The sequence below is a fragment of the Pinus tabuliformis genome, chromosome 4_2 (assembly GCF_031772625.1).
Source record: "Pinus tabuliformis cultivar Carrire ecotype Pingquan chromosome 4_2, CPIR1, whole genome shotgun sequence".
NCBI classification, from domain to species: domain Eukaryota; kingdom Viridiplantae; phylum Streptophyta; class Pinopsida; order Pinales; family Pinaceae; genus Pinus; species Pinus tabuliformis.
This window is the reverse complement of record NC_142304.1, coordinates 809,015,386-809,087,474: the sequence shown is the minus strand read 5'-3', so window position 1 is coordinate 809,087,474 and position 72,089 is coordinate 809,015,386.

Genomic DNA, 72,089 nt, shown 5'->3' with positions numbered 1-72,089 from the left:
TAAGGAAGAGGTATGTAGTTTGTTGTATGAAATGATGGTAGTATTCTAGTGAAGGGAATATGTGTTGCATACATTAAAGAAGGGCTTATATGATAAGCAATGGTATGCACAAAGATTAGTCATTGTGACAAGTGGTATATTATATTAATGATGCATGGCCAATGTTGGCCATAGTAAACGTAAGATAATACTCCATTAATGACGATTTGAATTAAGACAACAGACTATGGAAAAATTGGAAATGTTTAGATTATTAACTCAACTGTTGTTGACATTCATACATTAATGAATATTTGAATATGCTTTTAATACATGACCATATTGTATGCATGAAAATGCTTGGAAATTGAATACGTTGCTGATGGGATTAAGTAGTGGTAGCTTAATGGCAACAAGAAAACTCATCACGTAAATTGTTGCAATGTGAATTGCAATCATAAATGAGAAAGAATGATGTTATATGATATGCATGAATTATGTTAATTTGCATGCATACAACGTGTATGATAGATATGTTTCCCATCAATCTAGATGTTGTGGACCCATGATGAGGGATAAGTGTAAATGCATTGTGTACATGCATGTTTATTTTGTTAATGATAATGATTATATGGTTCATTATGTAAATTACTTTGGAAAAGATTGATAACAGAGAAATTTAACATGCCAAACAGTTGCGGATAGATGTGAAAGGCTAGAACGCCTTGGGTTGATGGTAGTTACCTACCCAGAGGGGTTGATGGTACTTGTCTGCCCGGATATGCCTTGGGTTGATGGCAGTTACCTGCCTAGAGGGGTTGATGGTACTTGTCTGCCCGGATTGTGAAAGGCTGGAATGCCTTGGGTTGATGGCAATTACCTGCCCGGAGGGGTTGATGGTACTTGTCTGCCCGGAGTTGGGTTGATGGCAGCTACCTGCCCGGAGGGGTTGATGGTACTTGTCTGCCCAGATTTCCTCTCCCTGGAATTCTTGAGCTGGTTGGCCAGTGGAATTCCATGTTAGACCTGGTAAGGTCTCTATCAAAGAAACTGTCTGGATGTGAAAATGACTCGGTTTGGTTGTGGAAACCAGTTCCCATGGGTTGGGAATTCTTTAGTCTATTGTGATTTTCATGGCTAAAGGAATTAACTAATCAGTTGTATGTGATGTTAAAAATAAATTCTATATATAGTTGTGTGAAATGTGTTATGCACATTCAACAGGAATGAGTTTAATGTTCAATAAGAAGTTATTGGAAATTTTAATTCCTGTATCATTTTATTAATTTTGTGAAAGTCTTAGTAGGGGCTAAGACCATTTCCAAATGATGCAGTGATTGACTGTTTTGATGATTAGAGAGCTAGGTGCTCTTTTGGTACATCTAGAAGCACTTTGCGGATGCCTTTAGTGAGAATTCGCTCAGTGTGCACGTGAGCAGTGATTTATCATTTGATGATTAGTGTTAGTGCTCTTTAAGTACTTGTAAAAGTACCGTGATTTAGAAATCATCTAGCATTGCACAATTGATTGTTAGTCAAACGTATTTCATTTGACTCAAAATATAGTGACTAATGTGATTGAATTTGTTAGTCATATATTACAGGAATTACTTACCATGGAGGGTTGAAGAGTTGTCCAACCACTATTAAAATGCTTACATGAAAGTATTCATGATTTTCAAGAATAGATGGTAAGTAATGGTAAGTTGACACAGAGAATTGATTATTATGAATGAATAAGGGCCAAGTGGTGGCGATTAGAAGTTGCATATTTTTGCAATTACGAACGCTTATGACTATTGAAGCTTATAACTAATGATATTTCTTATGACTATATCATTACTATTTTGTTTGTCGTCTTTTCTTGGAATGAAATCGTTGATTTCAAAGAGAAAGGATCACATTTTGTGTGGTTTAGATGGTAATACCATGAATAAAGTCTAAAGTTCCAATGAAAGATGAACACCGAGGACGGTGTTCCTGTTAAGGGGGGGAGTATGTAATATCCCTATCATAAATAATCGTAACCCTGCGTAAAAGTAATTCAAGATTACGAATTAGTTATTAACTGATTCTTGGCTGTTATGGAACTGAACGAGAATGAAGGAACTCAACGATTCTTCTTGGTAGAAGCTCGCTTCTTCTTCGCCACTCGGAGTTGGATCATGGTAGAAACTCGCATGCTCACGAAGACCACGGGCAACTTTTCTCTGGCCTGATCGCACTGGAATCCTCCGACGTTTGAGATCGAATCGGCTTGGCGGCACTGAAGAATGAAGGGCTGAGGATTCCAAGCCACCAGGGGTTAGTGGAAACAGGTTTAAAAGCAGAGGAGGCCCATTTACATGTCTCTGAAAAGTAACTCCATACTTTTGATCTTACGCTGTGTTAGTTGCAGCGATACCAATACTTAGGTCCAGACTATTGAAATTCTGGCCTTCATCCATTTCTTTCTGGAGGGTTTCCTGAATTATTCTAAGGCCAGTCTTTGATCAATGAAAGCTTACAGATATGAAGTATGGTATCTGGATATATGAGTTTCGAGGTAGAAGGAGAGATGTATTTGAATAGCATCAAGTTTGGGCAGAAAACTCTTACGACTGTATCGCTGCCTCTCTTCACGCCAGTTGGAAGGAAGATTTGCCATGGAACCTTGTTTGTTGGAACACTGTGTTGTGTGGAAACCCGTGGAGACATTATAGATGTTAAAACGCAAGAACCCATGATTGCTCGTTAGTGCCGCAGTAGAGACTCGTGTATTGACATGAATCGTTGTTAAAGCCACGGACGAGTTGCTTCTCTCCGACCAAAGGAATAATGTGTTTGTTTTTCAGTCGATGGTACAACTGAAAAAGATAAGTATCCTGCTCTTTTTCTAGTAGGAAAAATATATATGTGCGTTGTTGACTAATGGAAACTGCAATTTCTTTCCTATAGACACGTTTTACTGTTTTGCATTATTTTTCCAGCAAGAGCTGAGTTCAATGCTAGGTAATTAATATATGAAGCGAGCCTATTTGAATTCATATTATCAAATGCTCAAGTTTACATAGAAATCTGTTATACCGTGGCTGCAGCTCACTTAGGTGCATTGAGTGTTATCTAGTTAGTCACAATGCATGCTGATCCTAAATTATATGGTAGAATACTAAGAAAGGGGATATGTGTTGCACATATCAAAGAAGGGTGAATACCTTATGCTAACGTAACTATTATCTTAGTTTCTTGTTGAACAAGATGTGTAAGTACATGAGATTTGTGCTGGCTTTCATTAGAAAGGGTATACATATGCATGCAGGAAGAGACAACAAGTTGTGTTAGTTTGCTTTACATGTTTGCAGACAACAAAAGTAATGGCTAAAAGACTAGCTATTTTGGTAAAAGTTTATGTAAATTTTTATGTAAGTAGATTATAACTGAAGTTGTAGTTAGTCCCTTCAAGGGTATCCCTTAATGTTTTGTCCTCTCCGAATATGTGCTTGGGCGAAGGGAAAATGCTAAATAATATGATTATTTATAAATTAAATCATGATGTCAATGTTGATAATGATAACATGGACTTGTAAAAACTAATGGTTAGATCTCTTAGAGAGAAATATGCATTAGCGTGAATAAGCATTGTGAAAAGTAGAACAAGAATTTACTTGGATATATGTACTAGTTAATTAATATGTTATGCTTGCTCATGCAGATGAGTAGATGATAAAAGATTGCCTTTAGAGGTTGCTTAATGAATGATTGATAATGTATCTAATATTGTTGCCAAAGCTTGTTGACAACTACATTGACAGGAAACGATGGCGGTTGGTGCCAAAGGAAAGTGATGTTTAAGGTTGTGCAGGAAGAGGATCAAGGGTCCATTGCAGATGAGTTCGAGTTGCAGGAACATGCATTGCTAGAAAAATCATGCCACAAGGATTATTGCATGTGGCGGTATGTAAATGAAAGATTACATGAAAACTGTATTAGCTTTTAGCTAGTTATGTGATAGCTTAATGATAATTCATTGTAATGATTTTAATAACAATGGTTAAGGGATGGAATCCCTTATAAGCCATTGAGTGAGGGGTGAAAACCCTCACGAGCGTTTAATAATAAGATTAAACGTTTGCTGGTTTTCACCCTACGGGGTTTCCAGGGTAAATTGGTGTTCAAATGGTGTGATTGCCTTTTGTGTCAGTTTGATAATGATGAGTCCTTGATGTTGATGGTTCTTTATTTAATGTGACAACCATAATGTCCTAGTACATGATTATTTAATAAGGTTAAGGATATCAAGAAATGGATGCAAGGATTCATGAGACAGTTTATGTCATTACACTTCCACAGTAGGTTATGCAATGGTTATGCAACTTGTTGTCTTGACGGCAATTTACTTAATGTACTAATGAATATTATATCTAATGGTTAATGATGAATTGTGGAGCTGTGAATTGGTTAATTACTTGTGGTAATTTGTATAAAAAAATTCTAACTCCCTACTTTTACATGCGAGGTTACCGGGGTATGTGACAAAGAAGGTCATCAACCCCACACTAGAAGATCAAAAGTATCTCTCTATTTTAACTGGCTCAAAGAAGAAAATTAATATAGCAAAGATTAGAACGAATTCTCATGAGCTCCATAGTGAAATAGGTCGTTGGGCAGTTTCTAAAACACCATGGATGGAAAGGATTTGCCATATATGTGAGAATAGGAACACCGAGGATGAAAACCACTTCCTCTTAGAGTGCCCCGCGTACAACCACATTAGATCTCAGTTTCACAATCTTTGTTACAATACTGACCTTCCTAGCCTTTTACAATGCCAAAATTATGGTGAGCTCGGGAGGCTTCTCTCCAAGCTTTTTGAGCATAGGAATAAAATCTTAAATCAAAATAAATAATTTGTTTCTTTAGGTCTGATAGACCAATGTTTGGTCTCAGCAGACGTTAACCATCATCATCATCATCATCATAGACATTAAATAAAGATAAATACACTCAACAAACATATCATAAAATTCTTATGTGTAATTTTTAAAATTAATTCTTAATTTCAAATGTAAAATAAATAATAACAATTTATTTAATAGTTAAATATTATAAATCTAATTTTCTTTTTTAATTAATTTTAAATATTAAAAAAATTAAATACAATTTCTTTTTACATTTATATTTATCATTTATCTTTTATAATAATTAAAAATTTAAATTTAATATTTATTTATTTATTTTATTATTAAAATAATTATTTTTATTAACTTAATTAACCTTTTCTAATTATTATCAATTATTATTACAAACCAAACTTTTTAATTTTTCAATATTATATTAGTTATTAATCACCTTAATCCCCTCAAGGTGTTTAATAACAAGTTATTTTTATAGTATTTTTTAAAGAAAAGAAGCTGCACCATGTAAACTCAGATTATTATTATTGAGAGTGATTTGCAAAGCTAGTTGTGAGGGCCTGCACCTAGGCAACTCTTAGATGTTGGTAGACTCGAGAATAAAATAAGAGGAAAATGTGCGTTTTGGGAATTCAAAAAGAATATGTATATCTATGTGCCATGGAATCTTTACGACAAAAATAAATATTAACTATCAACATCAGGTTAAGAATTAGATTTCAAAGGGGGAAAAAATAGAAATAATTGTGATAGGTATGTTAAAAAAACCTTGTACCCATAACACATATCAACATCATTGTTATGCTGGTTAAGTATAATTAATTTGGGAACCATATCTAAGATATTTAACTATCTAAATAATTCTTACCACTAGTATTAAAAAGACAAGATAATCTAAGTGATAAGTTATATTATAAAAGTTTCTTTCATTCGTATTATATATAAAGACTTTCTAAGAAGTATTATATATAAAGACTTTATAAGAAGCCATGACACTTCAATATAAAAAGAAATTGTATTTGGCAGTTTACTAGGGTCATCACAGTCTCATATTGTATTTGGCAGTTTACTAGGGTCATCACAGTCTCATATTTGCACTACTAAAGGAATGTTGTGATGATAGGGTTCAATGGTTATAAGACATGTGGTACCCTTACGAGCAAACGAAAAGTTGGGCCCATGTTTCATTAGTTTTTAATGTACTGCCCACTCAAATGCTTCTTATTTCTATCCAATTTGAAATCTAGTCTTTAAATTGATCTTGACTTCTTAGGAAAGTATTATAAACTATGTAGATACTAGGCTTTCACACACTCTCAAGTTGACCATAAAAGTGTCATCTAATCACAATTTTCGAAATAATTAAGAAAATGATATCTATCTATCTATCTATATCTATATCTATATATATCTATATATATATATATATATATAATATTGTTTTGGTTTAATGTTGATAAGAGGTAATGTTTGCATTGTAATACATTGTATTTAAATATTAGAAAATTTTAAGATTTTAGGAGTGTAACTTTGGATATTATATATATATATAATTAGTTAGTGAAGGTTAAACATACGTTTTCTATGATGCTCGGTGATATTATAGGATTTTATTGTACTAATCTAATCTCACAATATGTATATGTAGTTTTTTTTTTTGGCACTGAATTTTATTTTTATGGCGTAAGACATGGTGTTTATCATGCTATTATTTATACTTTGAAATTTATTGCAAAATGTTGTCAACTTTGTATTGAAGATTCTTTTTCTTTTCATGAAGCATATTGCTTTGTTGATCTTCCTATATGTAGAGTGAAAAATTCTTATCTTTGAGGGAATTGGATTAGTGATCTATATGGGCACTACAAGTTGAAATCCAAAGAAGACTTAAAATGGCCTATAATGAGTCATGTGTTGATCATAGTCAAATATTACATGAAAGGAATGTTTTTGTCTTAAACATATGGGTGCTTGTGATTAAACATCCAAAGAAAATATACATATATTTCACCACTTCTATCTATTTGTCAATGATTCACTTGGGATGGGAATACTAATCCTAGGTGTATAGTCTCTTAAACTATGAGGGTGTTGATAAAAATTGTGACTATGTTGCCTTACAAAAAACTACCAAGCCAACCAAAATGCTCTTGATCACAATGGGTGAGTCTTTGTAGAGAGAAACTTGACCAAGTAAAAGTGATAAGAGTTTGGAAGGATACTAACATTGTGGAAGGATATTAACGTTGTGGAAGAATATCAATGGAGATTGTAGAGTTATGTTATCTAGCTAGATAGTAAATGCATTGTAGAAACTCAAACATACATGAAAACAAGGAGGTAATATGACTAAAAGGGATAATGCAAATCATCATAAAGATTGACTCAAATATACACATTTTGGTACACAAATGAGCTATAATAGCGATATGGGTTGAAGTGATGTAAAGAAATGTTGCAATTCTTAATTATGAAATAATTGTAATAAAGATTGAGATTTTGATTTGATAGACACACGAGCATGGAACTATATTGTTTGATGCATCTTCTCCTTTAAATATTGAAGTTATATATATTTATACAAGTGAACAAATAGAATACACCACTAATGCAATGTTACAGACTTGATAAAAAAGAATAACAAACTCTTGATATTTCTATAGACATGTCAATTGCAAGTGCATTAGAATAGACAATCAAATTTGATTACTAGAGGTCACAAGTATGTTGATTGAGAAAAATGAGAGATATTATTGATGATGACAGGAAAATTGGGTCTAATATGGTGTGATAATATACTCATACATCTATCAAGGATACCATATCGATAATTTTTAAAAATGGGTTTGTGCCATGTTTGACATCAATTGCAATTTGCAATTGAAGTGGTTGTGATGGCGAATGGAAGTACGCTTCAACTCCCTCTAATGCTAAGAATGAACAATTGTCATCCATAACCATATCTATGCATACATTAACATTTCCCCTTGACTAGAAAATATTCACATTGTGTTAGAGGTAGAAGTAGTAGTCATACAAGTAATGGAACTAGATGTTGTTGCAAAAAAATAGATTATTGTCCACTAACTAAGGAAATTATGTCACACTTTCTTAAGTATAAAATACCTAGCTAGCATGGAAATAACCTACGTCAATAATGTGAAGAATTATTATATCCTTATTGTAGGTACACCAAGTCATCTAAATTAGATTATTGTCCATTGACTAACATAATTATCTCACACTTTCTCAAGTAAAAAATACATAGGTATGGAGCTAACATGATTTAAAATATAAAGGATTTTTAGATCCTTATTGTAGGTACACCAAGTCATCCAAATAATAGCTTGGTATGAAGGAGCCAATGTACTAAAATTAGCCTTTAGGATCAATATTAACTACAAGATCCAACCATGTGATGCTTTATTAAGAAAAGGGGCAATATAAGGTTGTAATAATTGAACATTGAATGCTTATGTTTGAATCTATCCCAAACTTCAAGCTTGGTCTATATGGATACAAATTTTACATACCATTTCTAGAGTGTTCTACAAGATGTATACACATGGCAAGGTTGCACATGTAAAACGAATTGTGAGGGTATATGACATTGGATGATTATGTGACCACACTAGTGAAAAGTTGATAAGAATGTATCATAGTAAAAAATAGTTCCATGCAACCCACTAGATTATGGGTCCATTTAAGGATAAAGAAATATATATGGATGTGATGAAACCAATATAGATCTATTGCAAATAAGGCTTTTTTTTTCTTAGGAACTATTAAAGGTTCATGCAAATTATTAGAATGAAACCACAAGAAATGTGATAGACATATAGTACATGGTAATGGATATTGGTCCAATCATAATTGTCTAATATGAATGACCAGTTGTAAAGTCAAGAAAAGATATTTTTGTTTGTAAATAAATAACTTGTCTCATTACGTAGTTGAAACCAAAGAAATATTCATAGTTTTAAAACTAGAATGAAAAATAGTTTATCCTTGATCTTGTAATGTGCCAAGGATGTGAGCAGTCAAAGCTTACTTGGAAGACTGGCCAAGGGACACTAATAGAATATTATGTTTAGATAGTTTTTGCCTAGATTAGGGTTTTCAAGGATAAAAATTGTATTTATGTGTGTTTTTTGTTGCTAGTAAATTTATCCCTCTCAGTAGTTTAACACAAAAATAAATAAAATAAAATAAATAAATAAATTGTATACCTCCAAATATGTGGCCTTACATGTCACTTAATCTTTCTATGGATATATAGTATATTGCAATGCATAATTGTTTGGTAAGGTGCATTTTCTTCTAAAACTAGAGCCATTTGATGTGGTAAGGTCACAAATGGGGTTGACTTACTGGATTGTGTCCTTATACAAATAACCTAAAAATTAGAGTCCTCTAACTAATGTTGTGAACAATAAAAATTGGAGAGAATGTTGTTGTACCCACATATGGTTTTTGGAATAGATTCTCTCTTTTTTCCTCCAATTTAGCTATACTTGATGAGAGAACTAAGTTTGTATGTGCTATTAGATTGATGATATTTTAGGATTTAGGTGCATAGGTTGTGTTGGATACTAATTTAGTCACAGACTCTTAAATAGAATAAAATAACTAAAATTCCATTGATCATAGCAATATCAACTGTAAAAAAAGGGAACAACTCACAGTAATAAGATATATTTATTATTCATGCAAGACAAGAACACATCCTAGTCACTTTAATGCTATTCCTTATAGTGGGAGAAACCTCAATAATTGAGGAAAAACACAATTTTCTACAAATAATATCTATATATTTTCATTGATTTAGTTGATTGCACACATTCAATAAATTTTTCTTCTCTACTAATGCAATTTAACACAATATCTACTTCACGTCCTCTAGTTATGCTTCATATCTTACAATTCTTTTATTTACACATGTCAAGAACTTTCCTAAATCATAATTTATTTTTAAATCATAACTAGGAAATATTTATATTATGCAAAAAATGCAACAAAGATCACATCAAATCTACATCAATAGTATGCTTAAAAAGACTTTAAATGAGAATTACAACATAATGTTTTCTACTAGCATATAGATAAATCCATGCAATGTTGAGAAAACACCTTCTATTATCAGTCATATTGTAGATTATACAAAAAAGGCATAGATTATAAATACTTTTAAAAACATGCAAGATTAACAAAAGGCATTCCTATTGGTAGCTTCTTCAAGTGCTACTTTAGCTTAAGACTAAATCTAGTTTAACAATTTCCACATTCTTTAGAAATTGGTGAAATATTTCATCTTCCCTAAGAGCCTCAAATTTTGAATTAATGGATTGCACCTAGTTGGATTCTCCATAATGTTCTTTAAATAGATTGATTACCATGTTTTGTAGCATGCTACATTTAACTTCCAATACTAAAACTTAAAACTTTAATTCAACTATAATGCCCATAAATAGCAATTTTAGAAATTGCCTAACATTTTTTGTTCTTGAGTTCTACCTAGTAGCGATAACTGAGCATTCATTGACTTGAATAGAATTTTCATGGTTTCTCATCCCTTGTTGAATCTCTTGTCGCTTTGTGTAATCCATCTTAAAATTCATACATTGCAAGAACAATTATAGTATAGAATATTCAATGTTCCCTATATAAGTTATCCCTTGTATTTCTATTGAGATCCTTGAAGCCTAAAATAGGTGCTAATCATTCCTTGAGCAGTCCATGCAAACATAATTGGAAGTTACCTATTGTCGAAAAAATAGAATATACCACAAAGGGTTTAGGGATAAAGTGGCATGTTTTGAAGGGTGCCATGAATAGCTATGTCACTCAAGATAATAAAGAGGTAATGCCTCTTGATCCCAAAATGTCTCTACATAGTATTGGTCAAGATTATCATATACAAATTCCCAAAAGAATAGGAGAGTGAAAAGAAGGATCAAAACAAGAATAGAACAGGTCCCCTAGTAAAATAGATTAGAACCCAATTAAAATCCCAAGAATAAAAACTTACAGCAATCCAAAAGTCAATTCTCTTATCTGATGAAATGAAAGATGAGGGTAAAAAATTATTAGAGCTACAAAAGAGAAACATAACCATGAACATTAGCCATATCAAATAAGCAGTATTCATTAGGATTTAATTCAAACTTACATTCTAAAACCTCCACATTGGAAAGCGAAGTTTCATATCCATTATCCCATAGTGTTGAGGAGTAATACCTCTCATGAATACAAAATCATGTGAAGCTAAGTGTTGAGGCATGTGAATAGAAGGAAGAGCTTTGTTCACATTAACAACACCATCATATAATGGATAATACCCTACATTTCACCATGTTCCTTCTTAAATGAATGAAATGTTCCATGCACTTATTAATGGATAGTTTTGTAACACACTCCTCCCACATCTCCCCAAGAAACTGGCCAGCTAGGGTTAACATGCAACGAGAGGCCACTATGATATGATTCGACCTCCTAAGTCACATTAAGGAAGTGGAACCAACAGAAACACACCATATAGACATTAATCACTAGCTATAGGACCCTTAGGAACCAATCCAATACTTTAGACAACTTGCCTTGGCTTCCCACTGAACTTTTGGACAACTCAAGCCTTAGTCACTCCCATGCTATAGGCATGAGGGTGACCAGAAACCCAAAGTCGCTCTCATAGGCTTGAATGCTAGTGATGAGAAACCAAATCTATTAGTGTTGTGCCAATGACTCCAGTATTTGAGCCACTTTTTCAGGTCCAGAGCCCAGGTAATTTCCCATAATTGAACCATCTCTTCAAATTAGTAAAATAACATGGAAATGATAGTACTAAAGAAAATACTTGTTCAAGACCTTGATTGGACCCCTACTAGCCATGACAGACATTTCGTCAAACATATCGCGAATACGTAATCTACAAGTGTAAATAATAGTTCTGAGCATAGGGGTCTCATACTTAGCTGAGAATTGCTAAGAACCATTGATGCCCCAACACATCAACTTTCATTCCATCCATTAGGTCATAGATACATTGATATTTCAATTACAAGTAAAAACATGATGAGAGCCACACATGGTTGTTGTCATAAAACACATACATAATAATAGGGACAAAAATATCAATGAAATCGCCACCATATACACCTATTGACGGTGTTGGAACCGCCAACATGTCAGGGGATCTACCTGGTAAGAAGTCCCAACTAGACCTCAGACCATTTGGTGTAGGAGTCCCAGCAGTGGGGTAGTACGGTATCACCTTGACTACTATTTTGCGCAAAGGTGAGTAAGACGTCCCTGTTGGTAGCAAGGGTGTGACATGCACAATAAGTCAAGGAAGGTGCATGAATGGGTCTAGCACACAAAATGGGGGTATGAGTGCACCCCTTAGAAACCTATGACAACATGTGGCTTGAAAGGGAACACACGAGAGAGATACATCACAAGCTGGAAAGAAGGTTAGCCAACGATCCAAAGTGATGGTTAAACCAATAGCACATCTCGATAAGATTCATACAAACATATATAGAAAAGTCCATACATACATGCGTAAACAACAAATACATATATCATTAGAGTAACCAAGATAGCTAAAATACAATAACAACATATGCATGAAATGTGTTGGCTCTATTATATTAAGGAAGTGAAAGCTACAATCATACAGACAACTATGACCACCACTAGCCCTGATAATGGAACATTACAGTCACTTTCGCCTGCTCCTCCAAAGAGATATACTAGCTCTGCACTATGGAGAAGCCAAGGCTCATTACAATACACTCCAAGCTTTCTCTAAGATACACCTATAGGAAGCTTGGCTCCCAAAATCCTCTACAATGAGTTATGAGGTTCTATAAATAGAAAAGGGTGGGGTGACCCTTGACATTCCCCTTTGTGACTCTTCACCTACCCTCATGACTCTTCAACTACTATTAACACTTGTTCTTTCACTTTTACAAAATGTTACATTACAATCTACACATGTACCCATGTGAGACAAAATAGGCTTGAGTAAGTCATGCAAGACATCACTAAGGCTCAGACAGTTGTGGAAGACCAACTCCTCGACATCCCCGCGATGGTCAATGGTGGCGAATCGATGCCAAGCTTGGTAGTCCATGATGGTGTTCATGTAATCTGTGGTGACATCCTTTTGGAAGCAAACTCTTGCCTCTGTTGCATCTGGTTACACTGATTTGGCTCCTTTGTCCAACTCGTTTGATAACATGTGCATCATAGTCTTGAGTGCAGTCGACCATCAACATATTGATGCATAGTGTCTGCACTGATCTCCAAGTCTATGCTAGTGGTTATGTGCATCAACTCGCCAAAGTACATGTCTAGCTCCAGTCAGACTTGGTTCTTTGTCTTTGCTTTGGTGAGTGTGCCAATGGATGGGATTACATGTGTGTGCACAATGACATCCATGCTACTGAACACCCGTGCATGTGATCGAAAAAACTGCTAACCTTGTCTGCCCTATGCCAACTGTTGGGATGGGTCTATAACCTATATATGCGCAATTTCATCAATTTGTGCATGTTGTGCCTCTTGCTATACCTGTTCCTGTTGCGTTTCCTTCTCTCCTCTGTGCAACTCTTGTTCTTCCCTGAGTTATCGCTTCAACTCCTGCAACTCCTTCTCTGTTTCCTCCATCATCTGTTTCTCTCTTTTCCTTTGTGTGATCCTCTTGTCATGTCGTCGCCTCTTAGCCTAAATCTCCAAAGATGCTTTCATCACAAGTGGATCTGCTTTGCACTTCTAGCTTTTCTTCGCGTCTGTGTTGTCCACAACATTCCTCCTGCCTTAGTCATGTGTAGATATTCTACCCTCTACTGTTGTTGATGGTGCTGCTCTCTGTGATTCCATTGCCATTTCATCTTGATATCCTTGTCTATGAATAGCTTGGTGTCTTCATAGATAGGGAAGCTCATAAACACTCGCTCAACTGCATCTCCGGTTGCGCTCTCAATGGTGTCCTTTGACCCTGCTCTTTGGGAGGCCATAGTAACTATAGCAGACGAACACCTATGATACCTGGAGACATAGAAACACTCATGGAAAGAAATATGTCAGTTGAAAACCCAAACACATTGGAGGATTGACATGCAACATACTTGTGTGATTGATTGTGAAGATTGCGCAATTTTCACCGAGAGGTTGGGAGACTGACTGCCAAAATTGTGCAAGGCACAGTCCGGGCTGATTAACTAATGGAACTGCGTAATGCACAGTCCAACCTAGCCTATTGAGGATTGAAATTATGCAATGAGTAATTTTAGTGAGCAATGACATGCAAACCAGTAAACTGCATTGCACAATTTCTGCGGCCAGCAAAGACACTGCCTCCTAGAATTGCGCAATGCAATCCTGGAGGCCAGTGTTGGGCTAGATTTGCATAGTTTCTAGAGGGAATGCAGAACCTTCACTTCCAGAAATGTGCATTTTCTAGCCGACCAAGGCAAGGTCTGGGCCAAGGCAGCCCAGACCCACTGACGGGTGACTGAAAACATGAGAAGTCTGAATGCATGGTGAAGATGAATGCAAATGAGAGTGAATGATCATGCATGCAAATAGTGAGTGAAATATTCAGAAAATGGGAAAACAAGAATGTGTGTGAAGCAGGTCACCACAATGGCGACCGTCAGTACAAAAATAGCATCATGCATGCGGCAGCAGCAAGATGCAATGAAAAACTGAAACAGTGCTTCTACAAGCTAGCATGCATCAAAAGGATAGTAAGCATTCATTGAAACCAAGTAGACAACACTTACACAAAAGTGAAATACAAAAAACAACAGAAACACAACAAAATACATGAAAAGCAAACTTACCTTGAAAAAGTTGAGCTAAATGTTTCAAAGACTCATAGATGCGATGTGGGATGTTAGAGCTCCAATATCGATTTGAGTAATGAGCTCTGCAGCGTCAGGTACATAAGTTTTGATAATATTGAGGTTTATGATGTGCATGCCACAAATCTAGGAAAAAGAGACACTTGGTGGGAGGTTTCTAAAATGACTTTTGCATGTAACCTCCAGCTGCTAAAAATGGGTCCCAAAAAACTAGGGATTCTTTTGCTTTTTTATTTTTTCTTTTTTGGGAAAAGCAACCCATGCATGCAAATCAGGATTACTTAGTCCTAGGGGGAACTAGTCAACCTGAAAGCACATGCAACAGTCTACAAGCCTGGGGATGAGATTTGCGTAGTTTCTGGGTTGAGCAAGACTAGTTGTCCCTCATGCATTGTGCAATTTCTGCACTGAAGCCCTGGTTTTTAGTCAGAATTGCACAATTTCTATGTTGAAGCCCAATGTTGGGCTGGATTGCACAGTTTCCAGAGGGAAGGCTACCTAGCTGGATTGCGAATTTCTGGAGACCAGTAGGATTGTGTAATTTCTGGAGGGAAGGCTGGTTCCCCTCTAGAATTGCGCAATTTTCAAGGTGAGCATCTCAGCTAGAAAAAATTCTAAGTCTGGAATGATAACCTGTGGGTGGGAGGAAAACAAGTTGACATTCACAGGCTGACAGGCCATTGAAACTCAATTGAAGCCTATATACTTGGACAGTGCAAGACATGCTTCTAATTTGTAGGGAGGCTCCAAAATGAAGCTAAGGCAAAATTTTGGATGGTGGTTGTAGCCGCTACAACACTTGGCAACACACTTGTAGAACTCCAGCTCTATGAATGGACCTTGTTTCATGAAAATCAATTCTAACTCCTCTGGAAGTATTGTTCAATTCTTAGATCATCTTGGTTTCCACACTAGCTTGACTGAAAGATGTAGCATTTGCCATGCTCTTGGTCAGTTAACACACATTCCAAGCCAAGTCAACATAGTTGTTTCGATTGGGGATGAGGGGTTTATTGGTACATAAGCATTATGATAGTTAGAGTTTAAGTTTCATCTATGGTGTTGCTTCGTTGCCAGCAGGCCTCGACAGTACCCCGACGAAGTCACATAGGAACACAAGCATCGCTCCTCTGCTAGTGAGGCTGGTCAGTACCTCGGCGGGGTTACTTGCATCACCTCTATGCACGGGAAGCCTTTCTCTTCTTCAACTTATTCATTTTTCATTTTTTTTTAAATTTTCACATTTTAGGTTGGGTCAATATTGTTGTCCATTCCTCTGCCTCATCCTCCTCGTGTATGTCCTGCTCGGTGGACATATCCTGACCTTCCTTGGTCTCTTCGGTGGGCACAGTTGTGGGTTCTGCCATCTGCACTGTCGCTGCTGCCTCATCCACCTTCCGCTATGTGGCCGCTTTCTATTCTTGGTGTTTTCTCTCTGCCAGCTTTGCGATGCGCAGCTTCGTCTCCCTCTTCTGCTGTTGTGTTGCGATCTTTTCCAGTTCTGCCAAGTCCGAAGTGCACCACTCCAGAGACCATGCCGCCATTACATCAAAGATTGCATCGTCCATTGCAATGAATGGAAACTTCACCCACGTTTGGGCTAGATCCTTTCGCGCCCGACAATTTGTCAAAAATTCATCGCAGAGAAACTGTGCCCAATTGAATTGGACCCCCTCTGCACACTGCTTTGCCAACGCAATCACAAATGCTGGCACCTCATCTGTGTGGCATTTCCTCATGAGCTTTCCGGCCAGCAACTGGGTGGTGATGCGCACCCCTTTGTCCTTGATGCTTGCTATTACATACCCTCAATTCCTCTTCTCCAACTTATATTTGGCCTTCATCGCTTCTATGAGGGCCAAGTCACCGCTCTTTCCTGTTATGGCTGCGTGATTGTTTCCTTTGATGGGCAGCCAAGAAATCTAGTGAATTAAGTCGGCCGTGATGGGAATCGGCTCCTCCAGCTAGAGATACCCATCATGTACTAGACACAATAGCTTCCGAATGACAAAGATCGTGATGGACGCGCGGTGGTAGTGGGGTATCCATCGCAGATGTAGTAACCCGGCCTTCTCCACATCGTGTAACCATTTCTACTGCAATAATTGCTCCACGGCCAGCTGTGGGAACTTCTCGTTGTCCACGAGGTCCCAGTCTTCGAACTTTATATTAGGTACCCATCCCAGTGGTGAACCGTCAAACCTTATTTCATTCGGAAGAAGCGGGGTCTGGAGTGCACTCTTTGTGGCCTCTAGGTCCTTCGGTATCTTGGCTATCCCTTTCCATGAGGGGATGTAGGGGGTAACTTTATCACTAAAGGTATGTGGGAAACATTCTTCACCTCATCATCTTGTGCTTCAATTTGGGTGATCAGGGCTTGCAAATCTTCCTCCTCCTCCTCTGTTTCAACGACAACAGCTTTGCCCTTCTCTGTCATTGACAATTGACTAAATCATGGGTTCCGTGGTGACACTCGGACTAGCCCCATGGGCTGCTTGTTTTTCTGTGGTCACAGTGTGCGTGGGGACTTGGGAACCTCTGGTGCAATTGCTGCCTCTCTAGGCTCCTCCTGGGTCACACGGGGTTCTGGGGTTACTTCCGTGAATCACACTCTGGTCCTCGCAGCGTCACTGTTTCTACAATAGATTTGTTCGGTTGCATATTCATGGGTGGCAAGGTAGCTTGGTGCTCAATGCTCGGTACTGGCTCAAATCTCAAACAACCAAGTGTTGCTTCGAGGCTACCCCAAGGGATTTTATAGTAATGTTTGAATTTGAATTCGCCCATTCCCTCCACTTTTGAGTCATTAATACCTTCTTGGTGGTAGATAATCTCAAATCTAGCTCTTAATTCATGTCTTAATGGCCCGCCACCTGCTTCTTTCTGCCTTAAATTAACCTCTTGTCATGAATAGTGACATCAATGGTCACTTCCTTGTTTATCTGCGCAACGATGAAGCCCCTTCTGCGCGGTTGCAACCCTTGTGACATACCGATCTTGCGTGCACCCCTATTGTCGCGCAGCTCCCTAATAGACTGTTTTATAGTCCCACACTCTCTTTCAACTGTCTGGAGTGTTGAAACTGTGCTTCCTACAGATAGTCAGGTGGTCGCACCCCCGATGCAAGGCTTCAATTTTTCTGCTAGCCTGGGCTATAGGCACCCTTCAAATACCCTTGCGTCTGATAATGCATCATGTTCTTCTTTGTATGGTACGCTTCCCTATTTAGTAAGGTGCAGTCGCAGCCATGATAGAAGGGTCACAACTCTTTCTAATGCATTAGTAGGGCCGGCTAGACTTCGTCTCATCATACTTAGTTTCTAGCGGCTTGCTTGTGCGACTTCGATTTCCAGTTCGCTTAATTTCTTCGTCCAATGTCATGCTTTTCTTCCTCAGCCGTGCTCCCTCTTCATCGAGTTCACGAAGTTTCAAGCTCCCTCACCGAATGGCTTCTTGTAACTGCCTAATTTCCTTACCCAGGTCCTCGCGCCCCATCCCAACTGCATGAGCTGTGGTTAGGGGATTCTTCTCTACCCTCCTAGTTTCATCTTGTCTTGTCAATGTTGGGGTCATTTCCATGCTTCGGTTTTTTCTTATGGTCCTATAGGCCCATCAAACTGCTGGTACACGCAGGTCCCAGTCGGTTCGGCTCACCTGGTGAACTATGTTCATGACTCTGCATAGCTTTTTGACTACTCCGTCGCGGACTATTTGTGGAGTGCATTGCCTTCCCTGCTGCAGCGCTGGGTTTTGCTTTTCGATCCTTAGCCTGGGGGGTGTTTGCACAACACAGATCTGTACCCATCGACATAGGTGGGCACACAAACTGCTTCGTCCTGGCTGCCCATCTTGCGTTCAACGTTGGGAACTTCCAAACCATAAGCACATCCATCTTCTACATTTGCGCTAGTTCCCCATAGTCTTCTAATGTGTACCCCACCATCGTGCAGGTGTTGTGTGCAACTCCCATTCCAGCGCATCATACTGCTGTTGTTCCAGTACTGCACTTTCAAATTTGTTTAGGAATTCATCCACTCCTGTTATCCCATCATATGTTGGCAGTTCCCTTGCTTCGGTCGTCATGCACCATAGTGATCTAATCATCATGTTGCAATTCACTGTTGTCACTTCATGCAACCAATTCTGCCAGCGTTCTATCTCCTCATGTGAATCCGAAGTACAAGAACTATCAAACTCCTATGAGATTCTCCCATCCGCAGTTGGGTTTACCTAATCCTAGTCTTGTGCTGTTATCTGGTAAATGAAATCCAGCTCATTGTCATTGTCCTCATCGCATACAGGTTCGATGTAGCATGCACCTTCAACTGGATCCAGCGGAACGACTACACAAAGGGACTTTTTCTCGAATATCATCTTCTGCTTCTTCAGATTGATGACTCCATTCACATCAGTGGCCTAGTCTATTCCTAGCAATGCGGGATAAGGATTGTTGTCATCGACAATCTCTATCACTTCAAAGTTCGTCTGCGTGCTTGCGCCTTTGATATCCACTGTCACCCCTTGCAATCTCCCCAAGGAAAAGATCTTTTGTTGGTTCGCCATCCGTAATTGAATAGGGGACCACTGCAATTCAGGCCTACCGATGTGTTCCCATGTCTGCTTTGGTAACACATTCGCGTCTGAACCTAGGTCTAGAATTACTTGATCCATTTCATATTCACCAATCTCCGTCGTTAATCTCATCTCCCTCCCGGTGCACAATGTATGCTTTCCTAGTTTCTTGACTACACATGATTCCCCTGATCCTGCACACCTAGTTATCAACTCCTGTAATCCTTTAACCGCCTTATTATCGCGCAACAATTTCATGCATATCTCTAGAAAGGTAGTAAGCATAGAAGGATGTATTCCTGGCTCTGGTTGGTCCTTACTACCTGAAGTAGAGGCCTCCGTGAAGCTTTTCTTAGCTTCCATAAACGTCTCCTTTGCGCGTTCCAAGTCAAACTCAGGTTCCCTTGTAGGGGCCTTGTGAACCCATGTATCTTCTTCGGGTTGCTTCCCCTTATCTTTTGTTGTGGTCGTGCCACTTCTAAGCACCATGTTCACGTTGGGGTCTTCTTCGTGTGGTTCAGACCTCATCATTTGAATATTCTGCATCAGATTAGGTTGAAGTACCCCTTTCTCGCGCATCTGCGCGATCAATGTAGGACAATCTACCATTTCATGATCAAACTGCTCATAGTACGAACAAGGTATTCTCATTGGGAAGGTACAATCGCAAGCGTAGTGTCACGGTCCTCCACAATTGTAATAGATTAATTGTCTGCGGCCCCTTCCTGGCCCCATTCCTCCTCGTCCTCGACCTCGCCCTTGGAATCCAGCACGCGCCATCCCCGCAGCTGGGTCAATACCTCGCGTTTCCGTCTGCATTCTATATGTTGGGGTCTGCCCCATCATTAACTCGTAGTTGTGACAAGTATGCTCATCGTGGCCCACTGATCTACAAAAATTGCAAAACAGCTGTTGGGGAGTCTATGTATACTTCTGTAACAAATGACAGTTGTCTGTCATGTGCTTCCCTCCCACCTGACAGATCGCACACCAGAGCACGGGTGCCACACTTGGTCCTACCTGTGCCTTTGATCTCAATGGCATTGGTCGCTCTCCTACCAAGTAGTTCACGAATACTAGACAGTGGTCTTTGTCATGGCCCTGGCCTTTACATTTTATGCACCACACTTCTTTGTGCGCCTCTGGCCGGGGTGCCCTATCCTGCTTCAAGCTCTGCATTTCCAGGCAGAGAGTCTGAAGCTAAGCGTGAATTTGTTGGACTCCCAACCCCGGATCCTATATCGATGTTTCATCCAACCTCATCGCCATTTCCAATGCTTTTGCCTGGGTTGAAAGCTTCTGTTGTGACAATGTCGTCCTCAGGTGTGGTGTCAAAGATGCCACAAACCACACGCGGTGCTGCACATTCGTTAGCATCATATTAGCCTTGCAGATCATAGTCTTCAATCTCTGATCCAGATCCCAAGGGGTCTCACCTGGAAGCATCGCGATTTCTTTAAATCCGATGATTGACTGTGTCTCTAATTTCGGCCAGCTAAATTCTTTGTTCAACGCATCCTGGATCTTTGTTATTCCTGCATTTGGGTGATCATTCAAGTGCTTGATATACCATGTCAGCGCGCGATCCTGTAGCTCACTCAATAATGTGGCCTTCATAATGTTGTCATCCGTGACCCCTTGTGCTTCCCACACTACCTTTACCACAGACCGGAACTAGTCCGGATCCTCATTCCCTACTCCTCTAATACGAGTAGCTTGATCGTGCTCGCCATGCTGAACTGCTGGTTTGGTGGAGGTGGTGTGGGTGAAAATGGAGGTGAAGGAGTTTGTTGCGAGTGGTGGCGTAAGTTGAGATGGTAATTGTAGAATGCGTTGCCTTATCAAACTGACCGCATTCCTCGGAGAAACCTGAGCGCGCTCTTCCTCGCTCGTTCGCAGAGGTGAAATTAAAAGATTGTTTCCTAACCCTTCGATACCTTTGTAGACTTTTCCGCTCCACGTCGTTCCAATCATTAATGTATTCGCATCACCCATTTTTCACATAACAACATATTAATCCAGGTATTCAATGATTTGATGTACTTACCTCACGGTCCCTTGAGAAACTGTCTTTCTGCTTCGCTGTAGCTTACAGTCGTGTCTATCGCAAATTCAATGATAAACCCTCCTATTACCCGGTCAAGCCAATGGTCTACGACCTGCGCAATCTTATCTTCTGATGCCTCTAGTCTATGCACTAACCCCAGAGTCCACACTATCGGTTTATCAAGCTTATACCTTCTGTGGCTGTCGACTAACCTCGTGATCCAGTCATAAAGCTCTAAAGAGAAGGATGCGAAGAAGATCTCATGGATATATATATGTAGCGATCCAGCCACCTCTTCTTGGATATTTGCGGAGTTATGTTTTCCTGTGTCACGAACTCATGAAGCTTTCGATCCAACCAATCTTCAATTTCCTTCTTCGTAGGATTCCAGTGTTCCAATATCAGACATCCCTTAGGCAGACCCTGGTCCCGGAAACAGAACCATTTGTTGGATTATTGGGGCCTGACCCAAGTTCAGAAGTGTTTTAGCCAAACAAATCCCGAAACTACCAGCCCTTTCGGCAACAGTCTGCGGAGCGCAGACTGAGGTCTCACCCAAGGTAGTATGGGAGGGTGCTGGAACCAAGTTTCTACACCCTAGGGATGCCTTGATGAGATCTGGAATGGTCGCGAACCGATCCTATGCTCTAATGCAGCTCCGTGCAACTGTCTGACCTTTAGGTAGCTCTGTACAGAACGCGAAGGGGTGCTATCTAGATATTCTAACCTTACTATGTTATTATTAAAGATCTGACTTAATTTTGTGGGCCCGGTAATCTTTATTAATCATTCAACATTTATAACCAATGCGCATAACCATAAACTGTAAAAAGATGCATAAACATATAACAAAAGCATAAACATACATATCTGTGAATGGATGCACAATATTTCAGAATCAACTTAGCTTTTATTAACCTCTGTCCCGTTACAGTCCCAACTCCGCCCTGCGCACTCAGCTGCAGGGTTCTGCATACACAGCTGCGGACTCTACCAGGCCTATGCGCACACAGCTGTAGAGCCTCCTTCTATTATTACCACCCAAGACTCAGACTTACAGACTCAGAGCCAGTATCGCATTCAAAAACTGATAACCTTTAAGATCAAGACTAACAAAAAACTGACTTCTACCCTTAAAGCCTCACTCTATTTATACATTCCCATGGTCCACGGACCATGGGTAGGCCGACCCACTCTATATTAAATTACAATATTTTAGGGTGGACCACCCTAGACTCTTGTGCTCTATGCCCGCATTTCATGGGGTATTACATTACTTTTGACCAAAATTTGGGTTACAAGCCCCAAAAATCCGCTATGGGGGGATCCGCTGCCCAACAAGTTCAATGCATGATAAATTGGGTAAATCAAAAGTTCTCTGCATATACGCTTGTTGCTTTAAGTACAATCACATGTACACACTTGTTCACTTAGATGAAGTAGTGTATACAAATCTGTTTGGGAAATAAATTTATTAATATGATAATACTGATTCACCCCCCCTCTCAGTATTATTTCCAACAATTGGTATCAGAGTAGGTCCTTCAGAAGAAGCTTGATCACTTGAAGGGAGATCCATCATCATAAGTAATCAAGAAAGCGTGGGATCCATGAGATTTCCAATCTTTGATGGGAGAAACTTTGTTTATTAGAAGATAAGAACCACGACCTATCTACAATCACTTGGGACGGATGTCTGGGAAATCATGGAAGGAGGATATACATTTCCATCAGAAATTCCTACAGATACGGCAGGTAAAAGACAATATGAAACCAATACCAGGGTTGTCAATACATTATTGGGAAGTGTGTCACAATCAGAGTTTGTCAAAGCTATGCAGCTTGTTAACACCCAGGTTGTTCCCTATGACTCCCAAGGGAATACGGCCGGGGTAACCACTAACCAATCTTTGGATCACAGCCTCTAGCCAAACTGTAATCAGAGAGGGCTCTCTCTTTATGATTTGTCTCTGTTATGATGGTGTTTTAGGCTAGCTATTATGCTCAAGTTTTGGTTTATGTTTTGGTTGAAGGATTTCTTTCAGGTCTTAAGATGTAGTGTTTAGAGAGTAAAATATCATTGGGCAATGGAGTCTGGAGTTGTGAAATGATTTGATATGCAGGATTGGTGGTGTTCAAACTGCAGGGCCTATTGTGTATCTCAGACAAACAAATTTAGCTTGAATGGTGATGTATGTCAACCAACAGAAAGCAATTAAGAATTTTCTATTAAGCTGGTGAGGTGAAAGTGAAACACGCTGCACAGGAGCAAACTTGAATTCCTGTGACAAAGGTCACTGTGAAAGATGTATTCTGAAAGTGCAGCAATTAAGAATTACACTTATCAAGATTGCATCTGAAGAAAACATTCATTAGCAACACAGATTGAACTCAGGGTATTCATTGAATAAATCCTGAAAGTTATTCTTTTTCCTTGTTGCTAAGTATTTAAAGTTAGATAACATATATGGATTTTAACAAAACAAAATACATAACAAAGAGAGTTACAGAGACTTATTGTATGGTGAAATACACAGGAATCCAGCAGTTTTCAACAGACACCAGAACACATTCAACACTTCAGAAATCCGAGAAATTCCATCACTTTCTTTATTAACTTCTGAAAGGATTACAGCATAAGAAATCCTCAGGAGAAATCAACAACAACCCTTGCAAGCTCATGCGAAGGGGACTTTATAGGAATGTTTATACAAAATATCTCAGGCATTGAGTCATCTAAGAGAGAAAATATCTTCATAAATTCGTACAGAAAGTAGAAAAGAAGTTATTACAACTTTGAATGCAGCATAAATGCTCTTTAAGTCTGTCAGAGGATAATTTGACCTTTGGAGGTCATTGAGTCGGTTGAACCGCTTTGCTTTAACGCTGAATAATGTGTCTTTACTTTTGGCTGCGCTGTATTTTCTCGGCTCTGCCAGCTGTGTTTTCCTATTCTTGCTGTGTTGGCCAAAATCTTTGCTGAGTTGGCTCAACTTTAATCTTTGATGCATGCGGATTTTGTTTAAACTGTGCTTTGCATGACAATTGATATTTTAAAAAACAAAATTTGGTGAGTGGCTCCCTGTCTATAAAATTTTCTATATTGTATTTGCCCACCAGTCTTGCGTAGGGAGTTGATGCCTGAGAATTGCATCCATAGTCTCCTCTGCCTCTGTATACTTGTAAAAATTGGGTGCCACATCAAACAGGTGAATGATCTCATTCATTATAAAAAACAGATTTTCTACCTTGTTGTAGACAGTCTGTCCTGTAGCTGGCCCTGTTTCTTCTGAGCTGTTGGGCTTCTCATTGATTTCATTTGTGGCAAATGCATTCACTCTTTTGGCATACTGCTCATGAATGAGCAGTCTCCCTGCGCTATTCAGTAAGCTAGGGAGTCCTCTGTTTTGCAGCACCAGGAATTTATCCATGAATCTTTTTACCTCGGTCTGCATGTCTTGGGTTCTTCTCTCCAGTGTCTGCACCAAATTTCTTAATGTGAGAACCCTTTTGATCAACTGAATGGCCTCAGTCCTATTGGGAATTCCCATGTTTGCCAGCTGAGTACTTGTTCTATTATTTAGCACACTGATAATTCTGGTGGCAATTTCAGGCATGTTGCCTAGAGCAGCCCTTGACTTGTGAATTTCAGCTTGTGCTTTTGGGATGAGCTCTACCTGCTCATGGATTGTCTCTATATACTGCCATTGGTCAGTAATAGACTGGCCAATGTTGGCCCATAGCATTGCCTTAAGTCCAGCTATAACCTTATCTAATTTGAGCTCATTTTCTAGCTCTTTTATTCTGTCTTTGAGGGCTTTCACCTCCCTGCCCTTCTCTGCCACTGCTTGCTTGGACTTGTCATACCTGTCATTCACCTTGGCCAGTTTATCCCTGGTCTCATTTAACTCAGTCATTTGAGCTTCCAGGATTTGAATTTCATTCTTCAGCTTTTGCATATCCAGGCTTTGGGCCTTCTCTGTGGTTGTTGGTGCTGCTGAAGTAGATGTTGCTGTCTGTTCAGTCTGTTGAGGAGGAGGAGCAGTGATAGGAGCAGTTTCCTCAAGATTGATGACCAGAGGGGGCTGAGAGGTCTGACCCTCTTCTCTTTGTTTCAGTGTTGTTTGCAATGCTGCTTGTGCGGCCTCTGATTCTCCCAACTTTTCTTGTGCTTGAATCAGCTGCTTATAAAGGGAAATCATCAAGGTTGTGGCATCCTGCTCATGTCTTTGCTGAGCTACTTCATCTTTTTGAGGGTGAATGGTAGCTGGGAGTTTGATCTTTTTCCTTAAGGCAGCCATGTCAGCATCCCTCAACTTCAATATCTCTTGTATTCCTTTGATGTCTTTGGGATCATGCCCAATCTCAATGATTATGTCTTCCAAGGACCTTATTCTGTTGTCCTTTGCCTGGGATGATGCCCTCTCCAACTCCAGTTGAGAGGCTGTATTATTGAGGCTGCTTTCTAGCTTATAATTTTCTAATGTTTTGTCTGCCAAGGCGGCATATACCATCTCACCAGTCTGTTTGTGCAGTTCAATTTTATCCATTGGGTGTATGTCCTTGGCCAGGACCTCCAGATTGGTTTTGAGGTAATCTGAGGTAGATTGGGGCTGCAGTGTTGCTGGCATAAAATGGCTCATGATCATTTTGCCTTCCTGTACATCAAATGCAAACATCAGTCTTTGTTGATTGGTAGGAGCCATTTTCAGTAAATGGTTGTACAACTGTATCTTGATAGGGTCACTCCTCCTTTTGATGTCTATAAACTGCTGCTTGATGCTCCTTTCTCCTTCTCTTTGCTGGCTGGAGGAGCTGACCTCTCCTCCCATAGTTCTGTCCTGTTCCTGCTGGAAGGAACTGGCTGAAGCTTCTCTGCTGGGTGGGCCCATGCCCATTGCTTGCCTTATTGCTATGTCATCCTCAGAAAAGTCATTCAACCTTTGCCTTTTCTCACCCTGGTTTATAGATTATGTCAGGGGAGTTTCTCTATCCCTTTTTCTGTTTATGTCCTCTTTTTGTGGAGTTTGGAGGACCGAGGCATCTAAGGTAGTTTCTGGCCTAGGAGGCACTATGTTTTGAGCTTGTTGCTCAGTGGAAGTTGGAGTATCAACTACTCTTTCTTGCTGTAAGGGCTGCTGTCCCTCATGTGGCCCTTCTTCTTGATGCAGTTCCTGTTGTTGTTGTTGCTGCTCTGCCTACTGCTGCATTTCTTTATCCACCTGCTGCTGAGTCACTGGAGGTGGCTGCTCCTTGCCATGGAGAGATTGTTCTATCTCCATTTCCTTTTCTTTGCCTTTGCTGGATATATTTTCAGTGGCCTTGGTAGTTTTCTGTTTGGCAGTTGAGGAGGATGCAGCTGCTCCCACTTGCGTGCTCGGAAGTGTGAATACCTGTGAACAAAGTTCAAGGTCAGGCATCTTCCTTAGATTCCTTATCGCCCTCTGATTTAGCTCTTCTTGTGACATGGGCTCTTCTAAGGTCCCTCTCCTCCATTTGTCTTGGTTAGCATATTTTTCAATGTGAGGGATACTATAATGATCATAGGCAGACAACTTATATTTGAGCCTCCTCATAGTTATAAAATGATTAGGGTCATAGGGTGTCCATAGGAAACTGGTTTGAAGGCCAAGGGACTCAAGCATTCTATCTGCTTCCTTCCATCCTTGCTCCCTCTCGTTATAGACCAAATGGCCAAGTTGGCTTTTCACCTTCAACTGTGCTTTTTTGCCTTTTCCTGAAAAGTGAAGCACATCAACCCTGCCAAATTGCCTAAAGTACTCTAGGGCAAATAGCCTCATAGGCACATACTTAGGTAATCTGAATGGAGGCAAATCACACCCATATATCCTGATGACAGTGTGGTTTTGGTAGAAGTACCAATCCCCAATGCTGTAAGCTTTGGATAGCTGAAGAATTCTCTGCATGTCATCAGTGAGTCTCGGAGGAGGTGAGCTCATCAACATTGCCATAGCTGGATGGATGAACAGATCTATGAATTCACAGTAAGTGTATGGAGACTCAGGTGTAGTGTGGAAGACAGAGGACCAATAGACCACTGATCTCAGATTGCCTTGGGCATCCACTCTTTTGATTGGAAAATGAAATCTCTCATGTTGATGGTACAAGATCAAATGGTAAATATAGGAGGTATATCTGAACATCTTTTCTCTGGATAAATTCATTAGCTGCTCATGCATTTTGTTGGAGATGTAGGTGGCATAATCATAGCAAACTGGAAGTCTGCCCGGAGCGAACATCAGCATCATTACCAGTACAGTTTGGTCTACCAATTCTATTGAGCTATAGCCCAAAATCGGACTAATCATATCTACCAAGTCCCTGCCCAACTGGTTAAGGTATACTTGATTCAGAGGAGGGTATTGCACAGAATCAGAGTCAATGTATAACTGATTTAGCTTAGTGATTTGGGCATCTGTCAATATATTCCCTTGTTTTATCAAGTCTACTAGTGACAAGGGGACCAATTTTTTCTGAGTTTTGAAGCAGAGCATGTTCCTGATGGCTTCAGGAGTGATGTAAAAGAGAGCAGAACCAGAAGGATCCAACACAGACCTCTGGGTAGGGTCATAGTATTCAGCACAAAGATGGATTAAATCAGGGAATTGATTGACTTGAGGCAACTTAAAAATAGGAAGAAAAGAATCCCATATACCCAACACATCTGCTCCAGTTTCATGTTTGGCCTTAAGTTCATTGAGCAGGTGGATATGGAACTTGGTTCTCATCAACATCTCTTCTGAAATCTGATAATCCATATCTGTCAAGGCTTGCCATTCCAAGTTCCTTTAAGGGGCATTCAGAGGCTAAACATTTAGTACTACAGGTGTCTCCATTGCAAAAAAGGATTCTGATTTGAGTGTAAAGTGATTTCAATTGAGCAGGGCAGTATAGAGGAGTGTTTCTTTGCCAGGGAGGTGAATTTATGAGGAACAGAGAGTAGTTCTGATAAACAGCAATTGAAATACTATTTGAGGTTTAAATAAGACCAATGCCTGGCCTCACTCTGCCTTTCTAAGCAGGTAAATTCAGTTTAAATGAGTCTGTCGCGAATGCGCGAACAGAGAATGGTTTTTGGTGAAAATGCGGGCAAACAAGGCTCAGCTAGTGTTTTTCGAGTTCACAACTGTAAATGGGGCGAGGCGCAAATGTTTCTGCCGGTCAATTATATGTTTTTTCACAATTTTAATTGTCCATGGCTATTTACAGGCAAAACCAGGTGAAGGAAGGATTTTCAAGGATAAATACCTGGCTTTCAGAGAGCAATGGAGAGGAATGCAGGTGAAAATGGTGCGCGACGGTCTCATGGTCGAGTTCTGCAGGTTGGTACACTGTTGGACGTGGAAAAAACATGCAGGAGCAACAAACATATTTGCAGAAAAAGAACCAAAAAACGTGAATTTTTGCTATAATATTGATTTTTCGGACTTTTGGCGCACTTTTCTGGTGACGTCAGCATGACGTCATCGGTGGGGTCAGGGCCGGGTGACGTCAGCATGACGTCATCAGGTGAGGTGGCAGGCTCTGAGTGGTCCACGGGGATGATGAAGTGGCAAGACACATTGGCAGAAGGTCAGGCGCAGCGGTTGACGCGATGGCAGGGTGGCGGTGACGTGGGATGAAGTGGGAGTGACGTTGGACCAGCGGGATGACCGAAACCGGAAGCGGTTAGCGGTTTTATATCGCACCGCTTACGATACAGACAAGGTATTTGTCAGGCGTACCTCCGATGCGCTGTGGGGAAGATGCATGGCGACCGCATGACGTAACCCTTCTGACAGATATCGGAAGGTATCTGTCCGCCATCAAAGCCGCTCCGATATCAACGAGGACCGTCGGATCTCGTGGGCCCGATCCGACGGTTGACGGGGGGGGAAGGTGCTCGACCAGTACGGGGTAATTGGCGGACGTCGGAGCCGCTCCGACATGGATGAGAGCCGTTGGATTAGAGGCTCTCCATCGGACGACTGTCGGATCAATGAAATGATCGGCCGATACGGAAGGGGCGGGGTTATTTTAATATTCATTTCGGGATCTGTGCTGGGCGGAAAAACCTTAGGATATGGGTTTTTGTAAGGTTTTTCGGTGTATTTGGAAAATCACATATATGCGCCCGAACCATTGGATAATCACAAAAATGGGTTTTTGTGTATTTATTTGGCAATTTAGAGCGGGTAAGGGTAAAGCAAGGTTTTTTACAAGGTTTATGTTTGCAAATGGGGTGAAATGGGTTAAAAATGGATTCAGAAAGGGGGAGGAGGGTTAGAGTTAGGTTTATCAAGATGACCAGGTGTCATTTGATCCCTGATATAGAACTTATTGGCTATAATGCCAAGGGGAGGGGATACTTATACAAAATTTGGGGTTTATACACCATGGTGTTTATACTAGTAGGGGAAAGGTGATATAGGGGATTTATATAGTAAAGTTAGAGTTAGTATGGATGAGGGGGGTGAATGAAGGGAGAAAATACTGAGCTTATTTGTGAAACACTTAGCTTAAAGAGTAGATCAAAATGAAAATATTTTTACACAAGAAATGTGGCTTTTGAAGAAACAAGAACCACCATGAAACCATAATCTTCTTCCATGAATCTCAGCTGATGAGGGAGTGTTAGTAATGAAATGGAAAGGGGAAGAAGGGAGGTTAGTCATGCTTTCTGTTTGCTGCAACTTGATGAAGAAGAACACCTTCTCAATTGATTGACTTTTCTTTGGTAAACAAAGTTAACACACCTGCAATGGTAAAGATAACCTTTCTGCAACCCCAACTACTTACCCAGCTACTTGCCTAGCATTTTTATTTCTTCTTGAAGGGTGCACTTGGACTTGCAGACCCTTGCCTACCTTTTCTTTTCTTTTGTTTTTTCTATCTACTTCTACCCTTATTTCTTCCAAGGTCCCAGATTAAGCTGTTGGGAGCCTTTTCTTCTCTACCTGAACTACTTGTCTGCCAAGATTAAACAGTTTGGACAGACTTCCTTCTCTAATCTACAACTGCAAATTTAAACCATGGAATGATCCAGATTAGACTGTTGGACCATCCATCAAAATTTTAAGTACATACCAAGCTATAAGCACAGATTGGATTCTCTTGGAAATATGTGATCTTTGAATCATCAAAGCAGAGCATATTTGGACCTTTCATAGCCAATCATGAAATATGAAACCTATTGGTATAGGTAGCTAACAGTGGCTCCACATGGGGATGGTGTTTCATTTGAAAGGCCAAGAACAGCAGGTCAGATTGCCTTGCCCCTTGACTTCTCTTGCCCATCTTGTGGTTCGCTGCTTTGAAGTGCCCAAATTGTGTGCTTTTCTTCTTGGTAGACCTCTGATTCTATTTACCTTTTGCTGGCAATCAAAAAACTTGAAGAAACTGCATTTTTACAATCTAAACAGAAAATAATATATACATCTGCATATATACAAGGGAACCTCAGGCTGTACTCATGGGTAATAGTCAAAATAATGCTTCAGCATCCTGCCATTCACAGGACCTTCATCCAAGTCAGTTTCAGTCAGACTTTTAAGGAAATAGGTATTGTTACCTTGCACTGCTTGGACAGCAAATGGTCCTCTCCAAAGGGAGTCAAATTTTCCATGCTTTCCTTTGTCTTCTCTTCTTGCATCCCATTTGAGGACTTTGTCTCCCACACTGAAATCTTCTGCCTTAGTTCTTCTATCAAAGGCCTTCTTTAATTTCTCTTGTAGAACTTGAACTCTGCTGAAAACTTGGTCTCTAGTTTGCTGCAGACAAATGATTTGATTGATTCTTCTTTGCATATCATTTGGTTCAGCTTGGCTTTCTTGAAGAAGCTTCATAACAGGCACTCCTAATGACGAGGGGAACTTGGCCTCTAATCCATAAACCAACTCATATGGGCTGGTCCCAATTGATCTTTTGGTTGTTAGTCTATCTGCCCATAGGGCATTCACAAGCTTCTTATGCCAATTCTTTTTGTTCTCTTCCAGTACTTTCTTTATAATGTTTACAAGGCTTTTGTTTGATGATTCAGCAAGGCCATTTCCTTGGGGATAGTATGCAGTAGAATGGCCCAAAGTAATGTGAAATTTATGGCAGAAGTTCACCATTTTCTTGGATCTGAAAGCAGCAGCATTGTCTGTTATTATTTTGTCAGGACAGCCAAATCTAGCCAATATGTTGTTTTCCAGGAACTGAATAATTATTGAATCATTTGCTTGTCTGCATGGGGCAGCTTCAATCCACTTAGTGAAGTAGTCTGTGGCTGTTAAAATCCATCTGTGTTGGCCTGAAGATGAAGGATGAATTTTCCCAATGAAGTCCAATCCCCATTGTTGAAAAGGTCTCTCTGTTGCAATAGGCCTTAAAGGAAGTGGCAGCAACTGTCTCTTTCCCTCAAACACTTGACATTTATGACATGAGGTGATGAATTTCTTGACATCAGAGAACATGGTGGGCCAGTAGTATCCAGCCCTTAGTATCTTGTCCACAGTGGACTTCCAGTACAAGTGTCCACCACAGTCACCTGCATGAAATTCTTTTATGATATTGTCAGTTTCATTTTCAATTAAACAGTGCAGCAATATACCTTCATGGTTTTTCCAAAGCAGATTGCCATCCATCACACAAAATCTTGAGGTTTTCATTTTTAAGAATCTGCACTTAGTTCTGGACAGTCCTGGGGGAGCACACAGGTTTTGTAACACATAACAGATATCAGAATACCAGGGGGATTGTTCAAAGGCTACATTGATCTTTGGAGTCGCCAGCTCCGGTTCACTGTCCAGCTGGTTAATGTCTAAGGCTTGAAAATTTGTATCTGTCATTAATTTAGCCAAGCCTTGCCCTTTTATTAGTTTTGTAGGTTTTATCTCAATGTCAAATTCCAAGATGCTGGCAATCCATTTTCCTCTTCTGCCCTCTAAATTCTCTTGGGTGAGAATGTCTTTGACAATAGGACTTGGCACATATGCTTTAACATGGGAATAAAGGATATAAATCCTAAAGTCTTTAATGGCTTTGACTAAAGCATAAGCTTGCTTTTCCATGATTTGATACTTTAAAGGTGCATCTCTAAGAGCTTTGCTAAAGAAAGCAATTGGCTTCTCATTACCTTGGTCATCTTTTTGTAATAGAACAGCAGCAATAGTATGCTGGGAGGAAAAAGAGAAAATGATAAATTCTCTGTCAAACTGAGGATTGGTCAACACTGGGTTTGGGTAAGGGCCAATTTTATACCTTCAAAGGCTTGATTGGCTTCAACAATCCATTTTACTTTTGAATCTTTCTTTAGCATGTTATTTAATAATCTGATTAGCTCTGCTAAGTTTGGGATAAACCTTCTCAAGAAATTGATTTTTCCCAGGAATCCTTGCAACTCTTTGACATTCCGTGGGTGGGGCATTTGTAGGATGGCCTGTATCCTATCTAGGTCAATTCTTATGCCATCTTTAGAAATGATGTGGCCCAATAGCTTACCTTCCTCTAAACCAAATAGGGACTTCTTGGGATTCAAGGAAATTCCATATTTTTTGCATTTAAGGAAGATCTGTCTCAAATGTTTTATATGTTCTTGGTCTGATTTTGAGAAAGGTGTAAGGTCATCTAGGTAAATGACTAAAAAGTCATGAATCTCCTTTGCAAAAGCAATGTCCATTGCTCTTTGAAATGTTGCCCCTGCATTTTTCAATCCAAAAGGCATTTTTACATATTTGAAAGTTCCCCATGGGGTTGTAAATGTTGTTTTATCCTGATCATCAGGGTGAACTAAGATCTGGTTGAAACCTGAGAATCCATCAAGTAGAGAAATTCTGGAAGCCCCCACTACTCTCTGCAAAATGTGATCCATCTTGGGTAAGGGGTAATTGTCTTTAAGGGATACTTGGTTCAGATTCCTCAAATCCACACACAACCTAATTTCACCAGTCTTCTTTCTTGTAGGGACTAGGTTGGAGATCCATTCAGAGAATCTGATTGGTGCTATGATGCCTGCCTTGAACATTTTTTGTACCTCTTGTTCCATTGCTGGGAGAAGCATAGGATTGATTCTCCTCAGTTTTTGTTTAAAGGGATTTTGATCAGGTTTGAGAGGGATAGTGTGCTGGATTACAGAGGTGTCATAGGACTTTAGGTCCTCATAGCTCCATGCAAAAACATCCTGGAACTCTTTGAAGAGGTCAATGTATTTGGGCTTTTGATCAGGAGGTAAGGAAGCAGACAATTTAATTATTTTGGGTTTGTCCATTGTACCTATGTTGCACTCTTCAATGGCTGCATTTAAGGGCTGCATTTTTGGTTTTCTGGGAATATCATTTGAGTCAAAGATGTCTTCTAGTGGGGTTAGGCCTGTTGGAAGAAAATTGTCTTTTAGCTCAATGATTTCAGTTTCAGCATTGGCCACCTCTTCATAGTTAATTTGTTGAATTTGCTGAATGTTGTCTATGTTGAAAATAGTTGGATTTAGTATTTGTTTTGTTGTTCTAGGTGATATTGGGTGAGCAATCTGTTGAAACTGTATTTGTGATGGACTTTCTCCATCAAATATTTGTGATTGATTTGCTGTCTCAAGTATTTGTGATTGACTTGCTGTCTCAGTGTCAATATTTAGTCCTGCAAATTCTTGCTGCATAGTTAAAAAATGATTTATTTGCTTGTCATCCTCAAATACTTGCCAATCATTGAAATTGTTTGGAATGGAGGGTCTGTGTTTTATCTCAGCTGTAAAACAATGGTGGGGCTCAAAGGGCAACTTGCAGGTACTTGCAAAGGTGGCTAAACTATGAGCATGTAGATTGTGGGTTCTGGGAATTTTAGTAATTTGGAATTCAGAGAAAAAGTTTAGCACCTCAGCAACAGCAGACCTATAAGCCCTTAGTCTTTTTTCATTGGTGACAAAGTTTCCCTTCACTTGTTGGATAACTAAATCTGAATCACCCATGATTGAAACCCTGGCAGCTTGCAAGAACTTTACCAACTTGAGTCCTAGTAAAAGAGCTTCATATTCTGCCATGTTATTAGTACATCTGAAATTCAATCTATAGGCTCTGCCTTCTGCATGACTATTTTCTTTATTGTGTACCCAAACTCCAGCTCCTGCCCCTAATTTGTTAACTGAGCCATCAAATTCAAGGAACCATAGAATATCCTGTTGGAAAGGAGATTTGATGATCTGTTCATGGGCTGGTAATGTGAGTAGCAGTTGTGGTTTTTTCTCTAGCTTGTCTTCTAGGACAGTCTCATTGTTTGATTGGATGTTCTTGACAACTAGGGCAGCAACAACATCTAGTGTTTGATTGACTGTTGTTTCATGGGTGGTAGTATTTTCATTTGAATCTTCCTCTTGTATGAATATCTTGGTTTCAACTTCACCTTTTGAGGGAGTTGTGGTGTCATTGAAGAGAATGTATGAGTCTATGTCTGAATGGATAGCATATATGGGAAAATTTTGAGGCTTTTCTTCACTGCTGACCATGTATTTCATTAGTGTTTCTCTGTACAGTCTTTTTGGTTGCCCAAAAACAGAGATGGTGGCATATGACATGTCTAATTGCAGGGAACCTTGGAGTTTAGCTCCCCATGATCTTGATAACAGCATCCCATACTTAGGTGGGATATCAGCAACTACCACATCCATTAGGATTGTCTTGTTTGGGTATTGAACCAAAGACACGCATAAATCTTTTATGAGACCTAGACACTTGACTTGGCTGGAGTCAAAGGAAAACAGATCCTTATATGGTCTTGTTATGTCTAAATTCAATCTCTCCATGACTGCTTTTGGCATGAGATTGTGAGAGGCACCTGAGTCAAACATTGCATTATGTAATATTTTATCATGAATATGTAAACTGACATAGAAAGGCAGTACCCCTGTGATTACTGTTTTTCCATCCACTTCTGGGCCAAACAGGAGTTCTGGGGTGTCATCCATCACATTGACATCATCTTTGTTACTAGTGAGTTGAAGGGACCTTTTGATCTGTAGTTTATAGATGTCATGCTTGGCAAGTTCTAAGAGAGGAATTGCTATCTTTAATTTGCCAATTTTTGTTTCTAGATCAAAAGGTTTTTCAGATTGGGTCTTGGGGTTATAGGTGACAGTTCTTTCCTTGTTCATTACATCTTCTTCTTGATTTTTGTCTTGACTTTGGGACTTATCCTTTTTACCCATCTCTTGAGGAGTAACATTTAAATTAGGATGAGAGGATGAAGTGGCCAGAGACTGCTGTCTTAAGGACAGTGGCTCAGTGATCTCTTCAACCATCACTTCTTCTGTAGGTGAATTTATTTTGTCATTAGGTTCTGTGACTATAACTCTTTCAGGCTGCTGATTATCCTTTTTCTTTTCAGGCTGGCTGACATTCACAGTTCTGCTCCTCAGCTTGTATTGTTTATGGACTTCATAAACAACAGTGTCATAGCCTTGTTTAAAGTCAAAGGATTCACCTGATTTAGTTTGGAACAGTTTGATTTCCTCATCCTCATGATCTTCTTGTGTTAAGAAAACTTGACTTTCACCATCTAGACCTATTAAATTAATCTCCGGATCTTCATTGGGCTCTGCTGAAGTGGAAGTTTCTGCATAATTTTCTTGGAAAGGGGGTCTTATGTCTTGATCAGCACTGGTTTTGCCAATACCTGGGTTTTGAGTTCTCCTAAAATTTGGATTCCTAGGAGGGTTGTTTTGTGGTGCTTCCCATGATGATTTTCTTTCAACCGATTCCACTCTATCACCTAATCTTTTCATTCCATTAAGTATGGCATCAAGCTTTTGATCAAAGGCAGAGGGTTCCTCTTTGAAAACAGTCCTCTTTTCCAACCTTGCCCGGTTTCTTTTGGCAATTAGGTTGGCTTCTACTGTGACAGTCTCTTTCCTTCAACTGATAGGCCATGTTAGGGTCAAAACCATCAGGGAATTTGTACAAGGCTAAATCAGGAGGAGGTCTTAAATTCTGTGGAATTGAGTTATATAACATTGTTAAATCTTGCACAATACTCCAAAACAGTCTCCTGGGGACCTCTTTTGATAGTGTCATATTCCCCAAGTATGTGCAGAGGATCTTTCTTCTTCTCCCATCTACTAGTAAAGGCTTGATACAGTTCAGCAAGAGTTGTAATGGAGTTTGCATTCAGGGATCTAAACCAAGTTCTTACATCCCCAGTTAGGCTTTGAACAAACATCCTCATTCTGACACTGTCATCATCTATTTCATAGGTCTCAAAATGGTCTTGCATCCTCTTGGCATGCTGGGCAGCTGTCAGAGGGCCATTGGAGTCAAAATATGAAATTTTGGTTTGGTAATCTTGGGGTAGAGCTGCAGCATTAGCTGGTATCTGCAATGGTGCATATCTGTTAGCCATATTTACAGGATTTAGAGGATTAACAGGGGCAGCTGGGATAATAGGAACAGTGGGTATCACAGGGGTAACAAGTAGGGGTGAACCTAGAATGTTGGTCAAGGGGATATGTGCAGTGGATGAAGATGTGAGAGGAGGACTTTGAGATGCGGATGGTGAACTAGGGGAACTAGGGGTAGACCGGAAAAGGACCTTGCATGGGGTAGATATAAGGCTAGAATGATCTGAATCTGAGGTTAAATCAGCAGGCTGCTCCTGCTTTTGCTGCCTCCTAATGTTTCTTGGGATGGTATTTGGATTATCAACAATGATAGGTGGATTAGGGTCAGGATTTGCCCTAGTATGCCGTGGATTTTTCTTAGGAGCCAGTTTCTAACTGTTTTTTAGGATTTTGTAGGAAATTTTTATATCTGAAAGGACTGGATGAAGATTTTGGAATGGCTATATATTCTCAGAGCTAAGATGAAGATTCCCTAAACAAGCTCCTCCCTAAAGCTGTTAATGTGATACAGAAACAGATTAAAGGCCTCTTGACTTGTTTCAGGCTTGATAGTAGTTATGGAAGATATATAGTAATTGAAAAACCTCAAGCACTCCCCAGTGGAGTCGCCATTTATGTTAACACCCAGGTTGTTCCCTATGACTCCCAAGGGAATACGGCCAGGGTAACCACTAACCAATCTTTGGATCACAGCCTCTAGCCAAACTGTAATCAGAGAGGGCTCTCTCTTTATGATTTGTCTCTGTTATGATGGTGTTTTAGGCTAGCTATTATGCTCAGGTTTTGGTTTATGTTTTGGTTGAAGGATTTCTTTCAGGTCTTAAGATGTAGTGTTTAGAGAGTAAAATATCATTGGGCAATGGAGTCTGGAGTTGTGAAATGATTTGATATGCAGGATTGGTGGTGTTCAAACTGCAGGGCCTATTGTGTATCTCAGACAAACAAATTTAGCTTGAATGGTGATGTATGTCAACCAACAGAAAGCAATTAAGAATTTTCTATTAAGCTGGTGAGGTGAAAGTGAAACACGCTGCACAGGAGCAAACTTGAATTCCTGTGACAAAGGTCACTGTGAAAGATGTATTCTGAAAGTGCAGCAATTAAGAATTACACTTATCAAGATTGCATCTGAAGAAAACATTCATTAACAACACAGATTGAACTCAGGGTATTCATTGAATAAATCCTGAAAGTTATTCTTTTTCCTTGTTGCTAAGTATTTAAAGTTAGATAACATATATGGATTTTAACAAAACAAAATACATAACAGAAAGAGTTACAGAGACTTATTGTATGGTGAAATACACAGGAATCTAGCAGTTTTCAACAGACACCAGAACGCATTCAACACTTCAGAAATCCGAGAAATTCCATCACTTTCTTTATTAACTTCTGAAAGGATTACAACATAAGAAATTCCTCAGGAGAAATCAACAACAACCCTTGCAAGCTCATGCGAAGGGGACTTTATAGGAATGTTTATACAAAATATCTCAGGCATTGAGTCATCTGAGAGAGAAAATATCTTCATAAATTCGTACAGAAAGTAGAAAAGAAGTTATTACAACTTTGAATGCAGCATAAATGCTCTTTAAGTCTGTCAGAGGATAATTTGACCTTTGGAGGTCATTGAGTCGGTTGAACCGCTTTGCTTTAACGCTGAATAATGTGTCTTTACTTTTGGCTGCGCTGTATTTTCTCGGCTCTGCCAGCTGTGTTTTCCTATTCTTGCTGTGTTGGCCAAAATCTTTGCTGAGTTGGCTCAGCTTTAATCTTTGATGCATGCTGATTTTGTTTAAACTGTGCTTTGCATGACAATTGATATTTTAAAAAACAAAATTTGGTGAGTGGCTCCCTGTCTATAAAATTTTATGTATTGTATTTGCCCACCAGTCTTGCATAGGGAGTTGATGCCTGAGAATTGCATCCATAGTCTCCTCTGCCTCTGTATACTTGAAAAAATTGGGTGCCACATCAAACAGGTGATTGATCTCATTCATTATAAAAAACAGATTTTCTACCTTGTTGTAGACAGTCTGTCCTGTAGCTGGCCCTGTTTCTTCTGAGCTGCTGGGATTCTCATTGATTTCATTTGTGGCAAATGCATTCACTCTTTTGGCATACTGCTCATGAATGAGCAGTCTCCCTGCGCTGTTCAGTAAGCTAGGGAGTCCTCTGTTTTGCAGCACCAGGAATTTATCCATGAATCTTTTTACCTCGGTCTGCATGTCTTGGGTTCTTCTCTCCAGTGTCTGCACCAAATTTCTTAATGTGAGAACCCTTTTGATCAACTGAATGGCCTCTATCCTATTGGGAATTCCCATGTTTTCCAGCTGAGTACTTGTTCTATTATTTAGCACATTGATCATTCTGGTGGCAATTTCAGGCATGTTGCCTAGAGCAGCCCTTGACTTGTGAATTTCAGCTTGTGCTTTTGGGATGAGCTCTACCTGCTCATGGATTGTCTCTATATACTGCCATTGGTCAGTAATAGACTGGCCAATGTTGGCCCATAGCATTGCCTTAAGTCCAGCTATAACCTTATCTAATTTGAGCTCATTTTCTAGCTCTTTTATTCTGTCTTTGAGGGCTTTCACCTCCCTGCCCTTCTCTGCCACTGCTTGCTTGGACTTGTCATACCTGTCATTCACCTTGGCCAGTTTATCCCTGGTCTCATTTAACTCAGTCATTTGAGCTTCCAGGATTTGAATTTCATTCTTCAGCTTTTCATATCCAGGCTTTGGGCCTGCTCTGTGGTTGTTGGTGCTGCTGAAGTAGATGTTGCTGTCTGTTCAGTCTATTGAGGAGCAGTGATAGGAGCAGTTTCCTCAAGATTGATGACCAGAGGGGGCTGAGGGGTCTGACCCTCTTCTCTTTGTTTCAGTGATGTTTGCAATGCTACTGGTGCGGCCTCTGATTCTCCCAACTTTTCTTGTGCTTGAATCAGCTGCTTATAAAGGGAAATCATCAAGGTTGTGGCATCCTGCTCATGTCTTTGCTGAGCTACTTCATCTGTTTGAGGGTGAATGGTAGCTGGGAGTTTGATCTTTTTCCTTAAGGCAGCCATGTCAGCATCCCTCAACTTCAATATCTCTTGTATTCCTTTGATGTCTTTGGGATCATGCCCAATCTCAATGATTATGTCTTCCAAGGACCTTATTCTGTTGTCCTTTGCCTGGGATGATGCCCTCTCCAACTCCAGTTGAGAGGCTGTATTATTGAGGCTGCTTTCTAGCTTATAATTTTCTAATGTTTTGTCTGCCAAGGCGGCATACACCATCTCACCAGTCTGTTTGTGTAGTTCAATTTTATCCATTGGGTGTATGTCCTTGGCTAGGACCTCCAGATTGGTTTTGAGGTAATCTGAGGTAGATTGGGGCTGCAGTGCTGTTGGCATAAAATGGCTCATGATCATTTTGCCTTCCTGTACATCAAATGCAGACATCAGTCTTTGTTGATTGGTAGGAGCCATTTTCAATAAATTGTTGTACAACTGTATCTTGATAGGGTCACTCCTCCTTTTGATGTCTATAAACTGCTGCTTGATGCTCCTTTCTCCTTCTCTTTGCTGGCTGGAGGAGCTGACCTCTCCTCCCATAGTTCTGTCCTGTTCCTGCTGGAAGGAACTGGCTGAAGCTTCTCTGCTGGGTGGGCCCATGCCCATTGCTTGCCTTATTGCTATGTCATCCTCAGAAAAGTCATTCAACCTTTGCCTTTTCTCACCCTGGTTTATAGATGATGTCAGGGGAGTTTCTCTATCCCTTTTTCTGTTTATGTCCTCTTTCTGTGGAGTTTGGAGGACCGAGGCATCTAAGGTAGTTTCTGGCCTAGGAGGCACTATGTTTTGAGCCTGTTGCTCAGTGGAAGTTGGAGTATCAACTACTCTTTCTTGCTGTAAGGGCTGCTGTCCCTCATGTGGCCCTTCTTCTTGATGCAGTTCCTGTTGTTGTTGTTGTTGCTATGCCTGCTGCTGCATTTCTTTATCCACCTGCTGCTGAGTCACTGGAGGTGGCTGCTCCTTGCCATGGAGAGATTGTTCTATCTCCATTTCCTTTTCTTTGCCTTTGCTGGATATATTTTCAGTGGCCTTGGTAGTTTGCTGTTTGGTAGTTGAGGAGGATGCAACTGCTCCCACTTGCGTGCTCGGAAGTGTGAATACCTGTGAACAAAGTTCAAGGTCAGCCATCTTCCTTAGATTCCTTATTGCCCTCTGATTTAGCTCTTCTTGTGACATGGGCTCTTCTAAGGTCCCTCTCCTCCATTTGTCTTGGTTAGCATATTTTTCAATGTGAGGGATACTATAATGATCATAGGCAGACAACTTATATTTGAGCCTCCTCATAGTTATAAAATGATTAGGGTCATAGGGTGTCCATAGGAAACTGGTTTGAAGGCCAAGGGACTCAAGCATTCTATCTGCTTCCTTCCATCCTTGCTCCCTCTCGTTATAGACCAAATGGCCAAGTTGGCTTTTCACCTTCAACTGTGCTTTTGTGCCTTTTCCTGAAAAGTGAAGCACATCAACCCTGCCAAATTGCCTAAAGTACTCTAGGGCAAATAGCCTCATAGGCACATACTTAGGTAATCTGAATGGAGGCAAATCACACCCATATATCCTGATGACAGTGTGGTTTTGGTAGAAGTACCAATCCCCAATGCTGTAAGCTTTGGATAGCTGAAGAATTCTCTGCATGTCATCAGTGAGTCTCGGAGGAGGTGAGCTCATCAGCATTGCCATATCTGGATGGATGAATAGATCTATGAATTCACAGTAAGTGTATGGAGACTCAGGTGTAGTGTGGAAGACAGAGGACCAATAGACCACTGATCTGGGATTGCCTTGGGCATCCACTCTTTTGATTGGAAAATGAAATCTCTCATGTTGATGGTACAAGATCAAATGGTAAATATAGGAGGTATAGCTGAACATCTTTTCTCTGGATAAATTCATTAGCTGCTCATGCATTTTGTCGGAGATGTAGGTGGCATAATCATAGTAAACTGGAAGTCTGCCCGGAGCGAACATCAGAATCATTACCAGTACAGTTTGGTCTACCAATTCTATTGAGCTATAGCCCAAAATCGGACTAATCATATCTACCAAGTCCCTGCCCAACTGGTTAAGGTATACTTGATTCAGAGGAGGATATTGCACAGAATCAGAGTCAATGTATAACTGATTTAGCTTAGTGATTTGGGCATCTGTCAATCTATTCCCTTGTTTTATCAAGTCTACTAGTGACAAGGGGACCAATTTTTTCTGAGTTTTGAAGCAGAGCATGTTCCTGATGGCTTCAGGAGTGATGTAAAAGAGAGCAGAACCAGAAGGATCCAACACAGACCTCTGGGTAGGGTCATAGTATTCAGCACAAAGATGGATTAAATCAGGGAATTGATTGACTTGAGGGAACTTAAAAATAGGAAGAAAAAAATCCCATATACCCAACACATCTGCTCCAGTTTCATGTTTGGCCTTAAGTTCATTGAGCAGGTGGATATGGAACTTGGTTCTCATCAACATCTCTTCTGAAATCTGATAATCCATATCTGCCAAGGCTTGCCATTCCAACTTCCATTGAGGGGCATTCAGAGGCTAAACATTTAGTACTACAGGTGTCTCCATTGCAAAAAAGGATTCTGATTTGAGTGTAAAGTGATTTCAATTGAGCAGGGCAGTATAGAGGAGTGTTTCTTTGCCAGGGAGGTGAATTTATGAGGAACAGAGAGTAGTTCTGATAAACAGCAATTGAAATACTGTTTGAGGTTTAAATAAGACCAATGCCTAGCCTCACTCTGTCTTTCTCAGCAGGTAAATTCAGTTTAAATGAGTCTGTCGCGAATGCGTGAACAGAGAATGGTTTTTGGTGAAAATGCGGGAAAACAAGGCTCAGCTAGTGTTTTTCGAGTTCACAACTGTAAATGGGGCGAGGCGCAAATGTTTCTGCCGGTCAATTATATGTTTTTTCACAATTTTAATTGTCCATGGCTATTTACAGACAAAACCAGGTGAAGGAAGGATTTTCAAGGATAAATACCTGGCTTTCAGAGAGCAATGGAGAGGAATGCAGGTGAAAATGGTGCGCGGCGGTCTCCTGGTCGAGTTCTGCAGGTTGGTACACTGTTGGACGTGGAAAAAACATGCAGGAGCAACAAACGTATTTGCAGAAAAAGAACCAAAAAACGTGAATTTTTGCTATAATATTGATTTTTCGGACTTTTGGCGCGCTTTTCTGGAGACGTCATCGGTGGGGTCAGGGCCGGGTGACGTCAGCATGACGTCATCAGGTGAGGTGGCAGGCTCTGAGTGGTCCACGTGGATGATGAAGTGGCAAGACACATTGGCAGAAGTTCGGGCGCAGCGGTTGACGCGATGGCAGGGTGGCGGTGACGTGGGATGACGTGGGAGTGACGTTGGACCAGCGGGATGACCGAAACCGGAAGCGGTTAGCGGTTTTATATCGCATCACTTACGATACAGACGAGGTATTTGTCAGGCGTACCTCCGATGCACTGTGGGGAAGACGCGTGGCGACCGCATGACGTAACCCTTCTGACAGATATCGGAAGGTATCTGTCCGCCATCAAAGCCGCTCCAATATCAACGAGGACCGTCGGATTTCGTGGGCCCGATCCGACGGTTGACGGGGGGGGAAGGTGCTCGACCAGTACGGGGTAATTGGCGGACGTCAGAGCCGCTCCGACATGGATGAGAGCCGTTGGATTAGAGGCTCTCCATCGGACGGTTGTCGGATCAATGAAATGATCGGCCGATACGGAAGGGGCGGGGTTATTTTAATATTCATTTCGAGATCTGTGCTGGGTGGAAAAACCTTAGGATATGGGTTTTTGTAAGGTTTTTCGGTGTATTTGGAAAATCACATATATGCGCCCGAACCATTGGATAATCACAAAAATGGGTTTTTGTGTATTTATTTGGCAATTTAAAGCGGGTAAGGGTAAAGTAAGGTTTTTTACAAGGTTTATGTTTGCAAATGGGGTGAAATGGGTTAAAAATGGATTCAGAAAGGGGGAGGAGGGTTAGAGTTAGGTTTATCAAGATGACCAGGTGTCATTTGATCCCTGATATAGAACTTATTGGCTATAATGCCAAGGGGAGGGGATACTTATACAAAATTTGGGGTTTATACACCATGGTGTTTATACTAGTAGGGGAAAGGTGATATAGGGGATTTATATAGTAAAGTTAGAGTTAGTATGGATGAGGGGGGTGAATGAAGGGAGAAAATACTGAGCTTATTTGTGAAACACTTAGCTTAAAGAGTAGATCAAAATGAAAAGATTTTTACACAAGAAATGTGGCTTTTGAAGAAACAAGAACCACCATGAAACCATAATCTTCTTCCATGAATCTCAGTTGATGAGGGAGTGTTAGTAATGAAATGGAAAGGGGAAGAAGGGAGGTTAGTCATGCTTTCTGTTTGCTGCAACTTGATGAAGAAGAACACCTTCTCAATTAATTGACTTTGCTTTGGTAAACAAAGTTAACACACCTGCAATGGTAAAGATAACCTTTCTGCAACCCCAACTACTTACCTAGCTACTTGCCTAGCATTTTTATTTCTTCTTGAAGGGTGCACTTGGACTTTCAGACCCTTGCCTGCCTTTTCTTTTCTTTGGCTTTTCTTTTGTTTTTTCTATCTACTTCTGCCCTTATTTCTTCCAAGGTCCCAGATTAAGCTGTTGGGAGCCTTTTCTTCTCTACCTGAACTACTTGTCTGCCAAGATTAAACTGTTTGGACAGACTTCCTTCTCTAATCTACAACTGCAAATTTAAACCATGGAATGATCCAGATTAGATTGTTGGACCATCCATCAAAATTTTAAGTACATACCAAGCTATAAGCACAGATTGGATTCTCTTGGAAATATGTGATCTTTGAATCATCAAAGCAGAGCATATTTGGACCTTTCATAGCCAATCATGAAATATGAAACCTATTGGTATAGGTAGCTAACACAACTCAAACCAACCAAAGAAATATGGGACAAAATCATTCTGAGCTATGAAGGAGACTTTCAGGTAAAACGGGCTAAACTTCAAACTCTTAGAATTTAATATGAAACTCTTAAGATGCACAATGATGAAAGTATAGCTAGTTACTTCTTACGTATAGATGAGGTTGTCAATTGTATGAAGAATCTGGGTGAAGATATAAAGGAAGTTACTTTAGTTGATAAAGTTTTAAGATCCTTGTTTGCTAAATTTGAATCAAAAGTATCTGCCATAGAAGAAAAATAGGATCTGCAGTCTATCACTATGACACAGCTTCACGAAATCTTAACTGCTTTTGAGATGAGGAAAGGAGGCCCATCAGATATGAGAGAAGCCACATTTAAAGCTTCAGCAAAAGGAAAGGAAGAACTCAATGAATCATGACATATTTAAGAAGAAGAAGATGAAGTAAACTTTGTCAAGAAGCTTCAACGGGGTTCTATAAGATTTAGAGGTAAACTTCCCTTCAAATGTTTTGCCTGTGGTAGAGTCAGTCATTATGCTGCCAAATGTCCTCATAAAGATAAATATGATAAAGGGAAGGAATTTGAAAAATGGAATAGAAAACAAAGTGTAAGTAAAAAGAGTTATTATACTCATGAAGATAGCGATGGTTTATCAAATAGTGATGAAGATGAAAATAGTAATGACTATAGACTTCTAATGGTTTATGACGATGATAATTTTTAGGATGATTTAGAAGAACATGAACTTCATGAAGAAATATCTAAACTCAAAATCTGTTTAGAAGAAAAGAACATGATTATAGATACCTTAACATACCAACTTGCTGAGAAAGAAAAACACAATGAAAAACTAGAATGTGAAATTGTGGGTCTATGAAAGGATCTTGAGAAAACAAAATCTCTCAATCTTAGATTTGCTAAAGGATCAGAAACCTTAAATGAAATTATCAAAGTGAAACATTCTCCTCTGATAAAGACAGGTCTTGGATATACTGAAGAAGCATCTCAATCACAGAAGTTGTGAACCTCCACTAAAAGCTATCTTGATGTAGCAAAGAACAGTGAACAGTATGACAATCGTCAGCAAAGGCATAAAGCAGATCATTAGGTAAATCAAGCTCAATTTTCTTCAAGGATTAGTAGAAGCCACAACCAACCTCAGGTAAATCATACTCAATTTTCTTCAAAGATGAATATCAATAGAAACTAAAATCACCAGGTCAATAGATTCGATAATCGCAGGAACTTCTTTAATGGTCAATGTTTCTCATGTCATAATTTTGGACACAAAGTTTCTCAATGTGTTGCTTACAAAACCATCATGATTAGAGAAGCACGAAATGAAAGGAATGTGACAGGGATCTAGAAAAGTTCCTATAATAACTTTTCTCTTCTTGAAAATGAAATAGAATGCTCAATCTGTAACAACTTTGGCCATGAAGAATCTGAATGTAGGAGCAAATTTCAGAAAACATCTCAAAATGAGAAAACTCCATTAAATCCCAAGACACAGATAAGGAAAGAACCTCAAACAGAAAGATGTGGTATAGCCTTGTATGCATAAGGACAAGAAAATCAGTGGTACATCGACAGTGGATGCTCAAAACACACGACAGGTGACAAAGAAAAACTTCACTCATATAAAGCCTTAGAAAAGGAAAATAATGTCTCACTTGGAAATGGCACTCCTGTTGTCATAAAAGGTAAAGGCTCTGTTTTCTTAAAAGAAAAGGTTAAAGTTGGGAATGTTATGTATGTAGATGGTCTAAATCATAACCTGTTGAGTGTCAGTCAAATGTGTGATCAAGGAAATGAAGTGGTGTTTCGATCAAACAGATGTGTTGTTCGTGATCTTGATATAGGAGAAATCGTGATCAAAGGTAAAAGAAATCCAAACAAATTATACATACTCAAGGGAGGACAACAACAGTGCTATCTAAGAAAAAATGATGAAAAATGGCTATGGCATAGAAGATTGGGACATCTAAGCTTTTCTCAAATAAGAAAAGCATGCAGATTCTAGGCTATTCGTGATCTTCCAGATATTAGCATTCCCGAAAATACAATATGAAAACCATGTCAATTTGGTAAGCAAACCAGATCTCACTTCATTGAAAAAGAAGGGTCATCTAGTAAGCCTCTTGAACTTGTTCATACTGATTTATGTGGACCATCAAGGAAAAAGTCACCTCGTGGAGAAGAATACTTTATTTTGTTCATTGATGATTTTTCCAGAATGTGTTAGATAGGTCTTCTAAAGCATAAAGATGAAGCATTTGAAAAGTTAAAAGCCTTCAAAGATTCGGTTGAAAATGAATTAGATCACAAAATCAAATGCCTCAGATCTTATCAAGGAGGGGAATTTACCTCGGATGAATTCTTTGACTTTTGTGAACAACATGGAATAAAAAAGTAGTTCTCCACCACAAGGACTCCACAGTGAAATGGAGTGGTAGAAAGAATGAACAGAATTGTTCAACAAATGGCTCGAGCTATGCTAGATGAATATGGAACTCTTGCAACCTTCTGGGGTGAAGCTGCATTCGCTGTCGTAACTATTCTCAACCAAGCAAATGTTCGAGTAAACAACACTCAAACTCCACATGAACTTTGGTATGGTAAGACTCCTACTGTAAAATACTTTAAATTTTTTGGAAGAAAATGTTATATCAAAAGGACTGATGAAAAGCTTGGTAAGTTTGAGCCCAGAGCAGATGAAGGTATTCTTTTTGGTTACTCTTCCCGAAGTAAAGGATATAGATGTTATAATAAAAGACTTGGGAAAATTGTTGAAAGTACTGATGTTGTATTTGATGAAGCATGCAAAAATCCAAAACAAATAAAAACTGAAGATTATGACAATGAAGAAAATGGGGATTATTTTCCCACATCAAATCACAATGATTCTGAAGAAGAAACCAATGAAGCACCAGAAGAAGAGATAATGGTAGAAGAAAAGACTCTGTCTAGGTATGTTCAGAAAAATCATCTAGAAACTCAAATTTTAGGGGAAAAAGAGGCAGGTGTACAACAAGAAGAACTATTACAGAAACCTCAAGCTATCTAGCATTACTATCCTCCACCGAACCTCAAAATGTAAATGAAGCATGCAAAGATGAATATTGGGTCAAGGCCATGAATGAAGAACTTGAGCAAATTGAAAATAATAATACTTGGGAATTAGTTCCTAGACCTCATGATAAAAATATCATAGGAACTAAATGGATATTCAAAAATAAGCTGAATGAAAATGGAGAAGTCATTAGAAACAAGGCTAGACTTGTTTGTAAAAGGTATGCTCAACATGAAGGTATAGATTTTGAAGAAATTTTTGTACCCGTTGCTAGACTTGAAGCCATACGGGTGTTTCTTTCTCTTTCTAGTTTTTAGAAATTCAAAGTATACCAAATGGATGTAAAATCTTCCTTCCTTAATGGAGATTTAGAAGAAGAAGTCTATATTGAACAACCAAAAGGATTCATTCTTGGAAATGATGCAAAACTTGTATGCAGACTTAGAAAAGATTTCTATGGTCTAAAATAGGCTCCAAGGGCTTGGTATTACCGCCTTAACAAATATCTAGGCCAACAGGGTTTTTCAAAAGGGTCAACAGATAGCAATATATATACAAAGATTGACATTGATAAATTGCTAATAATTGTCGTTTATGTTGATGATATCATTTTTGGTAGCAACGAAGAATCCATGAGTTAGAATTTTGCTTCATTAATGCAGCAAGAATTTGAAATGTCCTTGCTTGGTGAACTTACCTATTTTCTTGGTCTACAAGTCCAAAAAACTAAAGATGGTATTTTTATTTCGCAAAACAAATATCTCAAACATATCTTGAAAAAGTACGGCATGGAAGATTCTAAACCTGTATGTACCACAATGGTAACAGGATGCAGTCTCAGCTCAAATGATGAATTAGCAGTAGTACATCAACCAACTTACAGATCCATGATTGGCAGTCTGCTTTATCTAACAGGTACCCAACCTGACATCATGCATGTGGTGAGCTCCAGTATTGTGGCAATAATGCTACAACTCCTGGGGCTTCCTGTCTCTTAATTTTATCAACCCGGTAGTTCGTACAAACTTGGAAGCGGCGGTGCTATATGCACAAGTACTAGCTCTTGTCGCAGCTGTCACTTGGTCAGCTGGCACAAGTCCGCTAGGGCTCAAGCCAACTTCTATAGGCTCTCAGAAGAAGCTTGCTAATTGATGGACGAAAGCTAATCTCAAAGGAAAGCTACTTTACTTGACAAAAATGAACTGAAAGCAAATCAAAGCATGTAAACCTAGGAAACCCTAATTTGACTAGTCTAACCTCTACAATGCAAAGAATGTAAATGCAACTTCTACCAATGTTGTCATTACCTCTAATAAATGAAAATGCATGGATCTAAACTACTTGCATCATGAAAGTTATGTTTTTGTATTTTTCCTTTAGGTGTGTGGAATGATTGTGATCTTGTGCTAACTAGGGTTTGGTTGTGCAGATGGGATGGAGAAGGAAGGAAAGCGTGGGACAGGTTGGGGAGGCTAGGAGAGGTCCCTAGGGATCCTTAGCATCCATCCATAGAGGTTCCTCGCATTCAGATGCTCAGCAACCGAGAGAGTGGCCTCCTACAGGATGGCTGTGGAGGATCCTACAGGATACTCTGTTTTCTACAGGATGTCTACAAATGGCTACAGGATGACCTACCGTGAGTGTTTGGAGTGATGGAGGAGTAATGGAATGGTAGGGGGAGATGTGTAAGGTAGGAATAAGGCTGGTGATGGCTTTAGAAGTGAAATAATAGGATGGGAAGTGAGTGTAGGGAGTAGGTTGGAAGGTAAAGGGCTATGTCAACGAAAGTTGAAGGAGATGGAGCTATGTGGGAAATGAGAGAGCTGGAGGGTAAATGAGTGAGACAGAGGTTAAATAGAACTTGAGGAGGTGATGAAGATGATAGAGATGCCCTGCACAATGCTCATTTAAACGAATCAATGAATTCTTGCAAACAAACCAAGTCCTAGCTAACTTAATCTAATTGTCAATGAAATAAATGAACAACAGCTTTGTTTGGAACGAGAACCATGTACTTCACGTGAGAAAGAGCATTCCAAAAGATCTAAATGCATAACAAACTCCTACCAATCGATTCTAAGCATAAAAAGCTACGTTACCCATCAAAACCAACTACCATAACAAAGCAAGATCTAAAGAGCAGATTTTAGTATGAGAATGCAGCAAAGACACATAAAGATACACAAGGGAGGTACTGGGCGCTTGAGATGGGCCCAACCCAAAGAGCTACAGCCTCCCATGAAAGATTTAGAGCTGGTTCAAAGCTGGATCCATCGTTATTAATCAAGAAATGAAATGTACATCAAAACTGTCCATAAGGAGAGCTTGAGAATGAGCTGAAAGCAAAGCTAATCCATGGCCTAAAAATCGAACTACAAGCTAGCTAACTAATGTCTAAAACAAAATGACTAACTAGCTACAAAAATGACTACCAACTAGCTACCAAAAATGACTAACCACTAGCTAACCAAAATGAGGCCCCAAGCCTTCTTATTTATACAATTTGAGGACCCAACAGTCCTCCTAAAAGTTAGGGACTTGGCTGCCCAAGACTTGGAGTTAACAGCAGTCCAACTTGACTTGCTTGGCTGCCCTTGAGCTGATTGATTCGGTGGCCCTTGAACTCCGAGCTGATGGTGGAGAATTCGAGGTAAGGGCCCATAAATGAGGGGGACACCTTCCTACAAATCCTCTAGCTTGTTCTCCCACGAATTTGGCTGCCAAGTGCTCATTAAGACCTTCAAATTTGTCTCCAAGTTGACCAACAAGGCTACACAAAGCACCCATTAGACTTGTTGGCATAATTACTAACCAAATTCACTCTATTAACATAAAAATAATCAAAAACATGCAATAAACAAATGAGAATGGTGGACTAAGTCAAATTAGGAGGTTAAATGAGCCCAAATAATTGTACATTTTTGGGGCTCATCATCACCCCCCTACTGAAGGTGTTGCTCATCCTCTGAGTAACCAATCTCTCCCCTTGTCTTTGTTGGCCCTGATGGCCTCCTTTTCATGCCAAGCTTCTGAAGTGATGTCCTCTTCTCTGTCATGAAACCATGCTTCTTTGCTTCTTCCCACTACTTGCTCCTTTTCCTAAAGAATTCTCAGCTTGGGTATGATTGTGCAAGTATATTCAATCTGATGGCGGAAATGGTGGTGAGAGGAGATGAAACCAGTGGAGGATGGAAGAAAAGAGTGGTTGCATGCCTCCTCAACGGACTTCAAGCTTCAAATCCCTCTCCAAAATTGATTCTGGCCCGCCAAAAGGCTTCTACAGGAAAGTCCTGTAGCTTCCTGTAGAAGGTTGAACCGTGACTAAATTGTGCCCAAACCTTGAAAGAAATGAGTGTTCATGGAGGGGATGGATGTGCTTAGGGTGGCCAACACAGGTGCTACCTCCTTAGCTAAAATCTTGGCCGATTTCTCCTTTTGCTGCCCTCTTTTCACACTTCCTGTAGAAACAGTCCTGTAGTGGCTTTTTCTGTCTTCCTATAGAACAGTTTGATGCTTTTCTTAGTGAATTATTAGCCTTGTTATGAGTGCACATGTATATGCAATCATATGGGAGAAATGGTGCCCTCTTCTCTGTCAAAGACATTCACCAGCACTTTGTGTGAAAGCAAATATACCATCGACTATCACTTCTCAGCTCCAAAGTAAGATCTTCACATAAATCATCAAAGATGAACATCTTGCCAACAATCCTCAAATGCTAAGTTGGACCAGTTAGCATAATGAAGCCATCACCAAATCACCCCACTTTTCAAAGGCTTTGGTAAGCAGGTTATTGTGCTTAAGCATATTAGTAAATGGAATAAGTAGCAACACACGAACACATCCAAGTCCCAAGTTGAAAACACTTTCCTCTTTTATGAATTTCACAAACATCAGTGAAACAAGGAGACACAAGACAATCAATCAGAACCAAGCCAAAATAGTGTTTTCAGGACTTCCTGTAGAAAGTCTCGTAGCTGATTTCTGGCTTCCTGTAGAAGTTGTTTTTACACTTCCTGATTTGGCTTGCATGGCTGGGGTGTCTTCTTCTTCAATTTTGTTGTGGTTGCCTTGGTTTTGTCTTCACTTGTTTGGACTTTTTCAGTCCTCTCTACCCTGCTTTGCAATTGTTTCTTCCAGGGTGTTTGTGTCTTTATTTCACCCGCAGCTTTGGCCTCAACAGCTTGTCCTGTTTCTTGCTTTTCCTGTGGCTTCTCCTGTGATTTTTCTTCTTGGTTCTTATGACAGAGTTTCATCACTGTGTATATCTCTCCTTTGACCAATTCTCGGGTTATAATACTGCTGCTGCCCCAGAACTCGACTGATCAACAAGAATTAAGCTCTCACAGACATAGTGCAGAGCTGATTTTTACACCAACCATGTAACAATTGCAAAACAGAGATTGGACATGTGCATAGGTGAGTGTTACAATGGTTTATCGCTTCCAACAAAGGAATTTCTTAATAGGAACCATGGAAGAGAATTTGACACAGAATCAATTTGAACATTCCGTGCACACACAGGAGAACTACTATTATGGATTCAAATGCAAGTGCAAATTAATCAGTGGATGGTGAGGGCATTTGACGGTTGCGTTCAATTGGCTGCTTATGGAAGCTTCCACTGATGGAGGGTGAGCTGGCGAAGTGCACGATGGCCCCATGCAAACTGTAGTTCCCACTGCCGTGTTTAACTAGTTGTTCTCTGCTGTTAATCTCATCCATCAAGCACGCTGAAGTCTAACTGTCCACCACTGCCCGTTTTCAATTTCCTTCCTGAGATGGCTGAGCGCACGTGTGTCATTCACTCACCAAGTGCTGTTGAACTGGATGAGGGTGGCCAGTTAGCTGGCCACCGATTTGTCTAAATCCAACCATCTCATTGTTCACGCAGATTTCGAATTACATTCATGCAACAGAGGAATTAGTTTAGTCACGTACCTTCAAGTCAACCGACTGCTGTGAAGCTCTTTGCTGATGCATGCTTGGATTCCTGCTTGCATGTGGCTTGGCTGCTAATCTTTGATTTTTTTTTCATGTGCAGGTGTCCTCTGGCCGGATCCAAGCTCCAGACAATCGTTTCCACGTTCAAATCTGCACATCCAAGCTGCTGTTGCTGCATCTTCACCAAACCAAAACTTCTTTTTGCCATTTCTCCCAAACGGAAAACCGGATTGAGCTGAAACTTGGTGGGCATGTTCCTACCATCATTATGCATCTCCCATAGCAAATTCGTGATCAATGGATGCACGGATTTCGAGAAAATTGGAAAATGGATGAAGATTTCAGAGCTTGATTTCTCGGAAACCGTGCATCGGAATTGGCTGAAACTGCTTGGGTAGGCTACTATCACCCACATGCATCTCCCCATGAAACAGGTTTTGAAACGGATGCACGGTTATGGAGAAAATGCAAAAATGGCTGATGGTGATGGAGACTGATTTCTTGGAAACCGTGCACCGGAATTGCATGAAACTGCTCAGGCATGTTGTCATCGACCTTGTACAATCCCCCATAAAATGGTTTGTCAAATGGATGCATGGTTCTCAAGTTATGGCAAAAACAAATTCTGCTCTATGTGCTTTTGGCTTCAAGGCATTTTGCATGTGTTTGCATGGTATGACAAAATGAATTTTTGCTGTGATGCAGGTATGGAGATGATGGAGGATGAGTTGGAAGACTGCAGGAGGACTCTTGAACCTTTGAGGAAGCTACCATGCTTGCAAAACCACTTTTTGAAATGCATGCCTAGTTTCCCCCAATTTCTACAGGAAGATCCTGTAGAAGCACAATGAGAGGCACAAGGAGGTGGACAAATGATGGAGAAAGGCAGGGGATGGACACACCAGTGCTTGTAGGCCTAATCAACAGATTCCCACCATTAGATTCATTTTTGAGATTGAATTTGGCTCGTCCAAAGGTTCTACAGGATGTTTCCTGTAGAAATATAGAGCATCCTGTAGAGAACACAGTTTGGAGGAAAGAAGCATAATGACATGAAAAGAATGATGGAAAAGGGGTGAGGAGTGGAAACATAGATGAGTGTAGGCCTCATGGACATATTCCAAGCCTTCAGGTCCTCTTTGGAGATCCATTTGGCTTTTTTGTAAGCTTCCTGTAGAAGATACAAAACTTCCTGTAGAAGGCACAAAAACTCCTTTGTCTTTGATCTGAGTGCTCCTCCTGTCATGACACGTCCTCCTTTAACCTGCAATGTCATTGCTGCAACATGAACTTATTCAATGGAGATTAGCTTCATTTTTCTTTTTCTTTTTTCTGTTTTTTTTTTGAAAAACAACTAGGGCGCCTCATGGAGGTTTTCACCCTAATTGCCTGCCTTGGGCGCCTCCAAGGGAGGTTTTCACCCAAAGATCTTATCCTCTTTTTTTTTTTTTTTTCAACCCATTGACCGCCTCATAGAGGTTTTCAATCAATGAGCCAATCTAAGGCGCCTCCGAGGAGGTTTTCACCTTAGATTTCTATCTTCCTTTTTTTTCATTTTTTTCTTTTTCTTTTTTCTCTTTTTTTTTTTTTTTTTCTCTTTTTTTTTCCTACCCTACCCTACTTGAAAAACAAAATCATTCTCAAGTATAAGAATACTTCCAATGGAGCCATGTGCACATCGAGATTAGAGAAAAAACGATGTGAAGGCTCGAAATGCATGCTTGGATAGGTATCCATATCTTAGGGACCAAATGATCTGACCTTGAAAGTACAAAACATAGCTGAGGAAGAGAGTACTGCTGCAACTTAGTGACTGTCTGGAACCATGTCTCAATATAGCTTTGATATCCTTGGTCCTTTTTCTGATCTGGATCATTCTTCATGTCACTTTCTATCATGACTTTCTCATCTTCCTCTTTTTGCTGATCTTTCTCTTGAGTACATGGAAGATCTGATGGTAAGCATGAAGGAACTCTCTCGATCTCTGATTCTGATCTCTTCTCTTCATTAAGTGCAACCCATGGTTCTTTGATCTCCTCTTTGGAATCTTCTTTTCCTGGATGTGATCCTTCAATGCTTTCAAGATGATCTCTTTTTTGCAATGCTTTTCCTGAGCTTTAGTGAACATCATTGAGCTCAAGAGGAGTCATTTGCACATGTTGTGCCTCATCTTTGAAATTGGGTGGAGCTACTCCAATGTGTGGATTTGGAAATGGTGGTATGGGTAGCTGAGTGGAAGTGTGAAATTGAGATGGAGATGGATGGCATTGTGGTTGGGTAGGCATTTGGGGTTGCCTTGGTGGAGGAGGAGGCGATGGTTGTGGATGAGCAGGTGGTGGAGGAAAATGAGCGGGATGAGAGTTGTACTGGGGCCTCCACTCCTGATAAGGTGCATTCCACTGAGGCTGTGGCTGAGCATAAGAGTGAAACGAATGAGTAATTGGTTGGGCATAATATGGATCTGTGAAGGAACAAGGAGAATGTGACCAAGGAGGAGGTGTAGACCAGGAAGGATGAGCAGGGGGATCCCAAGAAGGCATGAAAGTGGCTTGATAAGGGTCATAATAGGTCTCGGGTGTCCCTTGTAGTTCCTGCTGGTAGGGTATGGGTCCATGTGGCCTCCTTTGGTTCATATAACAGAGTGATTCAATGGCTCCCTTGGCTCTTTGATATGTAGCTTTGATTCTGGGCAAGGAAGGGCACTGATCTGTAGGATGGTATTCTTCACAGATGAAACACACTTCTAGGGAGTGCATTGGACATTCGTTCCTAGGATGCTTTTTAAGGCACCTAGGACAAAAAATGACCAAAGCCCTCTTGGCTTCCTCTTGCTTCTTTTGGATCCGCAAGGTATCCAGTTGCATGGCAAGAAACTGCCTCATATCACTCTTGAAATCTTTGATCTGATTTTCAAATTCATCTTTGGACAAGATGTTGCTCCCAACATCTCTACTTGTAGCCATTTGCTTCAGAGGAATATTTCTTCTTCTTCTTCCCTAGAGGTTCTTCAGATATGTCTTGATGTCCACCCAGGGGTTCTTTCATCACAGCCATCGAAGAAGAACGTTGGCTGTGTGAAGCAGTGGGGGTGTTGTGCAATCATTTTTCTAACTTATCTCTACTCCTACAAAGCATGAAATAGATTTAATTGCAACTAACTATCTTGCGAAATTGAAAGGACTAATCTATTTTGCTCAAATGAAATTGCAAGAATGAAATGCTAGTCTACGCTTGCGGAATTGAAATGCTAATCTACGCTTGCAGAATTGAAATGCGGAATTGAAAGGCTATTCTAGGAAAGCAGGAAATGCTAATCTATGAAAGCAGGAAATGCTAATCTAGGAAAGCAAGAACAATTACTCTAGGAAAGCAAGAAATATTAATCTAGGAAAGCAAGAAAGGCTAATATACTTTTGCATAAATGAAATTGCATAATGGAAATGAAGTAAACTACTTAGAAGAAGGTTGTAGTAGAAAATAGAAGAATAGCAACAATCACCAATACTCTGCCGCTCCCCCGGCAACGGCGCCAAAAAGATGGTGAGCTCCAGTATGGTAGCAATAATGCTACAACTCCTGGGGCTTCCTGTCTCTTAATTTTATCAACCCGGTAGTTCGTACAAACTTGGAAGCGACGGTGCTATATGCACAAGTACTAGCTCTTGTCGCAGCTGTCACTTGGTCAGCTGGCACAAGTCCGCTAGGGCTCAAGCCAACATCTATAGGCTCTCAGAAGAAGCTTGCTAATTGATGGATGAAAGCTAATCTCAAAGGAAAGCTACTTTACTTGACAAAAATGAACTGAAAGCAAATCAAAGCATGTAAACCTAGGAAACCCTAATTTGACTAGTCTAACCTCTACAATGCAAAGAATGTAAATGCAACTTCTACCAATGCTGTCATTACCTCTAATAAATGAAAATGCATGGATCTAAACTACTTGCATCATGAAAGTTATGTTTTTGTATTTTTCCTTTAGGTGTGTGGAATGATTGTGATCTTGTGATAACTAGGGTTTGGTTGTGCAGATGGGATGGAGAAGGAAGGAAAGCGTGGGACAGGTTGGGGAGGCTAGGAGAGGTCCCTAGGGATCCTTAGCATCCATCCATAGAGGTTCCTCGCATTCAGATGCTCAGCAACCGAGAGAGTGGCCTCCTACAGGATGGCTGTGGAGGATCCTACAGGATACTCTGTTTTCTACAGGATGTCTACAAATGGCTACAGGATGACCTACCGTGAGTGTTTGGAGTGATGGAGGAGTAATGGAATGGTAGGGGGAGATGTGTAAGGTAGGAATAAGGCTGGTGATGGCTTTAGAAGTGAAAGAATAGGATGGGAAGTGAGTGTAGGGAGTAGGTTGGAAGGTAAAGGGCTATGTCAACGAAAGTTGAAGGAGATGGAGCTATGTGGGAAATGAGAGAGCTGGAGGGTAAATGAGTGAGACAGAGGTTAAATAGAACTTGAGGAGGTGATGAAGATGATAGAGATGCCCTGCACAATGCTCATTTAAAAGAATCAATGAATTCTTGCAAACAAACCAAGTCTTAGCTAACTTAATCTACTTGTCAATGAAATAAATGAACATCAGCTTTGTTTGGAAAGAGAACCATGTACTTCATGTGAGAAAGAGCATTCCAAAAGATCTAAATGCATAACAAACTCCTACCAATCGATTCTAAGCATAAAAAGCTACATTACCCATCAAAACCAACTACCATAACAAAGCAAGATCTAAAGAGCAGATTTTAGTATGAGAATGCAGCAAAGACACATAAAGATACACAAGGGAGGTACTGGGCGCTTGAGATGGGCCCAACCCCAAGAGCTATAGCCTCCCATGAAAGATTTAGAGCTGGTGAAAAGCTGGATCCATCTTTATTAATCAAGAAATGAAAAGTACATCAAAACTGTCCATAAGGAGAGCTTGAGAATGAGCTGAAAGCAAAGCTAATCCATGGCCTAAAAATCGAACTACAAGCTAGCTAACTAATGTCTAAAACAAAATGACTAACTAGCTACAAAAATGACTACCAACTAGCTACCAAAAATGACTAACCACTAGCTAACCAAAATGAGGCCCCAAGCCTTCTTATTTATACAATTTGAGGACCCAACAGTCCTCCTAAAAGTTAGGGACTTGGCTGCCCAAGACTTGGAGTTAACAGCAGTCCAACTTGACTTGCTTGGCTGCCCTTGAGCTGATTGATTTGGTGGCCCTTGAACTCCGAGCTGATGGTGGAGAATTCGAGGTAAGGGCCCATAAATGAGGGGGACACCTTCCTACAAATCCTCTAGCTTGTTCTCCCACGAATTTGGCTGCCAAGTGCTCATTAAGACCTTCAAATTTGTCTCCAAGTTGACCAACAAGGCTACACAAAGCACCCATTAGACTTGTTGGCATAATGACTAACCAAATTCACTCTATTAACATAAAAATAATCAAAAACATGCAATAAACAAATGAGAATGGTGGACTAAGTCAAATTAGGAGGTTAAATGAGCCCAAATAATTGTACATTTTTGGGGCTCATCAGCATGCAGTAGGAATAGTTGGAAGATTCCAAGCAAATCCAAAGGAATCACACCTTCAGGCGGTTAAAATGATTTTCAAATATCTTCAAGGAACACAGAACTTTGGTTTATGGTATCCTAGAGAAATAGATATTACTCTTCATCCATATACAGATGCAGATTGGGTAGGAAGTGTTGATGACAAAAAAAGCACTAGTGGTGGTGCATTCTATATGGATTCCAGGTTAGTGTCTTGGTTCAGCAAGAAACAAAGTTCAATTGCGCTATCTACAGCTGAAGCAGAATATGTGGCTACTGCATCTTGTTGCACACAACTACTTTGGATGATGCAAACCTTGTAAGACATTTAGATCACATGTACTCCACCCATCTCCATTTTATGTGATAATACAAGTTCCATTAGTTTTTCAAAGAACCCGGTCATGCACTCCAAGACCAAGCACATACCCATCAAATACCATTTTCTACATGAACAAGTGCTTGAACAAAGGGTCAAATTGGAGTATGTTACCTCCAAAGAGCAGGTTGCTGATATATTCACTAAACCACTGCCCAGAGAGACATTTGAATATCTTAGACAAAAGCTGGGAGTAGTTGCTGCATCATCTTGTTGTTAAATACAATTTTTCATAAAAAGGCTATTATACGCATGTTTCATAAAGTAGAGTCATGTACACACATGGGTTGCTATGGGTCAAAGAGTGTATATGTGTTTCAGACAAGAAAATAATGCGGCAGGATCTGATATGGGTGTTCTTACTGGTATTGATAATTAATGCCTATATGCTCTACTCATTAATTTTATCTGACTGATAAAGATGCCTTGATCATTGGTATCACAGGTTCAGGGGGAGCATTAGCCTTCACGTACATTCAACATTACTAGCATTATGGTTGCTGAGTCTAGCTATGGCTTCAGATATTGATATCATTTGTTGCTTCAGTCATGTAAAAGTCTAGGGTGTGATATGTCTTCTCATACATTTGAATGGGTCCTCTTAGACAAATGATGTAATTTATATCCACTCTTTACATGGGATGGATGATGTAATATTTCTTGTTGTTATCATGTACAAACAATTGGTATATCCCCACTTGGTTGGATGGATGAGTCAAATTTGGTATATCCCCACTTGGTTGGATGGATGAGTCAAATTTGGTATATCCCCACTTGGTTGGGAGATGGATGTATGTATGAGTCATTGGTGATAGGAAGGTCATTGGTGATGTATGTATAGAGTCATGTTATTCTTTTAGAAAATATTTTTGCAAACTTTTCTTGTGCTCAGGAGTAGCATGGACTCAATCATGGGAACTCAATCAGTGCATTTCAGCATATCAGAGAATTCAACATATACTCAGGGGGAGCATGACCCTTTGCCCTAGTTGTCAAAGGGGGAGGGTGACTTGGTGTTGTTGTTGCCATCAAGTCCAAAGGGGGGGATTGTTGGCATTATTATACATGTGTTGTCCTTGATGGAAACTCACTCAAATGAAATATCACAATACAAGAGGTTAACAACTAAGAATTACAGATCAGTCTACACAGAATGAAGAAAGAGAGGTATACGTAGGTTCACCTTGACCAAGTTGTGTATACACACAGGTTCAATGTATACAACTCGCGTATACGTACACACGCACTTCCACAGAAGGAAAAGTGCGTATATGTTGGAAAACTAAGCTTTTGGTTCATGGTATTTGGTCCAAGGTATTTTGATCCATGGTATTGTTCCAAGGTATTTGGTCTGAGGTATTGATCCTAGGTATTTGGTCCAAGGTATTGGTCCTAAGTAGTTTTGATCCATGGTATTGAGAAAGGCCTAAAACTATATAAGGAGGAGAAGATCATTAGGCCAAGGTGTGCAAGTATTGAATATTTGATGAAGTGTGAGATCTAGTATATAGGTTATTGGCTTATGGTGTTGTGCTTGATCTGAACCATGGATGAACCTTAGCGGTTGATGAAGGATAAGATCTAATGATGGTTCAGGATCTTAAGGCTTGAAATGAATTATCATTGTGTGGTTTGATCATGTATAGTCTAGATCTGAATACTGACACATGTGTTATTCTGTAAATATTATGATCTAGGTATAACTGAAGTCTGTAATAGCTATAGAATTATGAACTAATATTTGCAGATGTATACGTTGGTTGGCTTTGAGAAAAGCGCATATACACGCAGGTTCGACACATGGAAGTAGCGTATACCTTATAAAGTATGTTTCAGTTGTTTCTGTTTGCTGTTGCAGAGTTCTGGGTTCTGGTTTGGATTCTTGTTACTGTGTTCTGGTGATAGTGTTCTGAATAATCAGATTTAGGTTCAGTGATTGGTTGATGTAGATGTACTTGGTGATTGTATGGCAGTTATGATGTTTTTAGATAGGAGGAATGACCTGTTATAGAGTTTTAGTGAACCCAACATTTCAAACTACCAAGTGAGTCCATCATTAGGGGATGCGTCAATAGTAATCTTAATTTCTCGAATTATGATGCACTGTCCATCATATCCCTTCCATGGTAGGATTTTATGTTGTTAAATAATGAATCCATGTAGGTGAGGATAGTTTTAGATAGGAGGAATGACCTATTAAAGGGTTTTAGTGAACCCAACGTTTCGGACTACCAAGTGAGTCCATCATCAGGGGATGAATCAATAGTAATCTTAATTTCTTGAATTCTGATGCGTTGTCCATCATATCCCTTCCATCGTAGGATTTGATGTTGTTAAATAATGAATCCATACAGGTGAGGATATTTTTTAGATAGGAGGAATGACCTGTTATAGAGTTTTAGTGAACCCAACGTTTCGGACTACCAAGTGAGTCCATCATCAGGGGATGCGTCAACAGTAATCTTAATTTCTCGAATTCCGATGTGTTGTCCATCATATCACTTCCATGGTAGGATTTGATGTTGTTAAATAATGAATCCATACAGGTGAGGATAGTTTTTAGATAGGAGGAATGGCCTGTTATAGAGTTTTAGTGAACCCAACGTTTCGGACTACCAAGTGAGTCCATCATCAAGGGATGCGTCAATAGTAATCTTAATTTCTCAAACTTTGATGCGTTGTCCATCATATCCCTTCCATGGTAGGATTTGATGTTGTTAAATAATGAATCCATACAAGTGAGGATAGTTTTTAGATAGGAGGAATGACCTGTTATAGAGTTTTAGTGAACCCAACATTTCAAACTACCAAGTGAGTCCATCATTAGGGGATGCGTCAATAGTAATCTTAATTTCTCGAATTCTGATGTGTTTTCCATCATATCCCTTCCATGGTAGGATTTGATGTTGTTAAATAATGAATTCATACAGGTGAGGATAGTTTTTAGATAGGAGGAATGACCTATTATAGAGTTTTAGTGAACCCAACGTTTTGGACTACCAAGTGAGTCCATCGTCAGGGGATGCGTTAATAGTAATCTTAATTTCTTAAATTCTGATGCGTTGTCCATCATATCCCTTCCATGGTAGGATTTGATGTTGTTAAATAATGAATCCATACAGGTGACGATAGTTTTTAGATAGGAGGAATGACCTGTTATAGAGTTTTAGTGAACCCAACGTTTCAGACTACCAAGTGAGTCCATCATCAGGGGATGCGTCAATAGTAATCTTAATTTCTCGAATTCTGATGCGATGTCTATCATATCCCTTCCATGGTAGGATTTGATGTTGTTAAATAATGAATCCATACAGGTGAGGATAGTTTTTAGATAGGAGGAATGACCTGTTACAGAGTTTTGTTGATGGGTCCAATATGAAAATTGAATGAAATGTGGCCTTCAGATTGTGGTGTTGTGTTCCAGGAGTATCCAATCTGAAAATTCATGAAACATGGTCCCTGGTAGAAGAGTGGAGTTTTCTGTAGGCTGGCACCTGCATAATAGTAAACATATTGGCTAGTACAAAAGCTAGGGGGTTGTAGCTCCCTTCCAGTAGTTGGAGAATGAGAGAAGGTAGCAATCTTATGCAGGTAGAAGCCTGCTTACTGGTATGAGTCTGCACCAGTACAATGCTGTAAACATATTTTCTTATTATTATTAAAAGAAGACAGAGACGACAACAGCAGGTGGTTTTCACCCACATTGGGTTTCAACCTTATATCTTAGTGTTCATGTGTGTTGCTTATGTGTGATGCTTTATTATGCTATTACTACACTGTCTAATAAATCTATGATAGACTAGTTAAAATTCAATGCAGGATAAATTGGGTAAATCAAAAGTTCTCTGGATATACGCTAGTTGCTTTAAGTACAGTCACGTGTACATGCTTGTTAACTTAGCTGAAGTAGTGTATACAAATCTGTTTGGGAAATAAATTTATTAATATGATAATACTGATTCAAACCCCCCTCTCAGTATTATTTCCAACATTGTACAATTTCTTTATCTACTTTGAAAACTTTCACTTCCATCTCTTATTTCTGCATTTATTATTCATGCTTCTTTTGTTGTAGGTCATATTGGTTAAATTGTTGAAGTGAGTTTTTTTGTAGGTTATTTACAAATTAAAAAACATTATTTATCCTTAGAACAATTTTAAAAATTCATATTCATCATTGAGCTACATTGATTGGTTTGCTAGTTCACAAATCTAGAATTTCTGGAAGTTTCTTGTAGCAAAATAGTAGTAATTTTATGCGATTTTTTATAACGTGTTAATGAGATTAAATTAAGTTGATTACACTTTTATTGAGTCATAAAATAATTAAATATAATACCAAAATTCACCCCATAACATTTCCACTTTATTAGGTTAGGCATTTGGTAGGTTAACTAGCTCAATAATTCTTGAATTTCTAGTTTTTAGAGTAGTATTTTTCTTCTATTTTTTTAGCACATGTTAATAGGGGTATTTTTGAGTGATGCCACTTTTAATGGTGTCCTAGGATATCCTGATTAAAAAAAATAAAAAATAAAATAAATAAATAAAAGATAAAAAACCCATCTCATTTTCATTTGATTTTCTTGGGCATTCAACAACTTATCGCAAGGAGTACCAACCTTGTAGCAATCCTGTAGCACTCCCTAAACTTGACTAGATTTGCTCCAAAAGCTTGGTGTTTGTCTCTTAGGCTTGAATCATTACCCCTCGGTCTTGAATCCATGATTGAGTAAGACCAAATTTCTCTTAATCCTTGCCTCTTCTCGATTTCAATTCATCTCTTCAAAATGGGTTAGTGGACAAATTTATGGATTAGATAACACAATAGTGATTTTCTTCATTACCGCATCTAATGAACTCTGTTAATGGATCTAAACTGTTTGGAATGCAATGATTGATTACATGGTCTTTCCTTCATGAAAGTTAGTTTAATTTTCTTTATTTGTTTAAGATATGGCTTCTATTTCAATCATTTTTATTTCCATTCCATATACTAGGTTTCCTTTCAATGCAGCATTTACATTTTTCTAGCTTAATCTTTACATTTTTACAAGTAGTATAGCCTTTAGATTTATGCATTTAGGATTAGCATTCACATTTGTGGAAGAATCATTTTAATTTCTTGCAAATAGAGTAGTATTTCCATTTCTACAATTAGTTTAGACTTTTATTTTACGACATTCACTTCATTGCATCAGATCAATGAAAGAAGGACACATTGCATGTTGCACATATAATGTTGATGCCTATTAAGTTTGTATGATCCCCGGATTGATAATTTAAGTCAATAGCCTTGAGATTTTCAACACCCTTTTTGTAATATTAGAGCTCATCAGATATAAATAACAAAACATATCTCTTATGAAGAAGAAGACCATGTTCCACTTCTCATGAAGACATAAAGAAAGCAACAAGAAAAAGTGGCTTGACATTGCCATGTCATCAGTGTCATGTCATGAGTCATCATTTGACACATCATTTAGTGGATTACGTAAATTCTATAATGGAGAAATATAATTTAAATTCGAAGTCTAAGGGACATGTATGGAATGTGAAAAGTCACATAGGAGTCGAAAGGTTATAGAGAAGTCAAACAGTCATGAGGGTAGTCCAAAAGTCACAAGGGAGGTGAATGGTCACCCCATTTGTTATATATACATCCTCATAGGTCATGAAAAATTAATTTTCACCTTGGCTTATCCCCTAGGGCTTTTAGGGGAGCAAGAAGTGGCTCCAATACTCCACTATTAGAGCTAGTGATGTTCGTTATATTCATGTAAATTGGAAATTTTACTTAATACTTGAAGCCTAATAGCCAATACACTTTCATGCATGGATTATGGATATTTGTAATAATGTTTTGTAAATGTTTATAATTCATGTTTTCTTTCACCTGTAATAAATTAGTTTAATTATTTCAGTTATTTTAGTGCTTATCACTTTGAGAATGTGTTGTAATGGTTATAACAATCATCGCATCTGTGTGGGCTATTTTGCTTTATGTTAGATGATACTTTCCTATTTGTGTTTGTCTCTACTAGGATGGTACTATTACCTCTCTCTTAGAGGCTCACTTTTCTTTCCCCCTGTAGTAGGAGAACCTTGGTACACCTGCAACTAAACATTCACCAGGCACACTCACTTGCTTTTTCAAAGGCACATATGCACTTCTCCCTATTTTTGATAGCTAAAGCAAAGGAAAATATGTAAGAATATATGGTAGTGGGGTTGATACTTCGGTTGGGGCTCCTATTCCAAATATTATGAAGTCTGATTGGGACTTCACATTAGGGAGACCCCCTTGGTTGATGAATTTCCAACACCGTCAACAAAATGTCACTAGAAGGAGGTCCAGATGACAAGTTGTTCCAGTTGAGTCTGTTTTGAATCTCTTATCTTAAATGGCTCATCCTAAAATCATACTCCCGGGGTGTTTTTCTAACCTATCCCATAGTAAACGTTTAATCCCCGATGAGCCTCTTTATCACATGTCTTAATTAAATTTTGATGGTGAGGATGAAACATGCATAACTGAGCACATATATGATTTTCTTAAATTTTGTGAATATTATGAAATTTATGATGAAGATTTTTCATGTGTCGCTTTCTTCCTCACCCTTGAAGCTCGTGCTAATTGATGGTGTCATATCTTACCATCTACTTCCATCCATTCTTTTCATCATTTCCTGAAGGAGCTTCATCAAGTCTTTGATAGGTATGATTACCAAGATGTTTATCAAATAATAAATCGACTTAGAATGTAAACCAATGAAACAATTGATCATGTTTCTAATATATAACTTCACTTATGTTATGAGTTTCTTGAAGAAGACATGGATTAGGATTTCTTCATGCAAAAGTTTGAGTTTTTGGTTCATATCTCTTTGCACAGTGAATCCAAACCACTTAATGTTTTTGATTCCCCAACTCTTGTAAATCTTGAACACCCCTAATTTCAGAGGAGGAACCTATTATCCCTTTTGTTCCTTGTCCTCCTCCTTTTTTAGTTCCAATGTGGGTGCCTGCTTGTGATGGTAATAAAGTTGGGAAATATGCAAGTCAAATTCCTAATCCATCTTCTCATCATGCGTCCACTTTTCACGATTCAGATCCCATGGAGGAAATCCCGGAATGGTTCATGAAGCCTATGGTGAAGACTGATTTCTCCATTCCTCAAGATGATGTTATTACTCAAAATTTAAATCTTGAATATGATTGGGATACTTGTCATCCTCTACCATCTCTTTCTCATGGCCCCGTGTCCCTCAATCTGCCTAATCAATCTCTTCCAAATCCAAGAAGTAAATAGGTGCAAGGTAGAGACATTTCATGGGTAAAGAATCAGGAAGGTCAAGATTCTTTCAATCTTTCTTCTTTTTTTCAAATTCCTCCATGTCAAGATGATGCTCTTACATTTTTGGATGATTTTCATTCCTATAATTTCGGTAGTGAATCAAATGAAATTAGTATTTTTAGATTCATAGTCTTTGGAAACAATCATTCTGATGATGATGGCTCTGTCAATGTATGTGATGATGAATTCCCAAGTGCACCAACTGATCTTTCAGTTCCTCCAGAAGATGTTGATTTCATAGAATTAGATCTAGAATTTGATCCATCCAAAGAAAATGTTTTTATTGAAACTTCCTCTTCATCTCACTATCCCTTTGCTCTCCTGTTTACGATATATCTACATGTTAGAAAATTATATATTACAAAGAAATGGAACACATAAAATATTACATAAATATAAACACATAAAACAAGAGAGACACAAATATATGTGGTTCACCCAATTTGGGCTACATCCACGGAGAAATAGCCAGTCCTTCCTTTTATATTATCCAGCAAACTAAAGAGATACAACCTACAACAGATCCACTATAATTGCCTCTTCACTCTCACACAATCTCCTCTCTCTTTCTCACTCAGAATACAGATCTACATAGACGCAATACAATTCCCTCATATATAGCGAGGGGTTTCCTTATAGGGTAAAAAACCATAAATTAAACATAACTTCTACCGTCAGATCTCTGCCTAATGAACGACCTAGATTGACTACGAAATTACAACATTTTACAAGACAATTTTACATCTATTTTTAGCAATGCCCCCCCTGGCGGCATACATTTTACGGGTAGCGTTATCGCCATATTACGAACTGGGGTCCAATGTGGTGATACCTCTAAATAAAGAAGATAATCAAGCTCCACACCCAACACTACATGCAATGAAGATGCTCCATGATCTTCAATTTCTTCATCGGATGACTTCACTTTTCAATTAACACAATGTAATGAGGTTGTCCATGATGAAAGAGAGAACAATCACATCATCGAGCATCCTTTCCATCCCATCTCATCCCTTGTTTTGCATGAAGAAAACTCTTCAAATGCACTTGCTCATGAAATATCTCTGATTCATACATCTCTAGATTTGTGATTAGAAGAATCTTTCGACTTGAGTAATTTGGTTGTTGAATTTGTAAAATCTAATCAAATAAATAACAAAAATGGATTCCATCCGATTAGTAGTGGTATCATTGAAATCAGTGAAAGAAACTATCCTCACACCATGCATCATCTCATTCAATCTTCAAAATACGATTTCAAAATCTTTGAAAGTTCCAGGACTTGTTAGGAAATTGAGGCACTTCAATTTCTGTTGATGGTTATATCAGGATCTCGTGACTTTGGTAAGATACCTAAACTAAGTGTTAGAAAATTTTATATTACAAAGGAATGGAACACATAAATATTGCAGAAACACAAATACAGAAACACATAAAACAAGAGAGACATAGATATACATGGTTCACCCAATTTGGGCTACGTCCACGGAGAAGCAACCAATCCTTCACTTTATATTATACAACGAAATGAAGAGATACAACCTACAACAAATCCATTGTAATTTCCTCTTCGCTCTCACACAACCTCCTCTCTCTCTCTCTCTTAGAATAATCATACACAATTGTAATACGATTCACTCATATAAACCAAGGGTTGCCTTCTAGGGAAAAAAAACCCTAAATTAACATAAATTCTACCATAAGATCATTAGACTAATGAACAACCCAAATAGAGTAGGAAATTAAAATAATTTTACAAGAAAAATTTTTAATCTATTTTTAGCTTCGAGGGCACTGCTCTCGAACCTCCACCAGGGGGTCTCTTTAGAACTAGTCGTCGCCCCCACACCCCCCCGCCCCGAACCCCCCTGGAGGCTATCATATGGGAAACGTTTCCATCCCATTTAGGAACTAGGGTACAACTTTGCTGAGACCTATGAATGAAGAAGATAATCAGGCTCCACACCCAAAAATCTCCCACTTGATGACTAATTATGGCAACTCCACTGCTGCTTCATTTGCTAGAAAATGCTTCCACTTTGGACTTGGTTGTTTCTCATCTTCATCATCATACTTGAAGACCAATTGAAATTGAGAAGGATATCAATTTCACCATGGTTACAACTTGTATTATCATGTTTCCAGGATTTTGGCTAGTGTGTATCTTTTCGAGCTTCAATTGTCCATCTTCCAACACTGACTGTATGAAATGGTACTTGAGATGTATATGTTTAGTCTTGGAATGAAATGTGGAGTTCTTTGCAAGATGAATGAATCTCTGGTTGTCATTGTATAACCTACCCATCTCTTAATTCTTGCCCAACGCAACCATAAACCTTACCAAATCATTTCTTTACAAATTACTAGCCTCTGTAGCAACAACATACTATGCTTTTGTTGTTTAAAGTGAAACCATGTTTTGCAATTTTGAAACCCAAATGACAGGTGTTCTACCTACATTAACCACATACCCTGTGGTGCTCCTCCTGTTATCTCTACCACCTACCATATCTACATCAACATATCCCTGTAGACAAATGTTTGAACCACCAAAGCATAATGCTTGATTTGTGGTACCTCTCAAATATTTGAGAATCCACTTCATTGTCATCCAATGCTATTTTCCTAGATTGTTCATATACTTACTTACAACTCCCATTGCATGTGCAATATTAGGCCTTGTGCAAACCATTGTATACATCAAGCTTCCAACTATTGATGCATATGCAAATTTACACAAATAATCCATCTCTTCTTGGGTCTTGGGACACATCTCCTTAGTTTGAAATGGATAGCCAAGGTGTACTAACTGGTTTGAAATTCTGCATAGTAAATATTTCCAAGACCTTTTCTATGTACTCACTCTGAGACAATGTTAATTTGTGATTTTTCCTGTCTCTAGTTATTCTCATACCAAGTATTTGTTTTGCAACACCCAAACCCTTCATTGCAAATGAATTTTCCAATTTTCCTTGAAGCACATTTATTTCCTTCATGTTAGACCCTGTAACAAGCATGTCATCTACATACAATAGCGATATAATATAGATGCCATCATTTTGTTTCTTAAGATAAGCACAATGATGAGAATGGCATATAGTATAACCCTGTTCAGACATAAACTTGTCAAATTTTAGATACCATTGCCGTGGAGCCTATTTTAGGCCATACAAGCTCTTCTTCAACTTGCACACTAATTTCTCCTTCCCTTTGACCTCATACCCGTGTGGTTGCTGCATATATATTTCATCCTCCAAATTCCCGTGGAGAGAGGTTGTCTTCAAATCTAACTGCTCAAGATGCAAATCTTTTGATGCTATTAGACTTAAAATAGTCCCTATTGAAGTTATTTTAACAACAAGGGAAGAAATTTCATCAAATTCTATACCTTTCTTTTGTGCAAACCCCTTCACCACAAGTCTAGCCTTATACCTTTGTTTTCCTCCATCTTCTTCCTTCAACCTATAAACCTATTTATTCTGCAATTCTATTTTACCTGCAGGTGACTTGACTAAATCCCAAGTCTGGTTATGCATCAAGGAGTATATCTCTTCTTCCATGGCTTGCTCCCACTTTTTCCTAGTTTCTATATGCATTTCTTCTCCATATATTTCTAGTTCACCAGAATCAATCAACAATACATAATATATTTGAATTAGTCACCGGAGATTCCACAGTAAGAACATTTTTCTGCCAACGTTTCAAATCCCAACCGGGGTCCATCATTAGGACAACTTGAAGCTTGATAGAAGAAGAGCAGCTTATTAGGGTATAAATAGAGATGAGGAAAGAAGAGGGGAAGGTCGGCTCTCAATTTGTTTGAGAGGTCGGCTGCCTCTTGATTTAATGGAATCATTTAATAATTTTCATTAATTATTTAATTTAATTTTTTTTTTTTTTTTTAGGAATAGATGGTTTAATTGACTGAAATAATAATTATTATAATTATTATTATAATAATTAGTTATATTAATTATTATAATAATTAATTATTAATATAATAAATAATTAATATAGTAATTAATAAAATAATTAGTAATGCTTGAAAATCAAATTAATGATAATTAAAAGGTTATAGTTGTTTTAATTATTATTATAAATGTAATAACTTATTATATTGATTAATATTTACTATAATAGTAATTAATTAATATAATAAATAATATAATAATAATAATAAATTATATTAATATAAAAATTAATTTTTAATTATTATTAATTATAAATTAATTATTATTATTAATACGAATTAATTATTAATAATTATTATTTTTAATTAATTGGAAATTAATTAATTACTTATAATATAATTATTATAATTATAATCATTATTATAATTATTATTTCAGTCAATTAAACCATCTATTCTATATATAAAAAAAAAATTAAATTAATTAAATTAAATAATTAATGAAAATTATTAAATGATTCCATTAAATCAAGAGGCGGCCGACCTCTCAAACAAATTGAGAGCCGACCTTCCCCTCTTCTTTCCTCATCTCTATTTATACCCTAATAAGCTGCTCTTCTTCTATCAAGCTTCAAGTTGTCGTGATGATGGATCCCGGTTGGGATTTGAAACATTGGTAGAAAAATGTTCTTACTGTGGAATCTCCGGTGACTAATTCAAAAATATTGCACCACAGAGGTCTCAAATCCAGAATACATAATATAATGAAGGATAGTATCATTCAGGGGGTCTACTTATCTTGATAGATCTTCTAACACCACTTTCCGGTGTTTGAGGTGCATGTTGTTGTTGTGGCTGCTGATCATTATGATTTTTAGACACCTTTACTTTTGATGTGATCTCATCAAGCACTACATATATATTTTTTTTCTTTTCTTGTTTATTTTCCTGCATCTGATCCTTATACAAGACCATTTCATTGAATATTCCATCTCTACTCCTAATGATTTTGTTATTTTCATAACCATATAAGCGATAACCAAAATCATTTACACCATATCCAACAAAGGTACATTTCTTTGATTTTTCCTCAAGCTTTGTTCTATTTTCTTTATTAATGTGGACAAAGGCTTCACAACCGAAAGTATTTAAAAATTATTAGTTTACCTTTTTACCTATCCATGCCTCCTCTGGAATACCACCATGCAAAGAAATTGAAGGCCCTATATTTATTTGATAAACAATACTATCTATAACATTTTCCCAAATACTAAGGGAAATCCTGCATGTAATCTCATGCACCTTGTGCGCTCCATGATTGTCTTGTTCATCCTTTTTGAAAACCACTTTCCTGTGGTGTTCTTGAAATTGTCTTCTCTCTACGAATTACATATTCTGAATAGTAGTTATCAAACTTTTTGTTGCAATACTCATCGCCATTATATGATCTGAGACACTTCAACTTCTTTCTTATCGCATTCTCAACAAAAGCTTTCCATTTCTTCAAAGTATCAAATACATTAGATTTATTCTAAATATAATAAATCCAGGCTTTTCTAATTGCATCATCAATAAAAGTAACATAATAGCGGGATCCACCAAGAGATAATACCTGAGCTAGTCCCCATACATCTGTATGCACAAGATCTAATTTTTCTCTCTTCTTTTCCTTCCCAACTTTGATAAATCTGACTCTCTTCTATTTTCCATAAACACAATTTTCACAGAAATCCAAATCAACATGTTTCAAACCTAGTAACAAATTTATTGAGTGAAGAATATGCATCCCTTTCTCACTCATGTTACTGAGCCTATGATTCCACAATGTCATATCTTCTCCTGTGGAGGTTAAATCATTAACAAAATTATAAGTACCATTGCATAAATACAACATACCAACCTTTTCTCCATTTTCTATTATGAGTGCTCCTTTAGGAACCTTCTAATTTTTTTGTATAAATGTAGTTACACAACCTTCAACACCTAAGTTCCCTACTGAAATTACATTTTTCTTCACATATGTAACATGCCTTACCTCCTTCAATATACATTGGTTTCCATTTTGTTTCTTTATAAAAAAATTACCCATTCCAATGATTTTACAGGCTTTATCATCAACCAAAAGAGCATGTCCAAAATCTCCTTGAACATAGTCATGAAAATGTTTCCTATG